At 36.9% G+C, this 66264-nt stretch overlaps 1 protein-coding gene and 1 long non-coding RNA gene across 2 annotated transcripts; one reads left to right on the top strand and one right to left on the bottom strand.

Annotated features, from left to right (window-relative positions):
• The first annotated feature begins 29737 nt into the window (after window positions 1–29737).
• Window positions 29738–37515, top strand: LOC143647877 (uncharacterized). The gene is made up of 3 exons (XR_013158236.1): window positions 29738–29932; window positions 31426–31631; window positions 36999–37515. It is a non-coding gene; the product is annotated as an uncharacterized LOC143647877 (long non-coding RNA).
• Window positions 37516–44763: 7248 nt separating this feature from the next.
• Window positions 44764–59606, bottom strand: C10H3orf85 (chromosome 10 C3orf85 homolog). The gene is made up of 4 exons (XM_077117573.1): window positions 59538–59606; window positions 59389–59441; window positions 46623–46756; window positions 44764–45178 (listed from the first exon to the last, which is right to left on the bottom strand). Exons 2-4 carry the CDS (start codon window positions 59435–59437, stop codon window positions 45089–45091), a joined length of 273 nt encoding a protein of 90 aa, XP_076973688.1. The 5' UTR covers window positions 59438–59441; window positions 59538–59606; the 3' UTR covers window positions 44764–45088.
• Between the last annotated feature and the right edge of the window lie 6658 nt (window positions 59607–66264).

Consider the following 66264-nt stretch of genomic DNA (forward strand, 5'->3'; position numbering starts at 1 on the left):
CAGATTTAAGGGAAGAGGAATTACACTGTATCCCTCAATGGGATGATTAGCAAAGAAATTGTGACCATCTTTATTTTACTGCAGTCAGCTTTTATAATTTTGTAATTTTCCGCAATTTTTTCCCACACTAAATAAACACTCTCTTTCATATCTGGTTTTGCACTTGTAATTTTGCTCTCTTAAAGAGAACCCCTCCTCAATTTTATAAATTCGAGGCCCCTGAAACCTCAATCCAGCCCTAATGAGGAATATTCTATCCCACAATGTAGAGGTAGATAGTTTAAGCTTTATTATGGATTGTTTACTATTTTTAAATTATTAGATTAGAATTTTCCCCACTGGTTCTGGGATCATCTAGAAAGTAGATCCTCTATTATACGCCCAAATCTGAGAGGACTTAGAGTTTGTCATTACTCATAAGAATGAATTCTGAGGTTTTATAAAGTCAAGTTCAGTGGTGTCAGCAGCAGGTAAGCCTTGCATATTTAGATGTGATTTTTCTACTTATTGCTTGTAGAAGAGACTAGATCGATAAGGGGTACCTAAAGAGAGGGAATAGATAAATTGACCAAAGAGAAATACATGCCATAGCCCTTGCTTCTCTAACTAGAGTTGCATCCATGAGATTTCCCAAATTAAGGTCAAAACAAAACATTTGAATTTTAAATATTATTCATTATTTAATAAGAGGAAGGAGACACTAGGAAGAAAAGTTAAGATAAGAACAATTTTTCTCCTTCTATGAATAAGAAATATATTGTATTCAGAGTGACAGTAAGGAACGGAGTAAAAATGATCCACACACTTTCCACATAATGTCTTAAGTCAAGATATGAGTATATTAAAGAGTTCTTCACCTACAGCATTATATCCAGGTATGGTCCATTATGGTGGTATGAAAGAAATCTGGCAAACTATAACTACATGAACTATCGCATTCTGAATCAACGCACAAACAGACTAGCACCCTGTGGCTGATATTCAAGTCACCTTGGATTGCTGCCAGGAAGGCAATGGAGGTCACTTCTGAGCTTGGAGTTACCTCCAGGATACCTAATCAGAGACCTAAGGCTAAGGAGGAACAAAAAAAATTTAACTTCGTGGGATGGGATAAAAGGGAGCAGAGAATCAATCTGAAAAGGTGCCAAAAAGTATTTCCAGAGACTCTGCCAGTTTTCATTGTTTAATGGAGAAGGTAATTAGAGGATATAAATTACCTAAAGGCACTTATCTATTTAGATGACACAATCACTTGTAGCAGGATTCTAGAAAAGCCAGAGCAAAGACTTCTTAAAGTTAGAAAGGGCAAGATCGATGGTGTCCCTTGATAAATACCAGTGCTGACAAACCTTATGAATTATGATGGGCAAGTGAAGTCACAGCATTATTGTGCCTGAAAAAAAAAACAAACAAAAAAAACACCTTTTAGCCCAATGACATCAATTGAAAACTTTTGGAAAAACAAGATGACCAGAGGTGACTGTGAAGAATTACCGACTAATTGTTAAACCATTAACAACTTGATACATTTCCAGTTGAAGAGAGTTGCAGAGCAGGGAAATGCAGAGGGCACCAGTCCTCATGACCCCATGGCCTCTCCAGCTTTTCAGGGACTGTGGCTTGGAAGCCTGTTCCAGACAGTCAAGAAGATAAAATTGGCTTTCACTGACACTGCTATACCTTTATTATCTATACAGATGTCAAAATCAAGATCAGGAGTTGCTCTGCCCAGAGAGAGAAACATAGGTCAATAACATTCACCAGTCACTGTCTGTTGCATTGTAAACTGGTACAATACTCACACATTAGTATTTTCTGGTTCTAAAATAGATCTTTATCGACACATTTCAGGATTATGCAAATAAGTAACTTTTGAAGTATGAACCAATTCTGAAGTATGAACACTTACATTTATGCTTTCCCAGACCAAACTAGAAACCATGGTGGCTGGTCAAGATAGGTAGATACCCCTGTTCCAAAGACACTTTATATAGGATGGTGAAAGTATGTTGACTAAGAAGAGCATGAGACAATTTATGATTGAGAAAGGACAGGAGGTCTTCTTGAAGAAGCTAGGGCCAAAATTTTGATGATTCCATTCTCTCTCTCAAATTCAGTGTCGTTAATACCAAACACTCAAGGCAAATGTTCACCATCTCCTTTAAGGCAGGAGGGGTAGAGAAAAGCATGAAAAGCTTCAACTTCATTGTGAAGGGCCCCCAATTTTTTGCAAGCGTGGGGAACAGAAGAACTTATTAACAGGGAGCTGTACTGAGCACTGACTGAAATATATTATGCAAGGGCAACTGAGACAAGTTGCACCTAATTTTTGTTGTTTGTTCTTTAAAAATTGCTTATTATTACAGAAATGGTATGAATGTGTTGCAGAGAATTAGAAAATACAAGATTGCAAAAACTGAAACTTTGCATTCCCCAATATCCAGAGATCCCCCTTATACCTTTGTGCTGTTCCTTTCTAAAATAAAAATGCATTCATATTGATTAGCATCTGCTTTATTTTTATATTTAATTTAGAAATAATTTCAAATTTAACAAAAAGTTGCAAAAGTAAAAACAGTACAAACACCATCCATGTATCTTTGACCCAGATTCACCTATTTTTCACATTTAATTCCATTTGTCTTATCATTTGTGCTACTTGTCTATTTAGGTTTTTGAATCATTTAAATTTTATCCTTCATGACCTTTTGCCTTTAAGTATTTCTGAGTGTATTTTTAAAGACTGTATTCCTGATTTTAAAGGTGTAGATGGTAACTTTGATTACAGGAGAAGGAAAATACTTGAGAACTAACAGAGATGGGGATAAGATGGCAAAAAACATCAAGTCCAAAAGCAAGAGTTGCAGTTATTGCATCCACCAAAGAGCCTGTCCCCTTTGACATCTTATCTAGAAACTATTCAAAAGAGGAAACAACTGAAATTAATGTGCACAGATTCTTCTGATCCAGCCACCTGTTTCAGAAAGTTTCAACTTCCCTTCTTAAAAACTAACTGGATTATTTTCCAGTTTCTGTGGTCTAGAAAGATTGCTTGGAAAGAAATAGAAAGGGTAATTTCATTTTGGATAGTGAAAGAAGGATGGAAGGATAGAAAAAAAGAAACAAGGAAGAAAGGAAGGAAGGAAGGAAGGAAGGAAGGAGGATAATGAGATATAAAATATATACATTTATATATATATATAATATGTATATACCAAATTTTCCTAAATTGTTTTTAAACTTTTTTATTTTATAATATAACATATAAGTAGTTACAGGACAGATCCCAGAGTTTGTCATGGGTTGCCATACCATCCTCTCAGATTTTTCCTTCTAGCTGGTCCAGAATATAAGGGAAGGAATACTTAAATCAGTTTTTACAGTGTAGCTTTATTTTTTCAAATGGTATGACTTCTCCAAGGTTAGTTTCACAAAATAAAAATAATCTCAAACCAAATGAAAATGAGTTTTGATTGTCTACACTCCTGCTCATCTCAAAAAATGCCAATAGCCAAAAGCTAAAAAAAAAAAAAAACAAAACAACAAAGTAAATTCAGATTCTCAAAATATAAGGCTAAGGAAAATACAGTCCTAAGTTATGGTCACAGGTCAATCAGTAATAAAGCTAGGAGTAAGATATTCATGTTTTAACTTCCAGAGCTAGAGCCACTAATTTACACTATTCTGCTTTTAATGAGCACTGATTATTTGGAAAAATATAGAAGCTCTGCTGTTTCCCAATGCTGAGCATGCTGATGACTATGCTACATTCATGGTATCACTGGTGGTAAAATGAAAAAGTCCGATTATGTCATCCCGTCCATTTCCTAGCGACAGGACTATACCTTTAGAGTGCAATAACTCAGCTGATGAAAATTTCATTGTGGGTAGTGAACTCACCCTCCAGTGGAAATCAGGCTGAAAGGGATGATGGACTGGGCCTATTAAAAGAAGAAGAGAATCTTGCAGAAGCAGATTTGGAAAATGACAGAGAAGAGGACCACCTGCAGGATCGCAACACTGAGTGACTGTTAGAGATCATCACTCATCTTTGAACAAGGCTGATGAGTTCAGAATAGAACATACCTGAAAAATATCACACATCTTTCAGCAGACCTTTCAACAGAGATTAGCTTTGGCTTTACTTTAAGTCAGTTCCCTTCTCGTATTCTGTTCTCACAGCTCAATTTTAAATCAGAACAAAAATTTAAAAATTTGGTAGAGAATTTTTTTTTTTAACACACAAGAAAATTTTGCTTCTTGATATTTGAGCAACTTTCCATGACCTCAACTTGGCACCTCAACTTTCGCTTTCATAACTTTGCGTACCATTAGAAAAGATACTTTATCAATCTCCCTATCAATCTGCCTCAGCCTTTACTTCTCAGCTTTGCCTCATTCTAGTTCCCATTTTTAACCTCTTTGACCTTGGGTCCTATTCCCTTTGCCTCCCTCCCTCTAGTCCACTGTATTGCCCTCCTTGCTGTTTCTCAAACATGCTAAAGACCTTCCTACCTCAAGGCCATTGTATTAGCTTTTCCCTCTCTGTGCATTACTCTTCCTCCAAATATAAGTATCACATCCTGCCTTGTCACTTCTTTCAGATCTTCACTCAAACTCTCTTTGAGACCTTCCTTGGCCACCTTACCTACAGCTTTAATCTTCCTCTACAATACATACAGTCCCTTTCCCTGTGTTAATTTTTCCTCTTTGTATTTTTCATTATTTAACAAAGAATATGCAATTTACTTATATATATTTTTACTATGCATTTCTCCTCCTCCATGCTAGAATGTAAGCTCCAGGAGGGAATTTTTTATCTTTTTATTTTCTGTTCCATTTCCCAGAATCTGGGAGAGTGGCAAATGAAAGGCATTAAAAATATTTACTGAGTGAATGAATAAATGAATGGGTTTTGCTTTTGAGAAGAATAGAGCAGAACTGCCTGGACTTGAAGGATTTTTAAACATCAACTTAATGCCTTCCTACACCTAGCCATCAAAACTCACTTGTTATACCTAAAGAGATCAGAAAAACCCTTGCAGAGCGATTGAATTTGAAAACCCAAATCAAAAATTCTACTGAAAGAAACAAGTGTTGATTGAGGGTGCTACAGTCTAGATCTGGAGACATAGGTATGACAAAAGAGAGAGTTCAACCACAGAAATTGGTCAAAATTTGAGTCTCTATAACTAAAGACACCACTTAGATTCTGAATTCTATATAGGTGGAAGTATTTCATCATCATTTCCAATTTACCCTCCCATTTTTGTTTTTTATTCTTCTTAATTAGATGTTTATTTATGCTGATAAAATAAATACATATTCATTGCATAGAATTTGTAAAGTATAGCTGGAAATTTAAAAAAAAGTCTGTGTTCCATCAACCATATGACAACCTCTGCTTATTTTGTTGAATATCCAGTCATTTTCCCTTTCATCAAAGTTGAGATCACACTCTCTGTAAAATGTTCTATTTTGCTTTTGTGCCTTAATGTTACAGTATAAAATTTTTCCTGAGCTTAAAAACAGTCTTTATAAAATTTTTAGAACTTTTTGATGCCTAACATTACAATGCATGATCACCGCTTAATTCACTTACATATTCTCTAATTGTTGTACATTAAGGTTTTTCCAAGTTTCTTCTGTTTTAAATAATTCTATATGGAACATCTTTGTGCATACAACTTACTTTTGGCTTTTAGATTTTGATCTGGATGGCATTGTTGACCCCATGGTACCAGGGCCAAACTCATTCCTGGGAGTCATCTCCCATGCTGTCAGGGAGACTTTCATCCCTGGATGTCATGTTCCATGTTGTGGGGAGGGCAATGGTTTTACTTGCAGAGCTGGGCTTAGGGAGTATGAGGCCACATCTGAGCAACAAAAGAGGTCCTCCAGATGTAACTCTTAGGCATACCTGCAGGCAGCTTAAGCTTCTCAGCTACATATGTAAGCTTCACAAGAGCAAGCCTCAAGATCAAGGGCTTGGCCTATTGATTTGTGTGTACTTAGTATTTGGAGGGCCATAATTTTGTGTTGATGAAGACCTGAGATTGGTTAAACTCTACGATCGGAGTCACTGCATACAGTTGTGTGGGTTGTTCATAGCTTTAACACAGTGAAAGGAATGAGTGAGATCTGAAATTCATGGTCTCCCCATCTCCACTCCATATGTGCCTTGGAGTGAAGCTTCACGAAGCTGGGAGGGGACTGAGGTACTTGGGAATAATGGTTCTCAGTATTTCCTGAGACAGTTATCCAGGCAGTGGTGGTCTGCTGGTCTGGTCTGTGGGCTTCCGGACCTCAGGAAAGTACAGAGAATGCAGTAAGCAAACTGGCCTTAGCAAAGAGAGCAATATAGTATCATGCCACTTCCTCTCTTTTCCTCTTGTCTTCACTTAAGTGTCCTTTTATTCACATTTCAACAACCAGAACACCAGATACTTTCCACCACTAAGAAATGGGGATTATAAACCTCCATTTGGGGGATCCAGAGATTTAATTTAGAAATAGAAAGCATCTCAAGATACATGCAGTAAATGAGTCCTTGGACTCAGTTTCCTTAATCAATGACAGGGAATATAAAGAAGTTGGAGACTGAGGCAAATGCAGAGTGAAGCTGTCCAGTCTGCAATTCCAGGAGAGGAAAGGGCTTTCTGCATTCACTGTGTCTGCTTCCTGGTATTTGCCACTCCACTGTGAGTCACCGATTGTGCTAGAGGCGTTATGGGATCCTGTGAGTTCCTGGCCTCAGAAATCTACCCCACTCCATTAAGTGTATCTTATGTGTCCTGAGAGGTGTGATGCTAGGGATTGTTTTCCCCAGAATGCCTAGAGCAGATTTTCCTCAGTCCCACCCTGGGCACTTCACATTGCAAAATGTGAGGATCAGAGTTATTTATTACCAGCACCTTGCTTTTCAGGCAGCAGACCAATTTCCTCTTTTCCAGATGGCTCTCGCAGGCTGGCCAAAGAGAAGACTGGGCTCATCATCTGCTTCCTGTTGCCTTTTCAAGCTGGCTAGCTGCTCAACAAGGCTGCCAAAGCCCACGCACCAGCTGTCAGTCATAGGCTAACCCACTTGGCCCTGCACCTTGCCCAGCAGGCATAATAAGGCAGAGGCCACCCTAAAATCAGTGTTTGCCACTTATGAGAATGTGACAATTTCTTTCCAAACCAGGCCAGCCAAGCTTCCCTGGGGGCAAACATGAAAAGATATGTGTCCTGGGGCTCCCTCTGAGAGTAGTGTTTCCACAGACATAACATTTGACTAAAAATGATTTGGGGAAAAGGAGAGTGTTTCTCATCAACAGATAGACAGAATGAAACACCATTCTGAATTCCATAGAAGTGGAAGTATTTCATCATCATTTCCAATTTGCCCTCCCATTTTTGTTTTCTGTTTTTCTTAATTAGATGCTTATTTATATTGGCAAGATAAATACGTACTCATTGCAGAAAATCTGTAAAGTATAGCTAGAAATCTTAAAAATCATCTGCATCTCAACAACTATGACAACCCTGCTTATTTTGTTGACTATCCAGTCATTTTCTCCTTCTATCAAAGTTGAGTTCATACTCTACGTATGTTTTATTTTGCTTTTGTGTCATAATATTAACAGTATATCATTTTTCCTGAGTTTAATAACAGTTGTTATAAAATTTTTAGAACTTTTTGATGCCTAACATTACAATGCATGATCATCTCTTAATTCACTTAAGCATTCTTAATTGTTCTACATTAAGGTTTTTCCAAGTTTCTTCTATTTTAAATAATTCCATATGGAACATCTTTGTGCATACAACTTATTTTTTTGCATTTGTCCTTAGGATCATTTCCCTAAAACAGAATGACTGGGTCAGTGTTAAGGACAATTAACTGTATTGCCAAATTGTTTTAAATATATATATATGAGAGCTTCTTAGTTTCTTCACAGACTATGCTGGTTTGAAGCTATTATGCATCCCCAAAAAGCCATGTTTTAATTCAGATCTAATCTTATAGATTAGATAAGACAGCTTTTTTTTTCTGATCTTTTGGATTAGACACGACAGCTGCTTTTTTGATTCCTGATTCAATACTGCATTGCAGAAACTTTTGATTAGATTGTCTTCACGGAGATGTGAAACACATAGCTGTGGGTGTGACCTATTGATTAGATGGAGATGTGACTCCACACATTCAAGGTGGATTTTGATTAGTTTACTGGCATCCCTTAAAAGAGAAAACATTTAAAGAAATCTCACAGTTAATGCAGAAGCTTGGAGAACAGTTGCTTCAGACATAACAGAGACATGGATTCTTGGAGATGCAGAGCAGAGAGGACATCATCATATGCATTCCCATGAGATGCTAAGAAAGCCGGAACCCAAAATTGTGTCACAGAGGAGCTAAGTGAAGGCCTGCAGATCCTTAAAGAGGAAACCACTGGCATTAGAAGCTGGAAGCAACAGAACTGGGAACAAGGACCAGTAGATGCCAGCCACATATCTTCCCATCTGATAGACGTGTTTCAGATGGTGTCATGGTCATCTTCATGTGTCAGCTTGATCAAGCGGTGGAACCTGTTTGTCTGGTTGGGCAAGTGCTGGCCTGTCTGTTGCAATGAGGACATTTCATAGAATTAGATCATGGTCAGGTCAGCTGCATCCACAGCTGATTCCATTTGTAATCAGCCAAGGGGAGTGTCCTCTGCAATGAGTGATGCTCAGTTTAATCACTGGAAGCCTTTTAAGGAGGATTCAGAAGAGACAGGTTTCCTTCCTGCTTTGGCTGGCAAGCCTCTCCTATGGAGTTTATCCAGACCCTCCATTGGAATCATCAGCTTCACAGCCTGCCCTATGGATTTTGGACTCTGTGTTTCCATGGACACATGAGACACTTTTATAAGTTTTATATTTGTGAGTGTTCCCTGTTGATTCTGTTTCTCTAGAGAACCCTAACTAATACAGATGGCTTCAGTCTTTCTTGAGTGAGTGTAACCTCTTGTTGGTGCCTTAATTTGGACATTTTCATGGCCTTAGAACTATAAACTTATAACTATTAAATTCTCTTTTAAAAAGCTATTCCATTTCTGTTATATAGCATTCTGGAAGCTTAAAAAACTAATACATACACAATAGGTAATTTCTTTCATTCTTTTTGAAATTTCAACTGTTTTGATGCATTTGCACATCTCAAAAGCATACATACTGAAGGGTAAGTGTGGAGCAGAGTCACTAAACTTGCTGGGTTGCACCAGACACCCATTTTTGCCAAGTTCCGAGCATTGGACCTAGGATCATGATCTGAGCCCTGATTCAGCAATAGGGATGTACGAGGAATCACTGTGCCTGAAGGGGATTTGCTATGCTCGGCATCACAGAGCAGTGCTGCTGTGGGAGACACTGTTGGCCTGGATATTTCAGGCCAGGTGGCCCCACCTACAGGGAACAGCATGAGTAGTCTACAGAGTGGTGAGGTGGTTAGCACTGAGTTGGGCATGGTGCTTTGCTCTCAGAACAGAGGATCAGCAGGAGAACTGGTGTCCTGTTAGGAGTCCAGTCTGGTTCAGAAGCACTATGCTGGTGTGCTGGTGTGGTGGCTGGTGTGAAGCCAACATATCTGGCCTTCTCTAGATTTGAGTCAATGATCTAAAGTCCCAATAGTGGTGATATGTAATCATGATTGTTTTAGTTTGCTAGCTGCCAGAATGCAACATACCAGAGATAGATCGGCTTTTAATAAAAGGGGATTTATTTCATTAAAAATGTGTAGTTCTTCAGAGGAAAGGCAGCTAACTTTCATCTGAGGTTCTTTCTTATGTGGGAAGGCACAGGGTGATCTCTGATGGCCTCCTCTCCAAGCCTCTGGGTTCCAACAACTTTCCCTGGGGTGATTCCTTTCTGCATCTCCAAGGGCCTGGGCTGAGCTGTGAGTGCTGAAATGAGGAATCTGAGCTGCTTGGGCTGTGCTACGTTAAGCTCTCTCATTTCAGCACCAGCCAATTAAATCAAACATCATTCATTGCAGCAGGCACACCTCCTAGCTGACTGCAGATGTAACCAGCAACAGATGAGTTTCACATGCCATTGGCTCATGTCCACAGCAATAGAACTAGGCACCTTCACCTGGCCAAGCTGACACCTGAATCTAATTACCACAATGATGATAATATTATACCATCAGTCATAGCCCAGTTCTGTTCCTTTAATTTTATCTTTGCTGAGCCTTTAAGGTCTCCTACTAATACTAAAGCTTTACTATCACCATCTCTGTTGAAATATTGTGCCCTCTTTCCTCTCCAACACATCAAATTTTACCAATACTTATGGGCACCTCCAATTCCACTCTCTCAAGAAGTGGAGACCAGTAATTCTGGACTATATTCATCTGGGCCTTTTCTATATTTCCTTAGTTTAAAAAGATTATTACCTAGGCCAAATATTTTGGCAAATGGCTGTCTACTATATTGTATTTTCCCCTAATTTGTTCATATAGGCAAGTCTTATGTCTTCAACAATACATCACACTTTTTAGACAATAAATTTGAACCTTTGATTTTCTATTTCTAGTCTTCATCTTTCCCTTGCACTCTGGTTGCATATCTCAAAGTATTTACTTGATATTACTCCACAAACATGACACATTACTCCCTATTCAAACATAGATCCCTTCCAGTATTTCTATCTGAATTGATAGCCTTATTGTCTCCCTCCTTCTCACCTATTTGCCAATCTAAAATTTCTGTATATCAAATCTGTCAACTTCTCTCCATCCCTCCTGCAAACATAACTGGTCTACTCATATCCACACTCAAGTCCATCCAATTTGTGTTAGTCAGGGTTCTCTAGAGAAACAGAACCAATGGGAGATATCTGTAAATATGAGGTTTATAAAGGTGTCTCATGCAACTATGGAAATGCAAGAGTCCAAAATCCATGATCCAGTGTGATGTCTTGTGGAAAGGATAAATGATAAAGGGCCCTGTGGACAATTTTATGACTTAGGGCTGGAGAGTTGATATAATACCCCTGTGGTAGGACAGTGAAGGTATACTGCTGACTTTGCTAGCAGAATACAAACTGTTTCTGGTGGTCCTTACTGACAACTATTGAGAAAAAAGAATTTGCTAGTTCAATAGCTACATACCAGGTACAAGGGGATATATTAATTTGCTCAGGCAATGGTATAACATCTGGAAAAGCTGCTGCAATTGGAGTCACCACTGGTTAAGGTTGTGATAATCCATTGTCATCCTCCAAGACCCATCTGTTTCATGTACAGGCCAAGTAGGATGCAGAACGGGATGTGGTGGTAATCTCCATCCTGCATCCCTCAAGTCCTTAAGAGTGACAATAATCTCTGTATTCCTTCTAGGAACCCAATATTGCTTCTGATTCACTATTTTGCTAGCTAGGAACAGTTCTAGTGACTTCCACATGGCCTTTTCTACCATAATAGCCCTCTCTCCACAGGTCAAGGTACAAGTGTGGGGATTCTGCCAGTTGCTGAGTATGTCAAGTGCAATTATTCATTCTGGAACTGAGGAAATGACTGCAGAATGGATCCGGGGACTCACTGGACTCACTGTGAGACAGACCTGTGCTAAAACTCCATGGATCACCTGACCTCCATAAGCCCCTACACTGACTGCTGGACCAGAGTGACAGTTTGGGTCTTTTGGAATTTGTGTCATTCTGTACCAGTGTCTAATAATCCCTCAAATTTCTGATAATTTCCTTTTGCTCAATGCAGAATTACCCTGGTAAAAGGCTGTAAGTCTCCTTGGGGAAGGCTAGGAGTAAGATTACAATGTAACAGTGTCCTTCCCCAAGAGTATTCAGTCTCCCCTCATTCTAGGGGCTCTGGGTCTATAAACTGTCTCATGTCTGGGAATTGATTATGGGGCGGTGAATCTCTGCTTTTGTAATTCAAGTTAGACTTCTGTTCATTTGACCTAGAATTCTTCTGCTTATACAGCTCAAATAAGAATTTAGTAGATGGCCCTCTATTTTACTTTTAGGTTCCCCATGATTTACTAGACAACACAACTAAAGTCATTGTGAGTTGGATAATATTGACTGTTCTTTTGAGTCTCTTTGCATTATGATGGCCATGCCCACTTTGTTTATGGTGATTAACTGTCACCACATGGTTAACTTCAGATCAGAAGTCAATCTTCTAACTCAGGATCTGATCATTCCCATTATATTTAAGGTTCCACCTCTGTGATAGCAGTTCCCCTAGTAGTATCAGACCTACAGAGAAAGGTGACTAACAAAGCTCTTCAGGAATGATGGAGCTAGTCTCACAAATTTATTTCTCAAAGTTTTAGTGAATGATGTGTACTCTGGACATTCTTTGGAGTATGTGAGTGGGTCTTCCATGATAAGTTCACTGTAACATTACAATCTCTCTAAGCCTCTATATCACCTCAGCTACATAATACCAGGGCTGTTCTGGCATTTCAATCTCAGGTAATATCAGTCACCTTTTGATCCATATTTCAGCCAACTATCCAAGCAAACTGTTAATGCCCTTTCTAACCCCTTGCACTACAACATTGAATGCAGAATCTCTGTTTAGTGGGCCCATATCAATAAATTCATCCTGGTCCAACTTTATATTCTCTCCACCATTAACCCACACCCTTAATAGCCATTTCCACACATATTCCCCTCATTTCAGACTAAATAGATTGGAAAACTCATGCAGTTTTTTTGGAGTATAGTGTACATCCTCATGGGTCACACTTTATATCTCACCTTTTGGGGCCTATTGTGTCTTTAATCTAGTTACGTGTCTTGAAGAAAAGAGGGGTGGTGGGTCATGAAAAGAATTAGAAGTGTCTTTCAAGCCAATTGCCTCAGGGCATTTTATTGCAGTTTCATCTGGTGAAATAGGATTAATTGCTCCAGATAGAAGAGTGAGGGTTGTTTCCCCAGGGGAGGTGGATACATGTTTAGCAGGTACTGAAGGTTCAACCTCTTTAGGTGGTGGTAGAATGGCAGACTGCTCTAGGCAGATTGGAGGATGGAAGCTGTTTCCTCAAGGCAAGCTGGAGATGAGGCGGCTGTTTCTTCAGAACAGACCATTACAGGTCTATCTAGAAAAGGCCCAGCAGATTCCAGAGCTTCAATGTCCCCATTGCCATCATTATAAAGCCATGAATTCCCATCCCAAGTTTCAGGATCCTATTCTTTTCCAATCAAATCCTTTAACTGCAGACAACCTGCAAAGTTTAGAATTTATGTTATAAATACGCTACTCACACAATGAGACTCTGGGTCTGGTTTTCAGAGATCTCAAATCTGCAACCATAGGAAATAAGATTTTCTTTCAGGCCACACATGGAAACTTTTACATCATTCTAATAGTACTTAAATTGCAAATTTGAAGCCTTTAGCTCATCCCTTTTCCTCATCACTGTATCCAGCACTTCTAACAACAACCAGCCAATTTCGTTATACCTCTTAATTCCAAAAATCTCCCTTAAGATGTCAAAAACACTCTCTCCTACAGCCTTGTCTCATATAAGCATGCAATGAGCAAAATCAAATGGTGATATTTTGTATATCTTGATTGCCAACTCACCCCATGGACTGTCAATACCATCTTTTTTTTTTATTAATTAAAAAAAATTATTAAAACCATGACCACAAACACAAACATTCTTAACTTATGATCATTCTGTTCTATATATATAATCAATAATTCACAATATTATCACATAGTTGCATATTCATCATCATGATCATTTCTTAGAACATTTTCATCAATTTAGAAAAAGAAATAAAAAGAGAGTTCCTCTAGTTTGTTGGCTGCCAGAATGCAATATACAGGAAAGAGAATGGCTTTTAAAAAGGGGAATTTAATAAATTGTACTTTACAGTTCTAAGGCCGAGAAAATGTCCCAATTAAAAGTCTACAGAAATATCCAATCAAAGGCATCCAGGGAAAGCTATTTTGGTTCAAGAAGGCCAAAGAAGTTCAGGGCTTCTCTCTCACCTAAGAAGGCACTTGGCAAGCACAGTCATGGTTTCTCTCTCAGCACGGAGGGCACATGGTGAGCACAGTGTCATCTGCTAGTTTTCTCTCCTGGCTTCCTGTTTCATGAAGCTCCTGAGGAGGCATTTTCTTTCTTCATCTCCAAACATCGCTGACTGGTGGATTCTGCTTCTCATGCCTATGTCTTTCTGTTTTGCACTCTCTGAATCTCCCTCATTCTCCAAAATGTTTCCCCTTTTATAGGACTTTAGAAATTTATCAAGACCCACCCAAATGGGTGGAGATACGTTGTCACTTAATCCAGTTTAACAACCACTCTTGATTAAATCACATCTCCAGGGGGATGATCTAATTACAGATTCAAACATACAGTATTGAATAGGGATTATTCTGCCTTTACAAAATGAGATTTTGATTAAAACATGGCTTTTCTAGGGGATATACATCCTTTCAAACAAGCACAATAATAGAAAAAAATTCATGCATACCATACCACTAACCCCTCCCTTTCATTGATCACTAGCATTTCAATCTAAATATATTTAACATTTGTTCCCCCTATTATTTATTTTTATTCTATATGTTTTACTCATCTGTTGATAAGGTAGATAAAAGGAGCATCAGACACAAGTTTTTCACAATCATACAGTCACATTGTGAAAGCTATATCATTATACAATCAGCTTCAAGAAACGTGGCTACTGGAACACTGCTCTACGTTTTCAGGCAGTTCCCTCCAGCCTCTCCATTACATCTTGACTAACAAGGTGATATCTACTCAATGCGTAAGAATAACCTCAAGAATAAGCTTTCAATTCTGCTTGGAATCTCTCAGCCATTGACACTTTATATTGTCTCTTTTCACTCTTCCCCCTTTTGGTCGAGAAGGTTTTCTCAATCCCTTGAAGCTGAGTCTCAGCTTATTCTAGGATTTCTGTTCCATGTTGCCAGGAAGGTCCACACCCTGGGAGTCATGTCACACATAGACAGAGGGAGGACAGTTAATATGCTTGTTGTGTTGGCTGAAGAGAGAGGCCACATCTGAGCAACAAAAGAGATTGTCTTGGGGGTGACTCTTAGGCCTAATTTTAAGTAAGCTTGACCTATCCTTTGTGGGGTTAAGTATCATATGAACAAACCCCAAGATTGGGAACTCAGCCTATGGCTTTGGTTGTCCCCACTGCTTGTGAGAATACCAAGAATTCAACTTGGAGAAGTTGAATTTTCCTCCTTTCTCACCATTCCCCAAAAGGGACTTTACAAATACTTTTTTATTCACTGTTCAAATCACTCTGGGATTTATCGGGGCATCACTTTGGACAAACCAACAAAATCTCATGCCCTACTGAAGGTTCCATGTACTTATGGTGTTAAATTAAGTTGTCTACATAAGTTATATTAGGAAATGCACTAGTCAAATATAAATTTTCTACCAAATAAACATTTTTTGCGTTAGTCTCACACATAAGTTGAAATTTCAAAATATTAATTACCATCTATTTTCAACACCCTGCAGTAATGACATTCCTATGTTCTTCCTCATGCAAAAACATTTTTAAAATTTGTACATTTAGTCACTATCATTATACATTCTAGGCATTCCTAGATTATACCATTTCCATCTTTATTGTCTATCTTTCTTTCTGATTTCATTTGTGCCCCCAGCCCTCCTTCCTCTATCATTCTTACAATGAGCTTCATTCAGTGTTTTAACATAATTGTATCACAGTTAAGTAGTACTGTGCTATCCATTTCTGAGTTTTTACAATCAGTCCTGTTGCACAATCTGTATCCCTTCAGCTCTAATTATCCAATATCGTACATTATTTCTATCTCCTGATGGTCTCTGCTACCAATGAAATGATCCAAGTTTATTCACTAATATCAGTTTATATCAGTGAGACCATATAGTATTTGTCCTTTTGTTTCTGGCTAATCTCACTCAGATTACATGTACATGTAAATTTTCATACATGATGATTTAATGCTGATGTACATGTAAAATACAATAAAAACTCTTGAAAGTGAGAGGATAATTATTTTTAGTTTATATTTTCTTTTTCTAAGAAATATAAATTCCTGGGTTGTGTGATGGTGGTACAGCAGGCAGAATTTTCACCTGCCATTCTGGAGACCTGGGCTCAATTCCTGGTGCCTGCCCATGCTAAAAAAAGAAAGAAATATAAATTCCTGTGTCCTTCTCAGTTGTTTGATAGCTTGTCATTGGTAGATAAGAGTTCCACATTAAAGAATATTAAGAATATTCTTAGTATTTAATTCTCAAAGAATTTAAGAATATTAAAGAATATTCTAGGGTGTCAGAAACACAAGAATAAAAGGGGTAGAGATTGGGCAATTGTGCTGAAGGAATAAAAAAATGTTTTTGAAAAACAAAAGAAACACAAGAAAAAGAAAAGAAAGTCTTGCCATGTGCTATTAGTTCATTTATTCATTTGAGCCCATTACTCCAATTCTGTCTTCAAGCTTCTATTAAAACAGTCATAAAGGAATGTTTTCCATTGGCTAAAGAGAAAATCTGACTCCTTTTAGTTTATTGATGTTAGATTAAAAGCAGCATTGTGACACTAAAGTTAGAAATATGGTTAGTTTTATCCAGGTCTTTATTTTTCCTTTGCTGTTTATAAATGTAATAAGAAAAAGAATTTCCATAAGAAGTAGCACTAGGTTGCTGTCAGTCAACTCTTGTAGACTCTGTGGTATGATCTTTATAAGCTAGTTTCCTCTTTGAGCCTCATTTTCTTTTCTTAGAAAACACAGCTTCAGTTTGTCACTTTCCTTTTCACAGACATTTTGAAGAAAAAATGAGATAAGTTTTATGAAGTATTTTATGTTTCTTATAAGAAAACCTTTGTGTTCCATTTTAAGGAGTCTGTTTAGTTTTCTAGAAGAAGATGAGGACTTAACCTGAGCTACTACCCGAACTGCAGGGAGAATGAAGAATGGAAAAAATGAACTGCCTGGGTGGCTGATTAACACAAAGAACCCAACAGCTTGTGTTATTTGTTCATTGGTTCAAACATCTCTTTAGCTGTTCTTCAGCCACAAGTCTGTTTTAAATCCTAGATGAAAGAGGTTTGATTTAGTACTTTGATACCACAGAATTGGAATAATTACATCTGGCAATAGCACCTGCATCTCTCTTCCAGCTTTCCAGAAATCTACTCTCAACTCTCTTCCATCCTGTCCTATGGTGGCTCTACTCTAATTTCAGCACAATATAACCAGAAATCAAACAAAAATGAAAGAAATAAAAAGGTACTTTCAGAAACAAGCAAGCAAACAAAAGAAACTAAAGTAGAAGTTCTCTTAAATGACCCTCTGGAGAAACTGATAATCATATCCACTATACAAAATATCCCAACTTATACCCATATCATGCTTAATATGTGCAGCTTTCTAAAACACTGGCATAATTCTGCCCCTGTGCTAATTTGGAACTGTTATGTACTCCAGAAATGCCACATTCTTTTAGTCCTAATCCAATCTTGTGGAGCCAGACCCATTGCAGGATTGCACCTTTTGGTTAGGTCATCTCTGTGGAGATGTGACTCTGCTCATTCAAAGTGGGTCATAATTGGTTTACTGGAGTCCTTAAAAGAGCTCACAGACAAAGAAAAGAGACAGAGTTCAGAGCTAAAACAAGGAGCAGAAGCCTAGACACAGAAGGAGAAGCTGTAGAAGGAGGCTGCCCCAGGGGAAATTAGAAAGATGCATGGGAGCTGAGGGAGTTGTTTGAAACCAGAAGGCAAGAGAGAAGGATAGCAGACATACCCATGTGCCTACCCATGTGACAGAGAAACTCCAGACCCCATTGGACTTTTCTTCAGAGTCAATATATCTTTCTCTAGATGCCTTAATTTGAACATTTTCATGGCTCTAGGGTTGTAAATCTGTAACTTAATAAATCCCCTTTGAAAAAGCCAACCCATTTCTGCAATATTGCATTTTGGCAGCTTTAGTAAACTGAAACAGCCCCAATTGAATTGGATGCTGTCATGGTCAGATTCATGTGTCAACTTGACCAAGTGGTGGTGCCCAGTTGTCTAATCAGGCAAGCACTGGCATGTCTGCTGCTAAGAAGACATTTCATGGACTTAAATCATGATCATATTGGCTGCATCCACAGCTGATTGCATTTGTAATCAGCTAAGGGTAGTGTCTTCTGCAATGAGTGATGCTTAATCTAATCACTGGAAGGCTTTTAAGGAGTATTCAAAAGAGACAATCACTCTTCCTGCTTCAGTCAGCAAGCCTTTCTTATGGGGTTCATCCAGACGCTTCATCAGAGTCATCAGCTTCACAGCCTGCCCTGTGAATTTTGGACTCTTCCATTCCTATGGTTGCCCAACCAGCCTCTCCTGAGAGTTTGTTGTGGACCTTCATTAGAATTACCAGCTTGCAGCCTGCCCTACAGACCTTGGACTCTATGTTCCCATGGTTACATGAGACACTTTAATAAATTTTATTTCTATGGATATCTCCTGCTGATTCTGTTTCTCTTGAGAACCTTAGCTAATACACTTTGTCTTACATGGAATATGTTTCTCCAGCTCTCACTTTCAACCTATTGTCTTTGACATAAGGTGAGTCTCTTGTAAACAACATAAAGTTGAGTGATGCTTTTTTATCCACTCTACAATTTTATGTATTTTGACTGAGGAGTCTAATCCACTAACATTCACTGTCAAACTATAAAGGCAGTACTTCAGCTATTTTGTCCTGTGGTTTTCATATGTCATATCTTTTTTTCTCTTTTTTTGTCTTCCAAAAAATTACTTACTGCAGCCTTCTTTTTCTGTATAGTTTATCTTTTGTGATGTATCTGACTAATACCATCTTTATTTCTGTTTCTGTGTATTTTAAAAATACTTTCTTTGTGGTTACCCTTGGGTTTATATTATGCAGCCTACACCTAAAATCTACTACTTTGAAAAGATGCCAACCTAACATTAATAGCATGTACCTCCTCTGCTCCCACACCCCTCTGTTTGCCCTTTTTATTGTGTTGTTCCACTGTCCCAATTTTTATTTTGCACATCAACTATCAGGAAATACACTTTTTTTCTTTTTCAATTGTGTTCTGATTTTTTCTTCTACCTGTTCAAATCTGATGTCATATGGCTCTAATATATTTTAATTTCTACTACTGTTTCTTTCATTCCCATAATTTCTGTTATGTTTCTCTTTTACTTTCAAATTCTTCTTTATGCTCACAAAGTATCTTGTTAATATCATTTATCTCTTGATGCATATTTTCCTTCATCTCTTTGAATTGATTTAGATATTTGTTTTAACTTCTTTGATTAGTTGTTCCAAATGTGTGTTTCCTCTGAAGTTTGAATTTGTTTTTTTGACTGAGCCATATCTTCCTGTTTCTTAATACGGCTTGCAATTTTTTGCTGATGTCTAGGTATCTGATTATCTTAATGAGGTAACTCTGAAGGTCAGTTATTCTCTCTTGTCTCTCATGTTATTGTTGATTGTATTTGCTATGGTTCTTCTTTGACTCTTGGTAAGATTTATTCTGAAACTTTAGAATAGCCTGAATTTAACTGATCAAGTTTTCTCAGCTCTTCTTCATTTAATTTTTGCCCTGGACATGTGGTACAATTTCTAAGATTTCACTTTTTGTGTAATTGTTTCATATCCAAGAGAAGACGTCCTCTCCTGTGTTCCTTTTCTGGGAATTTTGATCTGCTCTATTTGTTTTTATGAAGAATTTTCTCACTTGCTCCTAGGATTTATTTAATTTTCTCTCATACTCAGTGCTGTTTTCATTACTCTTTCCAGTTCTGGGAACTTCCTATCATATAGCAGTTCAATTGAACCCTTTCTCTCTCTTTTTTTTCTCTCTATGCAAAGCTTTTCTGCCTCAGGTTTCTTCCCTGGTAGGGTGCGGTAGTTAGGTTCAGATGTCAGCTTGATCAGGTGAACGTGCCTAGTTGTGTTGCTGTGGACACGAGCCAATGGTACATGAACCTGACCTGTTGTTCATTACATCTGGAGTCGGCTAAGAGGCATACCTGCTACAGTGAATGATGTTTGATTTAATTGGCTCATGCTTAAATGAGAGAGCTCAACGTAGCATAGCTCAAGCAACTCACTATACCTCATCGCAGCACTTGCAGCTCAGCCCAGGCCTTTGGAGATGCAGAAAGAAATCATCCAGGGGAAAGTTGTTGGAACCCAGAGACCTAAAGAAGGCCCGCAGAGATCATCCTGTGCCTTACCACATAAGAAGGAACCTCAGATGAAAGTTAGCTGTCTTTTCTCTGAAGAACTAATGAAATAAATCTTCTTTTATTAAAAGCCAATCCGTCTCTGGTGTGTTGCATTTTGGTAGCTAGCAAACTAGAACATGGGGTATCTCACTCTGGGGAGCCAGATAAGGTTGATCCAGAAAGACAAGTCACTCCAGAAAAGTCTATTTTACATTTCATTATTCCAGTTATCAGAATTGAGTGAGCATGCACTTTCCAACTGTAGTTTTATTTCAGTGGCTTTCTTTTCTTTTCTTTTCTTTCTTTCTTTCTTTCTTTCTCTCTCTCTCTCTCTCTCTCTCTCTCTCTCTCTCTCTCTCTCTCTCTCTCTCTCTCTCTCTCTCTCTCTCTCTCTCTCTCTCTCTCTCTCTCTCTCTCTCTCTCTCTCTCTCTCTCTCTCTCTCTCTCTCTCTCTCTCTCTCTCTCTCTCTCTCCCTCTCTCCCTCTCTCTCTCTCTTTCTTTCTCTCTCTCTTCTTTCCCCCCTTCCTTTTTTATTTCCTTCCATCCCACCCTCTCCCCTCTTTTTCAACTGGGAGCCAATTTGCATGCAGCACTCCTTGGCACCTTGCATTCCACCTTATCTTTATGGATTTGGTTCCCTGGGCTTGAATATGCGTGGGGTTCTATGGCTGTTGTTCCAGGTGTAGGTGGGAGGGAACAGGGCTGCTGTCTCTAAGCACATCCCCAAGTTGTGCTGGACTGAGTGAGAGAGAGAGATTGGACCACAGGGTCTGGGATGGAAATTTCCTCTCTGGTATTTTCCTTTTTCTTTGAGTCAGCATTTATAGAGTTCTTTTCCAGCCTCTATTCTCCTCCAGGATTCAAAGCTAGTGGGATTTGATCTTTTATTCATTGGACCTCTGGGGAGATTTTTACAGGGAAGTGTTATATTGCCATATTGGTGACATCATTTATAAGTATGTTTTTAAAAAGAGAAATAATTAAAAAGAGAAAAATAAATAGGACCATAATCAAAGGGAATGTTAGTAAAGGGATTTAAAGAAAGATATAACTCATTAGCTATAGACCAAGTAACAAGGATGGATATTAAAACTATGAAGCTGAGGGAAATAAGTAGGAAACTGAGTAAGAATTGCAATACAACATTGAGTATGTACTTTAAATTCATATACATGAAACAAAAATATACATTTTTAAAAACTCAAACAAAAACATATGCATTAAATATCCTAGGAATCACTGCTTTGTAGAAGGAAAGAGATGGGAATAGGAAAAGTGTAGAAGAGAATACATATCAATATACACAAATAAACAATAGATGGCTCTTTCATTGGCCAATAATTTTGATGTGATTTGAACTAAGAGTATGATGAACTCCTGTCTCTTCATCATATGCTCTTCTCCTTCTCTGCCAAAAAAAAAAAAAAAGAAAGAAAGAAAGAAAGAAAAAAAAATGCATATACCCACAGGAACCCAGAGAACAAGAGAGGCATTGACAGCATTCAAGGGAAGTTAGAATTTTACTATTGGGAAAGCAGATGGATCAGTGTTAATTATCTTAGCATAACAGAGAAATGTGAAACATCAATGTTTGCAGTGGGGTAAACTAACAAGTAAAAGCTGATTCTTATGCAGAACCCCCAACAAACTCAGCAATGGAAGACACCAAAAATGTCTGAAGGCAAAGGACTGGAAATGGGATTGACTGAATGTCTGCTTAATAAACAATTAAACTCTCGGGTTCCTTACCTCAGCCTATGTATTCAGCCAGCTTTTTCTCACTCACTGTCAAGAAATCTAGGAAGTTTACTTTCTGAAGCAAAAAAACAGATGAGGGGTGATTGCAAATGAGGCAATGCCACCCTGAAAATGAATGAATAAAGAAAATTAGTGGGACTCTTCAGCACACCTTTCCCACTTGCATCTCAGAACTCTACTGACTAGGTTTACCACCATCATCCTCCTCCCAGACAGAACACTGAGAATCTGACCAGCCAAAACAAAAGACCTCTGGCTTGTGGCGAAAAACAAGACTGGCAAATTGTTTAAAATATCTGATCATTTGGAAAAGAATTTAATAGCTCGGTTGGAAAGTTTGGGAATTAATTAATGATAGTTCACTACAAAGAATATAAATAATGAATTTACAGTAAAAGAGGTCATTATTTGTGTCAATGAAAATAAAGTTTAATAAGAAAAAATAGCTACATGACTAATCTAACACCAATTTTAAATAGTTATAGTAACATAATCATTAAATATTCACTTATCCAAAAATTATGATGCGAGTATATTGAGAAGTTGGAGGGAGGAGAAAAGTGTGAATGGAAGATATGTTTAAGAAACATATAGTTGAGGGCCATGGTAGCTCAGCAGGTAAGAATGCTTGCCTGCCATGCCTGAGGACCTGGGTTCAATTCCCAGTGCTTGCCCATGTTAAAAAAAAAAAAAAAAAGAAACATATAGTGGAGATAATATTTAAAATTGAATTGAAAGAAAAATTATAAAATATGGTTATAATGAAAAAAAGCAGCTACAATAACTTAAAGTGGTTGCTTTGAAGAGCAGTAAAGGGACTGGCTATTTGTCATTATAAAAGAATCTCTTTTGAATTTTTCCTTGAAAAAGGACATATTTAGAATATATAAATAATTTTTATGATTCAATAAGACACACTAATCATAAAAAATGGACAAGATATTTGAGCAGATACTTCACCAAAGAAGATATATGAATGGAAATAATCACATGAAAAGTTGCTTCACATCATTAGGGAAATTAAAATTAAAACCCCAATAAGAGATTACTACATACTCACTAGATTAGCTAAAAAAGACAGATGCCCAAAGGAAATGTTGGTGAAGATGTGGAACAATTGGAATTCTCATATACTGCTGGTGAGAAGGTAAAATGGTATAAGCATTCTGGAAACTGTTTGGCAGTTTCTTAAAATGTTAAAAGCACATTCATCATATGACCAAGCCACTCCGCTCCTTGGTATACCCTAAAGGAATGAAAATGTATGTCTATACTTGCCTGCAGGAAAAGCTGCTGTTCATAAAATAATAGCGAAGATCCATCAATAAGTGAAGGAATAAACTGTGGTAAATTCATAAATGGAATATTATTTAGCAATAGAAAGAAATGAATTGTTGATACATGCAACAACATGGATGAATCTCAAAATAATTATGTTAGTGAAAGAATTCAGACAAAAGAGTATATACCGTATGATTCCATTTATACAAAATTTCAAAAAATTCCAGTCTATAATGACAAATGGTAGATTAGTGATTGCTTGGGATGGGGGAGGGATTACAAAGAGGTATGATGAAACTTGGCGATACAATGGATATGTTCATTATTTGGATTATGGTCATGGCTTTGTGTGTGTGCATGCATGCATGTCAAAATTTATCAAATTTTACTGTGTAAAAAGGTGCAGTTTACTATGTCAGTTGTTTCAATAAAGCTATGACAAATTTTAAATAAAACCAGTGGTGACAAATGCAACACTCTCTAATACTGAAATCTCAGGGAATATCATATCCAAATTGAAAATCAACCCGATGATCAAATACAGGCAACCAAGAAATGAATCAAGTTATAACATAGGAAGAGTGACAATGTTGTAACAGATTGTTAGCAAGCCCAGAATCCACATAAATATAGAACTGATGTTAGAAAACTGGAAATTATGGCTGCAGTACAAATACAAATGCTATATACTTATCAAAGAAAAAATAATATCAATAACCAAAATGCAGTAGAATTTGTGCTAATTTCTTCATATTTCAAGGAAGAAGTCAATAATGCTGTCTAAAATTTATACATATTTTCAAATATATGCTGACATCCAAACTCTTAAAGTTTCATAATCTCAAAAAGCAAACAAAAATTATAGGGAGATTTTAGGAAGGAGTAACTCCTGACACATAATCTCTGAAAAGCAACAATTCTTAGAGTTTCTCATAAGTTGCATTTTCTTTAAAATTAAGTAGAATTAAATTATCAAATATTGTACATATATATTCTTATATCACAATCCCATGTTTCTTAAATTATATCCATCTATCATTTTATCATTTGTTGTGCATTAAAAATGTCTGACTAGTATTCACTAGATGTTAAAATTGGGAAAGTTTCTTTGTATTTTTCTATATTGCTTGAATTTTTAATAATTAGTAAGTTCTGCTTTTTGAAAAAAAATTTAAGTAAAAAATGACCCTAGTTAATAATTTAAGAATGAGTTACATAAAAATATATAATATTTACAAGTTTTAAGTAAACTAAGGTATGCATGCATTAATATTTATGTATCCACTTTATTTTTCTTCCCTGGCTTAAAAAAAACCATTTTTACTGAGATATCTTCATGCGCCAGGCAGTCCATCCAAAGTATACAACATCACTGACTTTTAAATTAATTCACCAAGGACTGATTTCTGTCATATCAGTCATAGAGCTATGCTGTATATATATATTTTTAAATGAAGTATATCTATTACCTTTTAAGCATATGGTCTTGAGAAAACCTCTAGCTTTTAATATAAACTTAATGTCTAGTCATGGCACATAGATTGTTTTCTGTAAGGTGGTTCTATATATCCTTAAAGGAAAGAGCCTTGTCTTAAAAACAAACAAACAAACAAAAAAAAACAGGGGGCGGGGGGAGAAAAATTGATCTACCACCTAACAAACTTTTACACAGTAAATAGCTGTGTAACATAGATGTGGAGCCAGCCTATATTTTAAGCCTCTAAATAGAATTTATCTCATACTTAACTTCATTGATTGTCATGTCATTTTTCTAAAACAACATTCGTCAAAGTGTATTTATTATAAGTGCCTTGGAATACTGAAAGAGGTTAAAGAAAGTTTTAGTGATCTAATAAGAGATAAATAAATAAAGTTTTATAGGAGAGTCCATAAAGATTTTTATAAGTTCTTGATAAGACATGTGCAGGTTGTATAGACCCAGTCTTCACTTGTGGGCTTCTTAGAGCCATTTATTCTAGTGTATATGAAGAAATCTCCAAGATGGATATAGTTGGAAGTATTTTATAAACTTATTTAGTCAAGAAAAATTTTTTCTGAGAAGCATCTTTTATATTACAAGGCACACTTGGGAAAATGCTGCTATCATAATTCTAAAAGTGTAGAAACTAAGCCCAAAAGAGCAAAAATTATCCTTATGCTGCTAATACTTGTTCCCACAGGTCCACTTCAAAACATTCCTAAAACTAATGTAAAGTTCAGGAGTACTAGACAATTCTCCATTTATTTAGAAAATTGGAATTTGGCCTGATATCAGCTTTAAGTAGTTATTCTGCATTATAAAAATGGATGCTGTATTATTTGCTGTTTTGAATGTTCCACATCTTTATTCTCTTTTACTCATTTACAGTTTTGTCTATGACCCTTAGATAAACAATGACAGAAGGAAATTTTCACCACATTTCCTAATTTTTCAGTGTCATATATCTAGTTAGTTGGCTAGAAAGATCTCATAATTGCTCCTCCAGGGAGCTCCCAGAATTTAAGTATAGAAGCAAAATGGGTTTCTTTCACTTCCATTCTGCTGGAGCTGGCCTGCCCTCACTACTTTCCCATCAACTTGGGACCTCCTATAACAATGTGGGGCTTCCAGTTAGGCTGAAAGTGGAAACAATTGTCCTTGGTTCAGACAACATGTCATTACTGGAATCCAGGTCTGATTTTTCTGTCTTCTGGCATTCCAAGGGTGTGTGTGTGCCCATGTATATGTGCACACATCCCCTTGCTCCACAGCAAACCAGCATATTTGGAAGGAAATGCATCAGGCTGCTGAAGCACTTTGGCTTTTCTTCCCCGAGAAATCAGGATTTTGGCAAAGCGGTCTGAATCCCCGAGGAGTTGTCCTGTCTACTGAACTCAGGACATCCATGTGACCACCCAGCAGGTAACTACCAGTTTTGTCATCAGTGAACAATTTGACTGGTAAATGTAAAGCTTGGATATAATCTCTGGAGAGCATCTCTAGTTTAACTATAGGAATGAAAAGAGAGAGAGAGAGAGAGATGCTCAGAGAATGACTTTCTTATCAGCAGCTTTGACTTCACCTATTCATCTTCTTTGGGCCATGATGCCTTGGAGACTGTTATCTTTGAGAGTGTAAACTGGAGGTATCCCTGCAGGATGATTGAATTGCTCAAATTTCCCTCTCTTAGCTTCCCACGGAAATTACAAAAACACATGTCCCTGTCTTGAACGCATACAAAAGCACTCCTGAATTTCTTAGGGAGAACGTGGAAAACTGAGTGGCAAATCGCAGGAGGCTACTTCATAAATTGTGGTTCTTCTATAAGGCTTTTCCTGACTGCATCAACCTACAATGACCTTTCCCTATTAGAAACATTCAACATTATTTTCTATGACACTTACTTGACATTTAGACGTATATTATCTCACAATATTACTTTCTGTCATTTAACCCTCTTGTGTGTATCTTTCCCCCAGCTGAAATATAATCTTCCTTAAGGCATACATTCTCTGGTTTGTAATTCTCAGTATCCTTCAAAAAGAACTGTTGAGTGAATAAACAGATGTAGACTTATTGAATTTGACACATTAATCAGAAAGATAATGCTTTCTCATCTTGTATGAATATGATGAATCAAAACTTGCAAACCTGGCCAGGCGGTTTCTTCAAGAAAATGCGTTTTCTTTTTTTTTTTTTTTTCAAGCAAATACATTTTGAACCTAATAAATACTAAACTATTCCCTTGGATTAAAATCCACTATGAGTTGTCATGAGTATCCATAACTTGTGAGTTGTCCTATAATAATAGGGAAGCAATATTGGTATGTTAAGAAAACTAGTTTGGCATCAGACACACCGTGTTTAACTCCTAGCTCTCCCACTTACCAGTGTGCCCTTGGGCAAGTTTATTTGACCTCTCAGATCTCCATTTTCTCACCTGTACAATGGAGACAATCATATCTTTCTCAGATGATATCACAAGGATTATATATAAAGTTGTTCCCATAGTATCTGGCCTTATGGTAAGTGTTCAATAAATATTATGACCATACAGCTGGTGGGGGATTCTTAATTTATTCCTGTTTTCTCAGCATAATTATTAATCACACCTCCATTTTCTTTAGGAGTTCTTAATTTGGACAATAGTTTGTGTAGGAATCTTATTAATAATTTTTTTTATCTTTTTAACACTCTGTCCTGTCTATCCTTATTACTTAAAAAGGTCCCACCCATAATAAGTTTGTATCCACAGGAATAGATTAAAAGAACGTGGCCTTTTCTAGGATACATGTGAAATGATCATGTTCGGGTTGAGCTTCAGTCTTTTCTGATAAGGAGCATCTCTTCCATTTGTTTCCATTGTCGAAAAGTAAAGTGGCCTAGTGGCCAAGAGCAGAGCCTAGGAGGTAGACTTCTTGGGCTGGAATCTCAGCTGTGCTACATTTTCACCATGTAAACTTAGACCATTTATTTTACTCCATGTGTGCCAGTTTTCCCACCTTTAAAAAGGAAGCAATAATAATATTTATATCACAGGGTTTTCCTGAGACCAAAATGAATTATTATATGTAAAAATACATCTAAGAGTTGTCTAGCTATAGCAATCCCTTTATGCATGTTAACAGGCATTATTCTTTGTTGCCTCTATGTCAGTGGCACCTAAGCTGGATTATCCTGCTTCTGTTTCCTGTGAATTGACTTCTAATGTAGGTAGCAAACCTGTTACTGCTCTCAGTCTAACTATCAAGTCTGCATGGCAGTCTTAATGATAAAGCCCTAGAGGAACTATTTACAATACCATGTGAGATTCTTCAGGAGATAAATATGTTTTGATAATAAAAACTTGTAATGAAAAGATGAAATGTGAAAAGGAAAAATCTGTGTAAAATTTGGATATTGGATTAAGATAATTGGAGGAGCCCTCCATTTGTGGGAGAATTAATACATGCATTATTTCAAGATACGCTAAATGAAAAGCAGATACTGTAAATATTCAAAGTAACTAGAGTAATGTAATTAGATATGTTATGTAATACAATTGTAATACAGTAAATATGTAATATTAATACTGTTTGATTTGCTAAAGCTGCTGGAATGCAATATACCCAAAATGTGTTGGCTTTTACAATGGGGATTTATTATCTTACAAATTTACAGTTCTAAGGCCATGAAAATGTCCAAATTAAGGCAAGGACAGGATGATATCTTCTCTGAAGAAAGCCCTCCAGTCTCTGGGATATCTCTCTTTTCCATAGGAAGGCACATGTCCAGTATCTGCTAGTCCTTGTCTCCCAGGTTTTGTTGCTTTAAGCTTCTGTCTTCAGCTCCTCTGGGAACTTTTTCTCTATAATCTTCTGGGCTTTTTCTGTCTTTTATTCCCTGATTAAAGACTCCAGTAAAAGAATTAAAACCTACCTTGAATGAGGCAGATCACATCTCAATTGAAGTAACCTAATCAAAAGGTCCCACCCATTATAAGTTTGTACCCACAGGAATAGATTAAAAGAACATGGCCTTTTCTAGGGTACACAATAACTCCAAGCTACAACAAATATCAATTGAATAAATAAGTAAACATGTAGATATGATCAAGGATGAATCAAAAGTGAATAATCAAACCAGAGATGAATATCTTGATTAAAGGCACTGACATTCTAAGTTTCCAAAATCTCCATCATGACTAAAGAGATCACATCCACAGGGCCCTGGTCATCTGGCTCTGCTGTAGTGAATGATTTTTGTAAGTACAGATGAGAGTTGGATTGTCTTCAGAAACCACTGAGAGGGTGTTCATGAGTGGAACACGGAGGTAAGGAAAGAGGTTTCCAGAGAGGAAGAATGATGGGCACCAGGCTGTAAATAGAACTGACTGTCCAGTTTGTCTTATGACACAGGTAGATGGATTTTGTTGGAGGAACGGCATTGTATGAGGGAACACTGGAAAGTAAATTTGGAAAAGTTTAGATTGTGCTTGACTATAAATTGAGGACTAATAAATTTGGACATTGAATGATACATTTTAGGCAACAGAAAATTATTATTAAAGTAATGTTTCCAAATGAATCTCAAGTGCTGGTTAGGATTTAGGGGGAAAAAAAGGATACACCTCCTTGTGAGGTAGTGATTTCCAGTGCCTGAAAAACTCTCCCGCATATGTTAGACTTTCTCTTTGGTGGTGGTATATCATACAAATGGTGCAAGAAAGGAAGCAGAAGCACCTAGGGATCTTGTTAAAATGAAGTCTGATCAAGCAGTCTGAGATGCAACCCAAGAGTGTGCATTTCAAACAAGCTGTTGATATCAATACTGTTGTTCTCTACATTTTAAGTAGCAAGGAAACAAATGACCTCTAAAGTCACTTATAACCTGTAGTTTCTTTATTTTACTACCTAACTCTCATGCTGGGTAAAAAGGCTGAATATTTGTGTCTGATATCACGTCGAGCCATTCTGCTTGTCCCTGATTATGTAATTGTGAATTTCAGAATGTTTAGTCAAACCATGCAAAAAGGATTAGTCACAGGCCTTGCCTTAAAATTACTTCACCACACATTTGGTTAATGCAAGAAGGAGAAAATAAGCTGAAGATTCTGGAAAGATTGGAAATAGATTTGAGTTTGGTGATAAAAGAAATTTTGGAATCTCCAGAAAGAAAGGAAATCTCCAAGCATAAAGGTAAGAATTAGAGATTTAATCATTGGTTAGATTTGTTTTGTTTAAGGAGATAGTTTGGCTCTCTCACCAAACTGTTTAAATCCCATGAAGCTGCATGTGAAGAAAATATCTATCTCATCTAATCACATTTTTCTAATGGCCTCTTTTAGACCTTGAAGATATAAAATATTTTAAAGAACCACATCTTTCATTTTAAGTATTTTTCTGCCTAGGTACCTTTTCGTATGCTTCTAATTCTTTGACACAAATCACTCTGAGAAAGTTAGTTAAACAGTTTTGTTTTAATTTTCACTTTGACCCTCATCAAAAGTACTTACAGGTTGTTTCATCTGTTGGAAAGGTGTGAAGTTGATTCTACAGAGAAACTGAGATGAAAGCTGACAGGGAACAGAGTTCTTCTTAATGTGAAATATTAGGAAAGAGTGATTATAAAATAGAACACTGTGAAGTTGACCTGCCACTTGCTTCAAAATAAAAATGACAGTGAATTTGAAGAGTGAGAGTACGGCTCATGATTTTTGTTCACATAAAGTACCTAGTCTATAAGATCTTCGAATTTAAGGGTGGGAAAGTTTTTTTTTTTAATAATATATCCCATTATCTTTATTTTACAAATGAGAAAACTGAGGCATTGAGCATTAAATAGTTTGCCCTTGACTACTCAGTAAATTAATGGCAGGGTTAGGAATGTGGCTGTCTCTAGTCATAGTTCTGAGGTATTTCAACAAATATCATTCTAATATATTTTGGATAACTGGTAATATCACTGATAAGATTAAATATTATCCTCAATATGCTTTTCATTTACAGGTAAGACATGAGTGCTACCTTTGTGTATTCAGAGAAGACTTTATGGAGGAAGAAGATTTTTACTTTGTCCATAATAAATTAGGTAGCATATGAATAAGTTGATAAATAAAGTAAGAGGTGACAATATTAGCTAAAGCATGATGCCTGGAGTAGGAGGAGAGAATCCTGGGTTATTGAATAAATGGAAATAGTGGGCAACAGAATTAAGTGGGGCCAACTCTCAAAGATCTAGGAAATACAGGCAGATATTTGAATGTGATGCCATTAAAGTACAGCGCCAGAGCCAGCGGTGGGCTGGGAACCAGCTCAAACCAGCCCAAGACAAGTATTTCCCTCTTTCCAACTCAGAATTTAGCAATATATCAGTATTTGGAAATTGGCCATGGTGAGAGTATTTATTTACATCACAGATATCAGCAAACTCTACAATTTTTTTTTTTTCCTGGGAAATCGTTTACCAGCACATCCTTGGCCAGAAACAAATGAAAACTTAGGTCCTACTAGATGGACTGGACCATGCAGGAAGAGGCTAAGACCAAGGCTAGGGAGATAGAAACCTCTGACACACAATCTAATGAGGTGCTTTAGAGGCCTGTTCTCCCAGTCCTCATTTTTCACACAAAAATAATAACTACTTGTCCATGGTTCCTTAATTTATATAACCCACGGATCCCGTCTTTCAGACCATTCAGCCTGACACCACACACGACATTCCGACTTCTTCCGATCCTGAGGAAGATGAGAAGAATAGAAAGAGAATGAGAATCCCCATCAGGAAATGAAGCTTAGGAAAACAAGAGCTGAACTCTGAAAATAATTTTGCTTTGCATTAATCTTTTTTTTTATTTTGTATGTGGCATGGTGGGGTCACATTTTGTTATTTTTCCATGTAAGTATCCTGTTATTGCAGCACCATTTGTTGAATTTTTGTCTGTTTGTTTTGCTTGTTTGTTTGATTGTTTTTTGGGAAGGGCATGGACTAGGAGTCAAACTCTTGGTAGGCAAGAAAGAATTCTACACTGAACTACCCTTGCACCCTCTTGTTTTGCATGAATCTTTATGCACACCTACCATGCTTTAGTGAAAGGTAACTTTTCCATCTGAAAACTGCTGCTATATCATTCCAGTCTAACAGATGGCTCTCGGCATACTTTGCATCATTTTCTTCACCATCATCCCCATAGTTATGTCCCCAGCAGCAACACTCTTTTATTGAGTATGTCAGACCTCTGCTATTTATTCAACAGTTATTACTGGGTATTTCATATGTGCCTTGCTAGATTAGTAGTTCCCCAATTTTTTTGTTCGTTTGTTTCAGGATCATTCTATCCTTTTGGAAATTACTGAAGGCCCCTAAGAGCTTTGATTGTTTGGCTTATATCCATTGATATTTACTGTATTAGAAATTGGAACCTAATATTTGAAAAAATGTTTGTTAGTTCGTTTAACAGTAATAATATAAACACATACCATGTTTACATCAATAACATACTTTGTGAAAAAGTAACGGCATTTTCCAAAAACCAAAATAACTTAATGAGAAGAATGGCAATTTTTTATAATTTTGCAAATCTCTTTAATGCCTGGTTTAAAAGAAGGCAGTTGAATTCTCATATCTGCTTCTGTGTTCAATCTGTTGCAATATCTCTCACCTTGCTACTTCTAGAAAACTCTGCCTTACTCTCATGAGAGAATAAAAGTAAAAATGGCAAATATGTCTTAGTATTTTTACAAACATAGTTTTGACCTCATGGCTGCCCTGAAAGGGTCTTGGGGATCCCCAGTATCCCCCAGGTCACACAGAAAAAAATGTATATATTTAAGAGGGAGGTCAGATACCTCCCACACTCATGGATCTAAGTCTTTTACATGCATTATCTCAATTAAGCATGAACAGTCTCCAAAGTTAGTTACTTTCATGACCTCCATTTTCCATGTGATGAAACTAAGAAACAGAGAAAAATATAATAAGGTTATTAAGCTCCAAAGTGGCAAGGCAGGGATTCAATCTAGGTGTGTCTGTTTCCAGAGATAATGCCATATCCACTACAGAGCCTGCCTCCTAAAGCAGCACGTAAAGAACAAAGTTTGTTACCTAATGTTTAAAAGTTCCATCTAGACAGGAAAGTTTAATCACCTTTCGAAGGGATCCTTCAAATCCAGCTGTTACTATTTTTATTCTATCACAAGTAAAAATATTTTCCCAAGAACAGGCCTTTCTCTTTTGAGTAATAGTAAACTGCAGGGACAGCTGGTGCGCTCTGAGAATCTGGAAGTGAAGGAGAAGAACACGTATGGTAGACCAGTCTAGGAAACTGCTGTCTTTGAAACAAGCCTTGAGGTGTTGGAGGTAGAAGAGTAAGAGGTTGGTATGATATTTCCAGTCATCCAGAAATGTAAGCTGTTCCAGCCCACAGCACTCTACTTCCACCAAGACGACTTCCTACCTACAGAGATGAGGTGGCACAAATGAACAGCTGTGCTCTGCTGAGATCAAATAATAGATCTGGGTGCTACATATCACTGTAGTAAGGAAAAAAATGGAAAACAGGCATCGTTATTGTCAGATTACCCAGGGATAAGACACACATTTATTGTGAGACCATCATAATTTATTGAAGAAAAATTATTTAGGAGTTTTATAAATAAAACTCTCTTTTTATAAAATTTCTACTTTCTGTATCTTAGTACTGTGTAAATGAAATTATCATCCATATGAGCCTCTTAGGTATAGATGCCATAGAATTCTTTCAAGAATTCTAAAATCTGGAAAGAATGTCCAAAAATCACCTGATTTTACCTCCTCAGTTCAAATACTGCAGTGGAACAAAAACGAGCTTTGGATTCTTTGAGATCAAAATTAAACTGCAGGCTCTTCCAATGATGAATTGTAAAGGTCTCGGGATTGACTCATTCTCTCTGAGCTTAGGGTTTCTCATCTGAAATGGGGAGAACAAAATCATTCTCATGGGAGTACTGTGAGATTTAAATGAGATTCTAAGTAAATACCATAGACTAATTCCTTGTATATAGAGAGAAATATTTAAAAGATATTAATTCATTTTCCCCTTCCAAGTACGGTGACCATTTAATTTATAATTTATCTTTCCAACTAGAACTTTTGGAAGCAAAAAATGTCTCAGTTAATAATTATACCAGAATAATAGGCATAAACTATGAGGGTCCTGGGCAAACCAGGTATATAGTTACCTTATTTCCAAGTAAAATATTCTGGAGGGCAGGTTATCACTGCTATAGTTTGGTATATAAACTTTTTTTTCGTGCATTATTTTTAATTAATAGACTTCATATTATAAAACTTTATAATATATATGTTATTTAGATTTACAGAGAATTGGGCAGATAGTACAGAAAGTTCTCCTATCTCTCCTGCCCCACGTAAAGCTTTTCCCTATTATTGACATTTTATGTTTAGTGAGTACATTTGTCATAATTGATGAATCGAAATTGATCCACTATTGTGAATTATTGTCCTTAGTTCACACAAGGTTCATTTGGTAGGGGACAGTCCTACCACAGCCTACCACCTTTCCTTGGGCCCACAAATACATCCTGTGCTCAGGACCAGGTATGTCAACCTAGAGGGATAAAATACAATCTCCTAGTAGATAAGGGAGCTGCCAGTACATGCTTCCTGTATTTCCTTGATTATATGTAAATATTCAGTGGAGAAAGTCTGATTCTGCTGGACATGTTTTATGACATCCAGCTCACACCTGGTGGTATTCCTATCTCTGGTGGGGAGGAAGTGGGTTTCCTCCACTACAGCACACAAACACAGAGAGGGGTGTTATGCCTAGAGCATCTCCTTGTGTCTACCATAGATGGAGACCTGCTGGTTGTGGGGAATTGATACTCACAAGTGAAGTTGGCCTTGCTCTGTCTTGTCTCTATGTGCATAGAACACTCCATTCAATGTTGTGTGAGTGATGCTTCTATTGGCAACTCTGGCACCTGTACTGGAGTGGCTGCACATCTCTTTAGGTACCTCTCTTTCTGACTTACAGTTCACTCTTTACATTGCACAGGTCTATGAATTTTGACAAATGGATAATGTCATATATCCACCATTACTATATCATAGAGAATAATTTCACCAACCCTAAAAATCTCCTGTGCTTCACTTTTCATTTCTTCCCTTCCTCCCTGCTCCTCCAACCCTTGGCAACAACTGATCATTTTACTGTCTCTATAGTTTGCCTTTTCTAGAACGTCATATAGTTGGAATCATAACATTATGTAGTCTTTTCAGACACTTTCTTTTCTCAGTAATATGCATTTAAAGTTAGTTCATGTCAATGTCTGGTTTGTTAGCTCATTTCTTTTGATTGCTCAGCAATAGTCGATTGTATGGATGTATCACAATTTGTTCATCCATTCATCTATTGCAGGGCATTTTGGTTGCTTCCAGTTTGGGGCAGTCATGAATAACATTGATATAAATAGTCAGGTGCAGGTTTCTGTGTGAACCTAAGATTTCAATTTAGTTGGCTATAACAAGAAGCATGATTGCTGAATCATAGGGTAAGGTTATTTCTAAGAAACTGCCAAATTATCTTCCAAAGTGGCTGTACTATTTTCATCCCCACCAAAAATGAATGTAAGTTTCTGTTGTTCTGCATTCTTGCCAACATTTGGTATTGCCAGTTTAAATTCATTCTATTTGTTTCCCTCAGATCGTCACTGATTCATATAGGCTTTAACGTACAAGAATTTCCTTAATGATGCAAATCACTTTGTGCTTATATCAAAAGAGTTGAATTATCATCTCTGACTAGAGTCCTCTAAACATAACAATCAAGATTAACATAAAGAGACAGTCTTAAGCATCAAAAATAAAGAAGAAAATCAGGATTATTTTTGGTTAGATAAAAATTTCATAAAACTTAATGTTTTCTATTAAGCCCTCATTTTGGAATTTTTTTATTTTAAACTGCAAAGTAATAGAATCCATAAATATTAATATTTAAATTGTCATGTAACTTAGTATAACTTTCAAAATTAGTTGCTGGAGAAATGAGAGACAAAAAAGTAGAGGTGGGAGAAATATTTTACAATTTATCAAGTATTTGGGTTTTCATTCATGTATTTATTTGATTAAGGTTTTGTCTGTTTTGATTTTGACAGAATTTTAATTTTTCATATTAAACTCTTCAATTAGGAAGGGAGTCCATAATTCTTCAAATTTAGCACCTGTGTTTGTGCACAATGTATTCTAAATAGGAAGTGGAATGAAATGAGAATGAAGCATGAAATTAAATGTTCAAAGCCAAACACGTCACCCCCCAAGCTCATAACCATATCAGATTTCCCTGCTGTCATCTTTCTTTCCTGTTTGCAAGATATTCATTACCCACATCACCCACATTTGAAGCATTGATATCATCTTTTACTCTTCTCTTTCTTACCATTCAATTATGAGCCGTCATTAAATACCAATGTTTTTTTGCTTTGTTCTGTTTTTGTTTATACTAGTGCATAGTTGAAGAAAATGAGAAAAAGACAGCTGGAATATCTAGCTAAATGTAACTATCAGACTGGAACATATAAAACTGATCTTCCCATCCTTTGGTTTAGTAGCAGGCTTAATACAATTTTTCGTCTTTAAATGTTCAGAAAATCTTAAGAAGGCAGCCCTATATACTTCAAGAAACTTCCACAGTTGTTAGGAACAGGATGGATATTATCTCCTTCTTGTATATTCTTGAAAATATACCTTACCTAGAGGAAGAAATGGATTTTCTATTAACAATTTGCCATGAACATTTCAGTATTCATTAATTAGTGAAATTGACCAGCTAAAACCTTGGAGCTAGGGGAAAAACTCATTTCCCCATTGCCCATTAGGTGTTCTCCCAAGCTGTCTTCCTCAAAAATAGCATCAATGGTACAGTATCTCCCTAAAGGCAAGTTAATGAAGTTTTTCCTAGGTAGAAAATCATTCAGTGGCTCTCATCACAATCAGAATGAAGTCTAAAAGTCCTCGGTGATTTGGCTCTGAGTTCTTCAGCCTTATTCAACTTGGGATGGTCCTCCAAGAGCACTGTTGTATTAGAATTCGACAGTGACCCTGCTCTCTCTTGCCTGTGTTGAAAAGCCCTCTATGGTGGTTTGAAGCTGTATGTAACCCAGAAAACACATGTTCTCAATCGTTGTAAGTAGGACCATTTGTTGAGGTTATTTCAGTTAAGGTGTGGCTCATCCCAATCAGTATCCTACTACTGTATCTTTATAGGAAGAATGAAATTCAGATAAGGAGGGAGAAAGCCACAGGAAACAAGAAGCTGAACATCAACAGAACTGGAAGTGAAGGGAGACCAGGAGATGCCACCACGTGCCTTGCCATGTGACAAGCAAAGGACTGAAGATTGTCAGCAGCCAGTCTTTGGGATGAAAGCACTGCCTTGATGATGCTTTCATTTGGACATTCCTTTAGCCTCAAAACCATGAGCAAATAGATTCCCATTGCTTAAACTAACCCATTTCACGGTATTGAGCTTGAGAAGCTTAGGGAATGAAAACATCCTTTCCCCGATTTTCACTCCCTATTTTCAACCCTCAATTTTGGCAGCACTTCCTCTCTAAAATCTGTATTAATTGCCAAAGCTGAGTTTATTTATTCATTTGACAAGCATTTATTGAGTACCTAATTCATGTTAGGTGCTGCTGCAGGGGCTGGGGATTTGGCTGTGATCAAGGCAGATCAAATTCTTGTTCTCAAGAAGATTACAGAATAATGTAGGGACTTGAGATACAGGTGGAGCTTTTCATATAATAAAGGCATGTATAATATTAAAAGATTATAAATAAATAAATGGATAGATGAGAACATTTCATGTAGAATTGGAAAAAATTCCAAGAAAAGGCAATATAGCAGAGTGCCTGTGGAAGAGGGTGAGTGTGGCAGGCAGAATAATGGAACCCCAAAACATCCATGGCCTAATCCCTGTGACCTGTGAAAATGCCCCCTGAGAAGCAAAAGAGAATTTGCAGATGTGACTAAGATTCAGGATCTTGAGAGATGAGGAGATTATTCTGGATTATTCAGATGGGTCCACCTAATTACTCGAGTCCTTAAAAATGGAGAATCTTCCCAAGCTATGATCAGTGAAAGAGATGCAATGAAGAAGGGTGGGAAAATGTAACATTATTGGTTTAGAAGCTGGAGGAAAGGTCACAAGCCAAGGAATATGATGGCCTAGAAGTTGTAAAAGGAAAGGAAATGAATTATCTTCTAGAAAGAACACCTTTATTTTAGCCCAGTGAGACCTGTGTCCGATATCTGACCTAGAGGACTATAAAATAATACATCTGTGTTGTTTAAGCCACTCAATTTGTAGTCATTTGTTAGACTAGCAATAGGAAACTAACACAATAAGCAACTTAAGACCGTCTAGTCAGGATGACTTTCTCTGAGAACGTGTGAGGTGAGACCTGAATGATGACAAGAAGCCAACCTGTGAACCTCATAGAGGCCAGGCAGAGGAAGGGGTAACACCAATCTCTGAGGTTACAGCAAACTTGTCATGCTTTAATATAATAGTGATGTTGATGTGGCTGGAATGTGTTGGTGAGAGGGAGACTGGCATGGGTAGAGATCAGAACTGCAGACAGGCAAGAGGCCAACAAATACCTTTACTTCCATGAGTTGTACTATGCACCTTCTTTCTCAGAGGACACAACTATGACTGCTCCCTCATTAACTGTGAGTTTCTTGACATTCATGAGGGCAGGAACTGGTCCCATTCATCTTTGACCCCGGCACAAAATAGTATCTCAAACACAGCAACCACACAAATGTATAGCTATGGGGTGGATGTTTTAGATTTTTTATACAAAACAATCGTAAGATTAATCTCTGTCACCTTGGGATTACCAGCTATGGGGAGTTTTTTTCATTTTACCTCCTTTAGGTTGCTACATTTTGAGTAGCCATTTTTCTGGTACATTAAGGGAAAATGATCTTGGATGGTTGTTGATCAAATACAATGATTCAAAATGACACAGCAAAATCATTGACTGAGGTGCCCTGGGGAATTTCCTTGACACTGCTATCATCATGAGCTCTATGTCTTTCTTTAAAAACAGAAGCCCTTGGGTGTTTATATGCAGAACTCTCCGAATAGTTAAATATAATTTCTGAAATCAAAGTGGAGATATCTACCTATTACTACAGCAGCAAGGATTTGTTGGTGGCCCGTTATGTGCCAAAGCTTATCCCATTCAGTGATCAGCACCTTTTCATTCCTGGTTTACCTACAGGAAACTCAGCCATGGCCACGGTGGGGCCAGGTGACTTACCCATGGTGACAATGCCAGTCAATGGACTGTGGCCCCAGGTATCTGAATTCAGAGACCATGGGCTTCACTGATAGACTACGGCTCCCTAAGGAAGGGGTGGAACTATTAATTTTTCCTCTAGCTATACTTCTCACTAGCATGTCACTTGATAGAGTAAAGGGGGGAAGGAAGGGATAAGAAACCATACCTTTCCTCAAAATGCCTAGTAAAAAATAATTGGCTTGTATTCTAACATTTTAATCAGAGAAAACGCAACTGCTTTTGTCACTGCAATGGCTGGAATAAGATATTTCAAATCTAGATAATTTATTTCATTTTTACATTTGAACTGTCCCTACCAAGACAGTTCCAATTTGTGATGTTATCTCCAAACGTTAATTTTTTTCTTTTTGTCTCTAGATTGAGGGAATCTGGAAATATCTGTGATTCAAATTACTTGTTTGTATATTTTACCAGTCAATGCTAAATTACTCCCATAAAATTTATTCGAGCTATTACTGTCTTTGAAGATGTTTGGTTTGATTGCCAGAGATGTTTTAAATCCAAGGAAAATAAATGGAATAAGTAGGATCAACATCTGAAAATAAATATCTTCGGTTTTAATTTGTTCTATATGTACAGCAACTCCCATCCATTAGTTATTTTATTTAAATTGCAATGAATTGGAACAGAAAGATGCATGCCTTTTGAGATTGGGTCGGCTGTGTTGATGAAAATAAAGACCAAAAATGAAAAGATATTGTTGAGTTCTTGATTTTCTTATTGAGTTACTTAATAGCATATGGATAAATGATAGCAGATCTTATTTGTTTATCTTACCACCCACATAGGAAGAGCTAGAGTGGATAACACTCACCTCCCTGACAGGAACCTCTCTCATAACTATCCATTTATTCAACAACTGCTTATTGCACATCAGGCCCTGTCCTGGGTATTGCTGTAGTTGCAAATGTAAATATCATGCTAATCCTGACCCTAAGAGCTTATATTATAATAGAAAAGCATAGAAATGGCTGTAATTGTAGTGATTGAATATATTACACTTATGCATTCCTTAAAACCTAAGTCAAAAGGCATCTCCGCAGTGATGCCTTCCCTAATTCTTCCAAGCTGAGTAAGTTGTATATCCTCTATGCATACATGATTTTTAATTTGAGCATCTGTAATTCATTTGTATAAATTCAGTGGATGTTTATTTCTCTTACTGAATTTTTAAAAATATTTTTATTGCAAACAACAAACATACAAACATCCTTGACATGGTTGGAATCAATGGCCCACAATATCATCACATAGTTGTGTATTCAACATCATGACCATTTGTTTGAATGTTTGCATCTCTCCAGAAATAGAAATAAAAAGAAAAAAGAAAAAACTCATATGTGCGATACCACTTACCCCTCCCTCTCATTGACCACTAATATTTCAAGCTACTTAATTTATTTTAACCTTTGTTCCTCCTACTATTTGTTTATTTCTTATCCATATTTTTTACTCATCTGTCCATACCATAAATATAAGGAGCATAAGACACAAGGTTTTCACAAATCACACAGTCACATCATAAAAGCTATATCATCATACATTCATCTTAAAAATACACAGCTACTGGAACAAAGACCTACTGTTCCAGGTACTTCTCTTTAGCCACTCATACACCATAAACTAAAAAGGGGATATCTATATAATGCGTAAGAATAACCCCCAGGATAACCTCTCAACTCTGGTTTGAAATTTCTCGGCCAATGACACTATTTTGTCTCATTTCTCTCTTCCCTCTTTTGGTTGAGAAGGTTTCCTCAATTCCTTGGTGCTGAGTCCCAACTTATCCTAGGATGGAAATATTTCTTGCTTTAGTCTCACACAGAAGTTGAAGTTTTAACATATGAATGACCATGTTTTTTCAACACCCTGCAATATTGACATTCCTTTGTTCTTCCTCATGCAAAAAAATAATTATTTGTACATTTAGTCACTATCACTGCACACTTTAGGCGTTCCTAAATTACACCATCTCAGTCTTTGTTGCCTATCTTTCCTTCTGGTTTCATATGTGTCCCCAGCCCTTCTTCCTCTGTCATTCTTGCATTTAGTTTCATTCCACGCACCTACATTTTTGTAATACAATCAGGTAGTGTTGTGCTACCCATTTCTGATCTCTTGCTGAATTTAAAGCTCTTATGGAGAAGGAACTGTGAGTTAGTCTACTTTGTACTTTCACTATGCCTTGGTCAGACAGCTGGCAACAGTGATAGTTTAATGAGTGTATAAATGAATCAATAAATGGTAAGAAAGTGTATTTGAGAGGAGTAAATGAAATAATAGGAAAGAGACTAGACTGTGGGGGATATTTGAGTTTTAGACAAGAGAATATTTTGGATGTTATGTGAAAGTTCTTTGGGTGATGAGGCATAAGCGCAGTAGCCATCCAGGTGAGATGCAGAAAGCACAGCTTTGTTAGGTCAAAGAAGAAGGAGGGGGAAAGGGGGAAATGAGGGCAAGGGAGAAGCAGATGGTGTTTCCTGAACTAGGCTCCCGGGAGGATCTGTGAAGCTGAGGACAGCTTCTTATCATCCAAGCCATAAGGTGATACAGGTCTTCCTAGTAAATTATGTGGCTTGAAAAGGCAAGGAGCCATATAGAGAAGAAGTGGCAGGGGCCATTCATTTCAAGAAGCTAGGGAAAGCTGTTATCATCTAAACTGGGTGGAGGTGCAGGCCTTGGTTCCTTGCAGTTAAGCCCAAGGGCAGGACTAATTGGAGTGGATGTTCAAAGGGAAACTACAACTAAGCCAGGCATCATGACAAAGTACCAAATACAATTTCTTTTATGCCATTTCACAGAATTCTGGAGCTTCATCGAAATATAGTGAAAAGAGTATGGACTTCCATGTGACCTTAGTGTAATAATAACAGCTACCTTTTTTTGAATGTTTACTTACAGGCCAGGCACTGTAATAAATGCTTTATATGCATTTTCTTATTTGTTCCTCACAGTCATTAGGACTAATTATTCTCATATTACAGAAGAGGAAACTGAGGCACAAAGAGATAAGTGACTTGCCTAAGGTGGCACAGCTATCAATAGTGAAACCAGGGTCCAGTCCAGTCATTCTTAATTGCTATTATAGAGCTGCTTCTAGTTCATATATGTAAATGATCTATCTAAAGCCTTAATTTTTATCTGTAAAAGGGGATCTGTAGTAGCCACCTTATCAGACTATTATGGCAATTAATGGAGATAAAGTATACAAACTAGTATGGTGCACAGCAAAATCTAGTTCTCAATAAATGTTATTTCCTTCCCCTTTCATTAGACGAAAGTTTAAAAATTACACGTTTTTGAGAAGGGCACATAACATGATTAAAACCTTGCTTCTCATAAATCTCATCCAAAGAAGACTTAGAATTGTTTTCTTGGGCTATTTTAGCATTAGACTATCTACTGGAAAACCATGTGAATCAGCATTACAGGAAATTTTAGAGGCTACAGAGTTCACAAGATATCATGAAAATGGTCAATTTGTTCCTTGGCATATTTGTTGACTGGTTCTGTAGAAACTACAGGAAAACTTAGCAGAATGTTGTTTTTGTAATAAGAGTGAGGCTGGTGAGCCTGGAGCTTACACTGAAGACTCCAGATGGTTTGAATTTATTAAGAAAAACATTACCAGTCACATCCAGTGATAATAACGGACCTATTTGATCAGTCAGACAAATAAGTAAACCAACATAATTCCCTTTAGAACTTAGAATGGACACCTTCTACTTCAGACGAGCTCAGCATCACCAAAGCATTTCTATTCTTGAAACTGCACTAGAACCTGAGTATCCAAGCCACAGAGGCTAGTCAGGGTCCTCAGAAATAAGTGAGGGAAAAGGTCGTCTCTGATTCTCTTTAAATTTCCTAATATTTTGCAGATTTCTGTGGTTTGTTCTGGTGGGTCCGTAAAAATGTTGAAAGAGTATTCACATAAACAGACTTTTACATAGGGTTGTAAATTAAAGACAAATCAAATTTGAGGACAAGAAAAAGCATTTACATCAAGTCACATATCATTCTGAAAATAATCAGTTAAATTGAGTCAGCCAGATGACTAATGCTTAAAAAGACTAAATTTCTTTAAACAACTGAATTCGGAGTTCTTTTGGACTCAGCTAATTTTGCATGTGAACATCAAATATGTGGTACCTGGGGTTCCTTTTATCCCATTTGAAAAACTGAATACTCATCTCTTCCTGCACAGCTCTGTAGAAGTTAACCACTACATGTATAGATAAATTATCTTACTTAGGCCTATGTTTTTTGTTGTTTGTTTGTTTTCAGATGTCATATAAGTTTCCAATAATTTTGGATAGGAAGTCTTTCCATGCTTGTTTTATCAGATAATCTAATTGCAGAATTGTTTCTCGCCATTACCTAAATCAATGTTAACTTTGTGGCTAACTTACAGTTTCACATTTTCATTGGCCCATGATACACCCAGCATTTTCCTTGTATTACACAGAACAAAAAGAATGAATTAAAGTCCCTTTCTCTTTTTCTATTATACAATGCTTCAATCAGAACTGTGTGAGTATGTGTGTGTGTGTGTACAAAAAGGAGTGTAAACAGTCTAATAACTTAAAACATGTATTCTCCATTTTTTTAATTAAATGATAAAAGAATGGAGCTTTGTGGTAAAAAAAAATGGATATTACCTGTTGAAACATTGAAGATGTGTTAATACGCAATGTCAGATTGATTCCTTACTGCAAACCAAATGATTATTTTTCTTTGTTTTGTCCATTAAGTTGTATTTTGACTTAGAAACCTATGTTTGCATTTTTTGGAAATGGATACCTGCTAACATAATAAATTATGCATTCACCTCAGACCTCTGGGTGAAGATGCATCTAGGATAAGGGAGAGGAAATGAGGAACACCAGGTGCTGCCTTGGAGAAGAGAGTGCTGGATCAAAGCTTTTACAAACCAGTATGTTGGCATCTGTAAGGCCAACTATGGGTTTACGAGGACATATTGATTTAGTTTAAAAGTAAAAAGAAACCCCTCTAGAGAATAATAGACCTAGGTATATGGAGAGAAGTAGACTTTTTGGAGATGAAAATTTTCACTTATCTATGACTACTTAGGATAATCTTGGTCATTGGTGGAAGCTAGGGTAATGCTACATCATCTCAGTACTTCTCAAACTTGAATATCTAATCAGTGTCCCATGGATAAATGGAAAGTTATAGGACAAATGTAGCCCACTTTTATTTGGATTCTTTTTTTTTTTTAGTTTTATTGGAAAAGACTGATAAGTGTACTGATTAGGAAATTAAAACTGTTATTTCATATTAAAAATTATCAATATCTTATGGAGCAGGATGCAAAACTTACATAAAGTTTACCAAATGTATGGACAAGCCACTTCCACTGGATTCCTAGCCATCGTTTACTCTGTGATAAGAGCTAAGATATTTTTCTTCCCTGTCTTTGGCAGCACAACTGTGATGGAAAAAATTCAAAATCATAGTTTTAAAATTGATTAGCTTTAGAAAATGACAAGTATTGAAGAAAAGAGATCAGCTCCATTTGAGATATCCTCATTCCTTAAATTGAAAAATGAACTAACTCTCTCAAAAAAGAGGCAATAGAAAGCAAGAATTGTGAACAGTGTTTTAATGATACCATTTCTTTTTGGTTTTGCTTTCCTCCCCCCACCCCCCATGCCTTTTTTTTTTTTTTTTGGTAAATGTTATTACTGGAGTCTTTATTTAAATACTCATTTTAAGAGCTACCATTTATTGAAAATTTTTAATTCTATGTTTTTACATGGGTTGTCTATTTACTCCTTTCAACAACACTATAAGGCAGACATAATGCTCGATTTTTCAAATCAGAACCAGGTTCAAGAGATAAAATAACACACCTAGTAAATGGCAGGGACTTGCTGCTAGTCTCCAAAGTCCATGCTTTTGGTACATTGCTTTGCTAAATCCCATCATAACTGTTATCCTGATTTAACCAGCAAAACACATCTACTCGTCAGTTGACATGTGAAAGATGAAGATATTCGGGTCTAAATAATGGTATGCTGTTGTTTTCAAAGCAGTCCATGTTTCATGAGCCTGCAAAAAAAGAAAGAAAGAGAGAGAGAGAGAAAGAGAGAGAAAGAAAAAAACACAAGTCATGTTCTCTGAGTATATAGAACACACGCTGTATCAGGATTATCATTCATATATTACTAAAAGGCTGGCAGAAATTCAATGGAAGAATGATATTAAATAGGATTCTGTTTTCACATTTCTGATGATCCGTTTACTTCAATGCTCAAGTGTTTTACAGTATTTGTGGGGCCACTGTATGAACCAATGTGGTTGAGCCCTGTTACATCACAATATTTGTCGGTTGATCACAGAACCAGCCTACAATTATAGGCAGGAGTGCACTTGAAAATTTCAAAATTCCATAAAGAAGACACAGTCTACCACTCTATGTAATTATTTAATTTGCCAAATAAGCAAATGTCTTGTTTTAATACCTCTAAATAATGTCTGCTGGAGAAAAGCAAGCATAGAATTAGATGCATTATTCAAGCTAGTGATTTTCATCAACAAATGTTAAGCAGAAACAAGCTGTTCTGGGAAGAACAGTTAAGATCCAGTCATGTGGAGTAAGAATGGGGCTTAGGCTCTGGGAAAGGAAGGGTGTTCTGTTTTTCATGACTTTATACAGACCTCAGGCTTGGTAATTATGAGAGACTGATAAATGTTGAAAGAACAAAAGAAAGAATAAGAGAGGAAATGAATTAAATAATTATCCATTACTGTTTTCTAAATCGCTAAGTTGTAAGGGGGAACTTGTGACTATCTGACATCCAAAGATAGCTCAGCAGCCTCATTTGGCATGGAGTTACAATGCCTTTGTCCATCCAAACGGTAAATACAGAATAAAACTGTCTAATGCAAGTCTCTATTTTATTTCCCTCAGAATGATCATGCAAATGAGTAGGAAAATGTACAAAAGGCAAACAAATGAAGGAAGGACATTAAAGGCTTAGATGATTATCACAGAGAAAAAAATAGCTACTAAATAACTGAGAATGAACTAAAATGTCATCACTATTCATCCATCCATCTACTCAAACATGTTACAGTTTACTGACCCTTAACTATATACAAGATGTTTTGCTAGAGCCTAAGAATAATTACATGGCCCTTACCCTTGAACTCAAGGTAGAAAGAACGGCTGCACAAAACCAGTAATTCCAGCATGACATTTTGAGAGCTATTTACATGTGAACAGCATACAAACAAGAGGGAAGAAGGAAGGATAAATGGCCCCCTGGAAAGAAGGAAAAGACTTTGCAGAGGAGGAGACATTTGAGCAGTTTTGAAAAAAAAGAGGCAGTTTGCTAGGCAAAAGCTAATTCATGGGGGAGGAAAGAGCACATATAGGACAAAGTAGCTTGATAGGACGAATCGGGACCAGGCTGCTGTGTAGCACCAGCTGATGCAATGCCCTATTTAAGAAAGATAGATGGCGAAGTGTATGTGTTTTGAATTCAAATACCTGATTAGCCAGTGTGTTTTCCCACACATTCAGACTCTGATCCCAGTCCCAATAATCCTGCAAATGTACGTGTCTTTTGAGCCGCAAGAACTGGTTTGCTGGGTCTTCCAACAAAAACGGTGCTCCCAAGGCACCTGCAGTTCAAAGAGCACAATATCTTTTAGGACAATAGTTTATATCGCAATGTTTCCCCTTAGAGAGACAGGACTGTGATCTTTAGGAAGATGGGCACCTGAAAAGGAAACTCGGGAAAAGCTATGCCCTTGAGGAGATGGTTGTTCTTCATCCTTTGTAACCAACATGCTCTCACCATCCTATTTGACTTGCACGTAGTACAACACGAAAGCCAATGTGGAGTGTAGATGGAGAAGGATTTTAGAGCTTTAGTACATGCATGGGAGCCTGCAGACTGAGATTCAAATTTCTGCTCTATTACTTTGTTGGGACAAATTGCTCCATTTCTCTATTTTAGTTTTCTTGTGTATAAAGGGGTATAATGATATAATACATATAAGACTGAGGTAAAGGTAGGACAAATTAATTGATACAAAACACCTGGCTCAAACAGGCAGTCAACAATTTTATTCTTGCTTCCCAAGAATAGAACATATCTTTCAGCTTGAAGTCGACTGCTCCAAATTCTGACACCATGGCTTAAATTGTTAATATTGATAAATCCATCATCAAATCAAACCAGCCTGCATTTCAGGTCTCCTTGCCACTCAAAGACAAAGGAAAAAAAATGATTTTTTTTTAGGATCTTGATATTTTAAGTCTCTATTGCATTTTCATTCCTAAATAAAGCACATTTGTGTGCAAAGTTGTTGCTTGACTCAGTATAAAGGAAGTACACATTTATTACTGACTTATATGTAGTAACAATACAATCTATCCACAGCTTGGGATAAAGAACCTTTTATTACATAATCTAATTTCAAGTAATGTTATCTTAGGCACTCTACAATTTTGTCATTAAAAGGTCTCTATTGACCAATAAATACTCTGTATGGAACGGTCAAAGCTAAAAGACATGTAATTTCTATTCTAGGGGCTTTCTGTGTAGTTGGAATCAAGGGTCAAAGATACAAAACAAAACAAGGCAACATGGCATTGGATTGTGAGAAGAGAGTTTATGGTGCAGTGTTAGTACTGAGCTCTGAAACACAAATGGAAGTTTTCACGGTCAAGGAAGTGGTTTAATGTTTAACCTCTTCTTTGAAGCAATGATTAAATTCAGTAGAAGGGAGAAGGGAGAAGGCTTTTCATCTGAAGTTGGAGAAATGATGTGAGCAAAATGCGGACTTAGGAATCTAGAAGACTGGTGTCGGATAACAATGGTTACGGGTATCTAGAGGGGAGAGTGATATTTACAGAAATAATAATAGTTAAAATTTATTGAGCATTGCACTAAATATTTTTGCCTTATTCACCATATTTAATACTTACAGTATACCTAAGAAGTAGCATGTTCTAGTTTGCTAGCTGTCAGAATGAAATAAACCAGAAATGGAACGGCTCTTAAAAAGGGAAATTTAATAAGTTGCTAGTTTACAGTTCTAAGGCCAAGAAAATGTTCCAATTACAAGTCTATAGAAATGTCCAATCTAAGGCATCCAGGAGAAGATATCTTGCTTCAAGGAGGCCGATGAAGTTCAGGGTTTCTCTCTCAAGTGAGGAGGTACATGGAGAACATAGTCGGGGTTTCTCTCTCATCTGGAAGGGCACGTGGCGAACACAGCGTCATCCGCTAGTTTTCTCTCCTGGCTTCCTGTTTCACGAAGCTCCCAGGAGACATTTTTCTTCTTCAGTCTCCAAAGGTTCCTGGCTGGTAGACTCTGCTTCTGTGGCTATGTCATTCTTCTCTCTCAGAATCTCTTGCTTTCTTCAAAATGTTTCCTCTTTAATAGGATTCCAGTAAACTAATCAAAGTCCACCTGGAATGAGTGGAGACACAGCTCTACCTAATTCAGTTTAACAACCACTGTTGATTGAGTCACATCTCCAGGGAGATAATCTAATTAAAGTTTCAAGCATACAGTACTGAATAGGGATTAGAAAGAATGACTGCCTTTCCCAAAAAGGGATGAGGATTAAAACATGGCTTTTCTAGGGCACATACATCCTTTCAAACAGGCTCATAGCACTATCAATTATTTCATTTTGCAGACCAGAAAACTAAGTCATCAAGAAGTAAGGCAACATGCCCAAATGCCACACAATTGCCTCAGAATTGTTAGGAGTTGGAATTCTCACTTCAGAGCCACTGCACTATATTATGACTAAAAGGGAAGGATGCTTGGAAGCAGATAATAGCAATAATTATAGTAAAATTCTCATCTACTTATAGAGCACTTTGTAGTTTCAAAACAATTATACCCAATTTATTTTATTTATGATGGCAAAGGGTCTAACATGTCTGCCCATCCCTTTTAAAATCTAAGATAAACAGCACTGGAAGAAACAAGGAAGCATTCATTACTTATACATTCCCTATGATCTAATGCTTTTCCAAGCTTAGCCTTGCGCTCTAAGCAGGATACTAGCTCTCTTCTCTTTAGTTTAATTTGCCAATCCAGTAAGCTCTAGTTTTAAATGCATACTGGTCGAGAATGAATATTATATAATGATTGCACTGCTCAGGGTGCAGAATACTGTACTGGGTGCAATGGAGGACAGAAGAATGACTCAGATGTGTTGTCTGACAATAAAATGTTAGTACTTTTATTTATTCAGAGATATTTTTTTAAGTTGATTGCAGAACCTATTGGTGATAGATGCCAGATATAATACTGGTCTGCTGCTTGACAATCCAAATAGCATGTCTGTGGTAGCCATTGTCTAAGATGTCCCCCAAAGATCACTGCCTCCTGGGATTCATAGTGTGTTGTCCTCTCCTTCATTTAATAGGGTTGATGTTTATAATCATAGGATACTGTGAAACTAGTGGTGCAAGATTTCGGAAGCCAGGGCATAAAAGACAACAAAAGGCTTCTGCCTTGCCCCTCTCTTTTGGGGAAGTCAGCTGTCATGGTGTGAGGATGCTCAAGCAGCCCTAATGGAGAGGTTCACATGGTAAGTAACCAAAACCTCTCACCAAAGCCATGTACATGAGCCACCTGGGAACCTGGATGCTTTCACTCCTATCAAACCTTCAGATGACTGTGTCCCTGACTGACATGGACTCCAACCTCATGAAAGAACTTACGCTAGAACCACGGAGCTAAGCCACTCTCAAATTCCTGACCCACAGAAAGTATAAAAGACTAGAGTTTTATTGTTTTAAGCCATTAAGGTTTGGGGTAATTTTTATGCAATAGTAGATAACTAATAGAATACATTTTAAGCACTTATTAATTTCAAAATAAATTGCTAACCACCAGTGTTGGGATTAAGTTGAGGCTAGTGAGGCCCCTAGGGCACAAAATGTTAGGCGGCACTCATACCCAGGGTTATATGAATTTTGCCCCTTAGGGGTTTCACTTTCTTAATCCTAGTCCAGGCTCTGATAATCAACACTATGCAAATATAAACAAACAAAGAAAACATTTGCATTAAAAAAATATAGTTCATAGATAATTATAAGCAAAATATATTGTGATTAGATCATCAAAAATGGGTGTAATTTATTCTGATATTAGTATGAATGCTTCATAGAGAATTTGGATTGATTGTGTTACAAAGGATATGTAAGACTTCAGCAGCATGGAGGAAGGAAGTGGAAGGAGATTGGTATTCCAGGCTGAAGGAGATTGGAAAGCCAAGCAACAGATAAGCAAAGTAAAATGCCAACATGGTTGTGGGTTGAGGTACAGATGTGCCGCTCAATTCTGAAGGACTTCTAATACTGTACTAAGGAGTTTGGACTTCATTCTCAAAAAATTAATGATACTTTCTGAACAAGAAAGTGATAGGACCAAACCTACTTTTGAAACATCCTTTTGTCAGTGGCATGAAAGGCAGAAGATACAAGGAGGACAGAATTGATTGGAAGACAATCTGAGGGAACTCTCTCCTTCACTTAGACCTAGAGTCCATGTTCGTAATGGCTAGCATTGAAGTTTCAGGTTTAGATGAGATGTGTTAATAGATCACTCTTCAGATTTCTTTTTATTCACTTTGAAGAAAAGGTATTAGAAGATTAGCTGTTTTTAACTCTGTCAAAAGGGTGTTTTCAAAACAAAGAGATGGCTATAGAAAGTAGGTATGGTATCACCAGTATCTAATAAATATTTCTAAGTAAGTGGTGCTTAGGATATAATTTAAACCTAAAGAAAGAGTAATAATTGCTCAAGACAGTATTTCCTGGAATCATTCAAAAGTAAAACCAATATTCCACACTGCAATTAGGCTGGTTGCAATGTACAATCTCTAAAGAAAAAAAATGCTGTTACACAATTCTCGACAGAGAAGCATGTTTTAAAGCATATATCATAGCTATTTTAAATTCCAATAACTCTGTCTTTTGTAAATCTTCTATCTTTTTTTATGGCAAAGCTCTTACTGATACAACTACACCACCCACCGCCACCCCAGAACAAAGCACCAACCTCAGCACTGTGCACCTGACATCCAATAAATGTTAATTAATGGTGATAATAATATCACCCATGAGAGAAACAGAAGGTAGTATTTATTATCCTGCTTTATAAATGAGGAAATTGACACATAGAGATGAAATGACTCACTCAAGGTCACATAATAAGTCAGCGGCAGGGCTGGAAATAAAATGTAAGTAATATAGAAGGGCATGCTATAATCCTTTCTGCTAGAGAAATTTCTCCTCCCTTTTTCATTCTGCCTAATCAACCTTGAAAGTTAGTGAGAGAACAATTGGGATTTTGAGTTTGTGAGTCTATCTATGTATACTGCTGAAGTTTGAAAACCAAACCCTGAGCTTTATTACCTTGTTGGTTTTTAAGTCGGCACTTTCAAAAAAAGGTAGGCAACATAAGGCAACAGACTTATGCTTTTTGAAAACTCTATGGTCATAAATTATGAAAAATATCTTTCTCCATTTCCTTCTAACCTTCTATATACTCTCCTTCCATTCATGTCATATCATAGTTTTAATAAAAACTGTCAAGCATAGTTCCCACAACCAAATATTTCTTAGATAACATTTATAGAAAATTCTATACGGTAGAAATAAGGCAGATTTTTCAGGGTCTGGAGACATTCAAGATCACAGATCTCCCTACACAAGTCAAGGATCAGAAAATCCAGAGACTCATCCTGGCTCTGAGACGGTCTAGGTAGGTCACCAAACCACTTATTATTTCAGAACCTCCATTTTTGGTTTTGAAAAATGAGGCTGGATTATATGATCTCTAAGGTGTCTTCCAGCGCCAATATTTTGAAATGGGGAATGTATTCATAACCAATAGGCCATTAATTAAAATTATTTTCTGTACTTGGTATTACATTTAAGGATGCATACAGAATATGTTAAGTGAACACAGTTTCTACCACCCTCGAGGAACTTACATGTTGAGGAATTCAGCATTGAATTTCTGAAACAGAAAGAAATAGGAGAAAGGGAGACCAAAATAGACCTATGCAATGATTAAAGCAAAGTAAAATTTAAAAATGTATTCACTTTATGTATAAGCAAAGGGCCAAGTACCCATTACAGGCTGATGAGCAGTTTGGGAATAACAGAAGCTGCATAATTAAAAATGGAAAGACTCCCTATTTTGCAATCATCCAGGGAAGGTTGAAAAGAGGTCTTTAAATGTGATGGTGCAGAAATGACTGAACATTCTATGTATACTATGCCAATGACCATGAAAATGATAATTGGGATACATACCTTCATATTAAAATGATCAGAAAGCATAACATGAAAATTAAGATACTGAATTTAAGGCAGGATCTGACAGTAAATAACATTTTTCTTCCATATATAGATAACTTATTACAACCTCAGCCCTCACTTTTACTCTTTCTGCACTCTGTCCCTGGGAAGGGAAAGTGCCTTCTTTAATTGGCAAATCTAGGAAGCATAACTTAGCTTGTCCAGCTCAGCTCTTTCTTCTTCCCATTTGAGAGAAAGCTCCCCCCACAGGGCACACTTCTTTTTCTGTTTGTCCAACTTGTTAGTAGATCTTAAATTTATCAAATTCTTGGTTCACCTAGCTATCAGACCCTTTGCATACATGTTTCAAATTAGCCTTTCTCCTTAATAAGGGAACTGTATTGCCTTCCTTAATCATCTTTGGTTTACTTCTTAACTTGATTAAAACCAGGAAAAAGAAGAGCAGTGCTATTTGTGGAAGAAGAAGAGGGTCAGAGAACTCAGCATGTCTTCTGAGCCTCACCAAGAAGCAGTGGAAAAACAAAGCAAAACAGCAAAGCACAGCCTGAGGCATTCCAACCAATAGGAGCTTGTCATCCCTGGACAGCCAAGACTGAATTTCTTCCCTCATGCAACCTTCAAAATCTGTACATCCTTGAAATAAATGTGGTAGGATTTGATGGAGACAGAAGGCAGATAATACTCGGTAGATCCATAAAGCAGGTCCACCACTAGCCATTTCTCTTAGGGGCTGGGTGATAGTGGTATTTATGGCATTATCTGATACCTAAAACTGGAAATGAAAAATGAGTACCATCTCAGTGCTGCAAGTTCAAGAATACTTAGGTATAGGATACTGAATGTAAAGCACTTCACACTCAGTGAAAGTATGCAAAGAATAGTATTGATGATTAGGTATTATTATTGGATTGCTTCTCATTTCCTGTTTTGGTTTGCTAAAGCTGCCTGAATGCAATATACTAGAAATAGATTGGCTTTTCCAAAAGTGATTTATTAGGTTACAAATTTACAGTTCTAAGGCCATGAAAATGTCAAAATTAAGGCATCAACAAGAGGACACCTTCATTCAAGAAAGGTCAATTGCATCTGGGTTCCTCCATCACAAGGGAAGGCTCAGGCAATGATTGCTGTCCTTCTCTACCAGTTCCTTGTTTCAAATAGCTCTCTCAGCTCCCGTTTCCAGTGGCTTTCTTTCTAAGCATGTGTGGGTCCTCCTTAGCTTCTCCTGGATAAACCCTGGACTTCCTTTCTTAGCTTATATGTCTCCAAATATCTGTGTCTTGGTTTCATCTCTCTGCTGCATGTATTGGCTCTCCAAGCATTTATCTGCTCTGTCCAAAATGTCTCTGGCTTAATGGACTCCAGTAAGTGGATTAAGGCCTACCTTGAATGGCTGAGGTTATATCTCCATGGAAACAAACCAAAAGCCCCACCCACAATTGGGTGGATTACATCTCCTTGGAAACAACCTAATCAAAAGATCTCACCCACTCTGTCTTTCTTTGTCTCTGACTCTATCTCTATCTCCAATTTGTATCTGAATTGCTATCAACTGAGCAAATCTGATGTCCTTTATATACATCTGTTCATTTATTCCCCATCATGGTTTTTGGGCCAGTGACAAAAGTTTACAGCAGGAAGAAAAAATAATGATTTCCTTATTCTAAAGAAAATTACTTATTTAACACAAATAATGTTAATCTTATTTGATTTAAGTCTAATAGAATAAGAACCTAAATATGAATATTTCAGTTTCTCACAAAATTATAAAAGTTCTCCCATAGTTCGAGACATCTTTGACACCTTTACCACAATTTAAGACATTTGATTATCATTTTTCCATGATCCTTTTTATTTTTGTGTTCTTCACATCTAATTAACATTTATACTTAACTTTAGCCCTTCCTTAATCTATGTGCACACATAATTGTCTGGGCTCTTCATTTCCTTTTTTTTTTTTTAAGACATAAACATTAACAAGGTCAGTGTGTGGATTTGAAACTGTTATGTACCCCAGAAAAGCCATGTTCTTCTAATTCAATCATATGGAGGCAGATTTATTGTTGGGGGAGAGGTAGGGGGATTAGTAAAAGAAATTTGAGTTGTGAGCAAAAACATGTGAACGGGATAAAGAAGATAAAAGAAGATGAGGAATAAAAAGAGAAAGAGAAATGCAAAGCAAAAAAAAAAAAAAAGAAACCAAAGGAACGTGAGAAAAAAAGAAGAGAAGTCACAAAAAGGAAAAAAAAATGGTTGAAAGAAAGAGGAACAGGACAGATAGAGAAAGGAAAAAGAAAAAGACAGAAGGAAGGAAATAGAGAAAAGAAAAGGGGGCGCTAAACTGCAGGTCCATTCCCTTATCTCCACTGCATTAAAGTATTAATAAAATGCTTCCGTGGCTGAACTTTTAACTTTTGACTTCGGGCTTTATTGACATTAGGATTGCTGATGTGTTGAGTACTTCGAAAAGTAAACAAAAGTTGGTTTCACTTGAGTGTAACTTACTGCAACACAGAAATGCACAATGTATTTTAACTTACTGCAACACATAAACACACAAGGGCATACACACAGGTACAGTCACATAATTCCCATGGATGAGTTTTTGGCGCTGGCACGGCTTTAGTAGTTTTCAAAGAAATAAGTAACTCTTGAAAGGCAGCATTTTATGTGATTCAATAGTGACCTCTTCTGGATCACCATCTATGTACTTTGATGGGATTCCCACTTCTAGTACCATAACAAATGATGCCATATGGGTAGGAAATGGATAGTTATTCTACAATGTCTGCAGTGCTCAATGAATCTAGTCATAGGCAATGATTTGTTTTCTCCAACTGAATTATTTCCCATTCTATTCTCACTGTGTACTTTCATCAGAGCATGAATCAATCTTAAGTCAAAGTGAGAAGGCAACATTAAGAACAAAATCTTATAAAATAAACTAAAACTGTTTCAAAGAATACAGATCTCCAAGGAGTTGGAGGGCTGCAGGGATGGCTGAGAATGACAAGGCCTCCTCTGGCAGAGAAGGCAAAAAAGGAGGAGATTGGTGGTGCTGACAATTGTGGGGAGGAAAATGTGAGCTTAAAAGCTCTTGTCATCTAACAAAATCAAACAATACAAATCAAACTTCAAGACAAATTTGCACTGGTTTCCAGCCATGGAGTGAAAAACAAGGGCTGGAACTGTGTTAAAGAAGCAGACCAAAGGCAGTTTTTTATTCTTTGTTTTCCTGTCTAAAATCAGAAGACATGCTTTCACTTTATAACAGTTCTGATCACAGGTCAACAACGTGGGCCTGAGACCGCAACATCTGGGTGAATTCCAACTGCCAAATCAAATCAGGTGAACACGATTTCTGAGGGAAAATAAACCCATGCTTTTAGATTGTAGAAGGGTGACAAGGAAAGCAATGTCTTAAAAAACATACAAATTAGAACCAACCATAAATATCAGCATAAACCCTAATGATGGTAAAGGACTGGTTTACTTAGAGAAACACTTTCCAAATATTTCCATATGTCCACTTTTTTCTCTTTATGTGGAACTAGGGCAATTTGATTTTTTAAAAAAAATTAACTCTATTAAAATAGTATTGCATGCCATAAAATGTATCTATTTTAGCTACAAATCAATATATTTTCACAAACATGTACACGCACAGCACAACCACCACAATTGAGATATAGATCAATTTCATCAATGCCCCCTTGCCCCAATTTCTTTTTAATTTTTTTAATGAGAGTATAGTAGGTGTATAGAAAAACCATGTAAAAAATACAGCATTCCCATATACCTCCCTATTGTTAATAGTGTGCATTACTGTGGGAACTTTGTTACAATTGATGAAGGAATGTAAAGTAGGACAATTTTATTTTAATAAATGTTCTGTTGAGGTGGAACACGCAGAGTTTAGAGCTACTCTTCACCATCAATACAATAGCAACTGCTACAGAAATGGGAAAGAACTTGGTTACTTCCTGGTTCTGCTCAGTTTTGTTGGATAAGGTCACCCAGCTTCCTAACTCCTGGTCTTGTCTTGGGGAAACAATGTCTACACTACTGGATCTCTACCTCTTTCAGGAGCAAGTATTGCTTCCTACCCCAAACCTGCCCTACGCAGTTCTGCATTGTGATGCCAGAGAAGATTTAGTGGAAAGAAGAGCACTGTCTTCAAAAGACCTGGATTCAGGATTTGTCTGTGAATCCAAATCCACTGTTGATTCATTGTAACTTGGCCACTTAACTTCTCTAAGCCTCAGTTTTTTCTTTGTAAAGTGGAGATCATAACATCTATTTTTAGAGTAATTATGGGAATTGAATTCAGGCAACATATGTAAAACTCCTGATTCTTAATAATGACTTAAACTAGTAGTATTAATATTTGACCTTTCTGTTATAAGAGAAGGTAATTCTTAAATTCAAAGGAGACTTTCTCTTTTTCTTTAAATTGAGTTATGACACTCAGATTTCCAACTCTGTGACAGAGAGTGTGGTGTTTTGAGAAACTTAGTGATAATTTCAGAGGCTTTACTCAAATTTAATTACTTGAGTACTGTTTCCCCTCATTTTTGGCTTCAGCATTCCCATCAGAAAAATGGATAATGAAATTTGCTCCCTCCTGACCTTAAATCAAGTTGTAGACAAAAGTAATTTATTAGACAACTAATCTATAAAGAAGAAAACTTTTCTAATAATAAAGGATAACCAAACTCTTTTTTTATGCTTGTTTTCTTATGAAAAACAGAAGCGCTCTAGGAAGTGAAGATGAGCAATGAATTTGAGTTTAAGGACTTTAGTCTCCTCCAAACAGCCGGCAAAACAGTAAAGATTTCCTTTTTGAGGTGTAGACTAAACCTAGAGTGTGAACATTCCTCACTCCTTAGTTTCTAGTTCTCAACTTATTTCATAACTTTATGCTATTTCATAACTTCATTACTTTTTAAAACTCAGGTCAGCCAAACCAGTGGTCTTTATAGATGAATTACTTGCATCCCAGCTGGAGTTAAAGTTAATACAAACTTGTTCCTTAAAGCAGTCTAGAAAAGTAATCTAGCAGAATCCATTTTCACTTTGTTACCAAAGGCAGAGGATTTTTTTTTGCCAGATGCTCTCAAATGACCAATTCCTGAGACATCGGGATTTGAAAGAGAAAAAAACTTTATTACTAGGCAGGAAACCAGATGGCCTATCATCTCAAAATCTGTCTCTCCAAACTGCAGTACTTCTGATAGTTTTATAGATTAAAAGATGGGCAGGTTTTAGAATAATGAACATAGTGACCCCAGATGACGTGATTGTAGGTGATCTAATTATTGAGCATGTGCAGACTGATTACATGCTTAGTATGTAAGAAAATGGCAGGCTTAATATGATGATGGGCATGATTGTTTGTATTATAATGAGATACAGGTGACTTGTAGGTTAAAGTCTAAACTGCTGTATATGTCAGGCAGGCCTATTTTGGTTAGATTCAGTCCCGGTTATTAAGATGACTTTGGACTTGGACTGGGTTAGTTTTGGGCTGATCCAAGACCCTTCATTAATAAACTAGATAACCGAGTGCAAATGAAAGTTAAGCACAAAGTTTTTACAAATCATTGGAGCACAAGATAAAGGCTATACAGTCGTTATCAGAGATCAGGGCAGCTGTATAACAATCTAGAGATTTCAGGTATTTCCCTCTGTCTACTACAATATAACAAAAAATTGTAACAGAAATTAGGATTTAGGGGATGATTTTGATTACTGAATCATTATATAGATATTCCTTTTTGCTTTTTTGTTATGAAGAAATCCACCACCTTTGTCTGGTGATACCTTTGCTAATTATTTTTGGACCTGAAGCTGTCAGTCACAGTGCTTTAGCCTTGTGGCCATCTGCCATCACCTCTCTGAAGTCTACACTACGGATCAGCGGTCAAGGTAAAGCATTACAAGCATTGAAATGATGGGTTATAATCAGACCATGATTTTAATTTACAGTATACTTCTTAAACACTCACATAAACTGTGCCACCCTCACCTCCTTCATGAGGAGGTGAGGTCTAATAGCTGCACAGGATTTGGGGCTGTAATTCTGCATATGATGTAGTGATAACTGCTTAATAATAACTTGACTAAGAAATTTCTAAATCATTATTTAATCATATCCCATATACAAAGTATAATATTGATGATTAAAACTCTTTATTAAAATTATCATTATGCTTAGGAACAAAGTGTTGATTACACACCCACACAGACACATACAAAAGGCTAATTCTGTACAAAAACATATAGGTGGGTTTCAAGCAGAACACATAAGAAGTTAAAAATTTATTCTGATTTAAGCATCTTCATCAGAAATAGTTATATATTATAGAGGTTTTATTCTGAAGACAAGTTATGCCTTTGTAAATATTTTCCAGTTTTGGTTACAAGAAAAGAAATGATCTCTGAATTCAATTCTGAGAGAGTCCTCTGTATTATTGGCTCTGATGGGCAGCAAATCATTGGGCCTTCAGTGTCTTCCTTTACCTGCCTTTAAACACCATTTCTCTGAGTTCCAGGTTGCCCTGAAGGTTAATGAATTCATGCTCCCAAAGTAACTTGAGGTATTCTCATAATGGCTCTACGTAAGAATTACAGTTTCTAAAAGGCATTTTGTAATTTTCTTTGTTCGAGAATACCACAACACATCTTTTGAGGCAGCAATTAGATTGACTTCTTAGCAAGAGCAATGTGTTAATATGTTAATTCATAATTAGGAATGAAATGATCACACACAATTAACACTAACACTTCAAAACCACAGCATGACACAATAGTAAGATTCCCCCGATGCTTTAGAAATGGTGCATGGATAAAGCATGTTTGTTCATTTCTTCAAAAAGTCAAAAGTGTTGGTACCTGATAGCTGTAAAAAAGCATATTAAATAAATAAAAAAAAAAGAAATAGATTCTTACCGATAAGCAATGTTGAACAAAGGGCGACTTGAAGCATTTTATAGGCCATGATCCTGTTATACAAAGAAAAAAAATATTCATTTTTAGTCTGAACAAAATTTGGGGCACTATCAAGTACCTTTTAGGGGGGTGAAGGATTTGCAGCATACCTGGAAGCTCTGTATGCTGAGACCAGTCAGAGAGAGGCCCAAGCTTGAGATGACCTTTTTTATATACCGCCTGCTTTTTTACCCTTTGGACTTTTTGAACTAACTTTTTATAGGCTGTTCTTATAAGGGTCATTTATTTATTTACCAGTTTTACCATCCACATAGACTGCCGTAATGTTAAAAAGAAAAGATGGAAAGACTGGATCACTAGTACATTTCTGGTGGGAATGTAAAATGGTACAGCCACTGTGGAGAGTAATTTAGCAGTTTCTTATAAAACTAAATATGCAGTTACCATACCACCTGGCAGTTGCACTACTGGCATTTATCTCAGAGAAATGAAAACTTATGTTCACTCAAAAATCTGTGTAAGAATATTCTTATCAGCTTTATTAACACTAGTAAAAAATTGGAAGCAACTCAGATGTCCTTCAGAAGGTGAGTGTTAAACAAACGGTGGTACAGCCTTATTGCGGGGTACTACTCAGCAATTATAATTATAAAAATTGTTGATAGATGCAAAACTGTGGTTGAATCTCAGGGAAGTATGATGAGTGAAAAAAGCCTCTCCCAAAAGGCCTCATGCTGTATGATTCCATTTATACAATATTCTTGAAATGACAAAATTATAGAGGTAAAGAACAAATCAGTGTTTGCCAGGGATTAGAGATGGAGGCATGGAGCGTGCAGGTGGGTGTGAGATTCTTGTGACGATGTGATGAAATTGCATAGAACTCAATACACATCTCTCTTTTCTCTCTCTGCCTCTCCCATACACACACGGTACATGTAAAACTTGGATAATCTGAATAAGATCAGTAGATTATATTAATATCAATATCCTGGTTCTTATATTGTACTATAGTTTTGATAGAGTTACTGTTGTGGGGGTGACTAGGTAAAGGGTGCGTGGGATTTCTCTGTATTATTTCTTATGACCGCATGTTGATCAACATATCTTAAATGTAAAGTTTATTTAAAACAGAGGAATGTTTAAATACATTGTAAAATTTGTTTGTTTCCAACAAAAATATGTAAGAAATAAAGCCAGAACACTTCTTCCATTTTTCAAATAATTATCCTTTTCAGTAGCATAATTCGCAATTAACTGAATAATCATCACACTATTTGCTCTCAATGACAAACATCTGTTAGCCAGTCTCATCAATATTAAAAAAATCTGGAACAGGTTGGTTTAGAGACTTATGCATGGTAGAAAACAGCTACCTTGATATCTATCTTTGAATTGTAGAGGGCATTTTAAAACTCAGATCTGCCAGTGGAAAGCTTAGGAAAGAAGGATATCCGGAATAGTACTGGCACCCCACACCAAGCATCCATCACAATCGGATTTGGGAGATGCCCTTGTGTTTTACTTGATGGAGGGCTATAAATTTGTAGTCATATTATAATCTAGAAGACTACTTTTAAAAATCAAAGGAAAAATATTTCTTGTTATCTGCAGGTTGTAGAACCAAGGAAAAATTCATTTTACTCTCTATTCTTCCTTCTATCACTCTTTAACATTTGGGCCTAAACTGAGGAATGTCAGAAAAGTGGAAAGGAAAGGTTTTCTCCTTTCTCTTTTACTTTACTTCTCTTAAAGAATGGGCCATTCACTAATTATTTTGGAGAGTTTGTACAATGGGAGACAAAATAATAGAGCTAATTTTCATTATACATCAGTGACATGCAGGTACTGTTCCATGATCTTAACATGTATTGCTTTATTGAATCCTCACAGCAATTCCATGAAGAAGGCATCATTGTCATCATGTTAAATTGGAGGAAACTTTGGCTCAGAGAGCTTTCATAATTTGCTCAAGGAGCTTTCAGAAATTACAGTGTGCAGCTCAACTCACAATTGCATTGTGCATGGGGGCACAAGCCAGAGAACCAGGGCTATTTAGGTGAGCGTGGTCCCAATAGGGCCCGCAGTGAATGTGATCCAGGCAGAACTGTTTCACAGGGAAGGCACAGGTACAATACTTTTTTGGCCATACTTCATGGGCCAAAAAAATGTTGTTCTTCCTGGTGAAGACTTGCTTGCTTCCCCTAATTAGGTTTGGCCTTCTTATATTCACATACCTCTAGTGGTAAGGCCACATTTACCTGTATTCTGGTTATTGAAAATTCAATAGTCTGAGTAGACAACAAGCTTCCTGAAGGCTGGTACCACCTCTTAATATATATTGGTATGCCCTCAATTCCCTCAAGTGCCTATTATATAATAGCTCTCAAAAAACATTACTGATTGACGTTGAATCAGCAGCAATTGATCCAAATTAAATTGAACTGCATTGAATTAAACTGAATCAGTATTTCCCTACTCTGCCCTAACAGTTTACATCATTTTCCTACTGGCTGCAGAAAATGCAGCAGTGGTGGTGTTTTTTTTTTTTGTTGTTGTTGTTGCTGTTGTTCTTGTTTGTTCACTTTTTTAATATTTAGCCTTGGGTTTTAAATAGTGTTCCCCAGAGCTTGTCTCTTCTTATGATCTATGAGATAAAAAAGTGGAAATCCATGAAAGTTGGCAATCTTAATTATAAAGGCAGAAATGCTTTTTGAAATGGAGCTAAAATATCTATCTTTGAAAAACAGTAGAATCAAGTGGCATGAATTAATGAAGCTCATCAATGAAGTCTCTTCACAACTTTGATGCTTTCTAAAAGAAATTATTACTTTAATATGATATGATAGACCCACAGGAGCTCCCATAACCCAGTACATTCAAAGCTTTGGAGAATGCAATGCTCATTTTTAAAATTCTCATAAGAAGTAAAAGAGGACATGGGTAGCCTGGCATAATTCAATGACATCATTGGCACCAATAAAAGGCGGAGGGACAGCCAATGTGTTGGGGAAGGAGAGGACACTGACCCTTACTTATTAAACATTGTACAGAACTTTCAATTATGTTTCATCTATTCAATCAACCTTATATAGTCAAAATGACCTAGTAATAGCATTTATTTTTGTGAAGCTGCTTAAGATTCTGAGAGATAGATAGGTGAGAAAAAATTTTTATCATAGCACTTGGTGAGAAAGTTAATTTTAAACTGTTTTGAATGCAGATATGTTTGTTTTCATTTACATTTGAAGAGCTTAATGCACCATCATTAGCAGGTTATATCTCTTAGGGGTGCCCTTTCATTCCTAGCATTGAGGGAATATCCCCTTGCATCAGGAATTATTGGCTAACAGTTAGGCAGAGAATGATGCAGAATCACACTCATTCCAAGGATGAATAAGGCTTACCGTAATGTCTTGGGCAACATTTATAAAGTAGCTCCTTAGTGAGGCACAAGATGTCAGATTTAGGCCCATTTTGTATAATGCAGAAATAACTTTCAAATTAGTGTATAGAATATGGTTTTGCTTTGGAAACATTTTTCCCAATTAAGAAACATTTTTTTACTCAACTGGGCAATAAAATGAAGCCTTGCTGAGGGCAAATAAATAGTCAGGCATCATTCTAAAATGACATTTGAGAATACTGTTCTGACCTACTTAAAAAGTCTCTTAAATCTTATTGAGTTCAATGACATCAGTGATTTATTTTGGTTTCACTTTAAACAGGTTAGAGTAATGTAAAGATGTCACTAATCTAAATGCACACAATCTAAGTAAAAAAGCCAATCTGTTTCATGAAATTGTGTTGAAATCACCCAGCTTCTCAAGCAAGCTTGGAGGTAATTCATGCCAAGGAATTTTCTCCATCACATTCCAAAAATCGATGGTTGAAAACGTGACGTTTATTGAGCATCGGCAATGTGCTAGCTAGTTTACTGAGCACAGAACTATCAGGGGACCCTGCCCAGTTGGCTCCCTATCAAAATACAGTCTGTCATTTGGTGTCTTCCATGCTTCACTAAACTAAAAGCAAAGAAAGTATTTCTGGAGCTTCACTGCAGAAGTGAGTGGAGCCAGATTTTCTCTGCAGGTAGCTCTGTGGGCATTAGTATTAGTCCCATAGAAAAGCAATCTGTTCCCATGGTTCTGGTAATCTTTGAAGATAAACTTGATGATCTAGTGTAGATTTTAAGTAAAGCTTGCTCTATCATTTCATGATGCTTTTTCTGCTGCAACCTGTAATGAAACCTCCCTAGTGTATCTTTTTTTCTGGATCAAAAGTAAGTACATGTGTTTAGCTTCAAGCATATAAAAACAACAGTTGAATTCTCCAAGGAATGGCTTAATTTTAAATGATAGGGCATTGCTCAAAATTCTTAGTTCCCTGAGGAAAAGATGGGAGACTTAAGATATAAAAATGGGATATGAAGGAGAACATAAGAAAATGAAGGGCCTCAGGTGACTGGAGGTATTAAAGGGGTCCAAGCTGAGAATTTGGAGTCCTGGGTTGGAAGGAAGAAGAGAATCTGAGGGATGCCACGGTGGATGGATTAGAATAGGCAGAAATTCATTCTTATTGTTTGATGGGTAGTAATGAGAAAAACTTTTAAAGGTTTTTCTTTAAAGGTGAGTAGTTTTGCTTCTCTCAACTTCTGTTTCTCCATAAGGAATAGGAATGTTTGGAAAGCGAATTGAGAATTATGGAGGGGAGAAAGAGCCCCACTGATGATCTGTCAGCAGGTGATCTGTTTTTCCTTGGTGAGATCGTCTTTCTTTTTGGAGAGAAGAGAGGTATGAAAAGATGAGAAATGCTTTCCTAAAATCTGCCCTCTTCCTCTCCATGATTCATTTTCATTTTTAGGGCTTCAAACATTGTTAAATTACTTGTATATCTGCATTGTCAAGTTGAGCCTAAAGTAGAATTTTATATTTTAGTTCCCACCATAATTGAAGTTGACCAATAAAGAAAGCCAGTGGGTTCATGTCTGTTCAATGGAAGGAAGCTGTATTAGGGAAGGTCAATACGCAAGACAGAGTTATGATGTTTCATAGGACCAGTATCATGGCATCATCTGTTCGATTTTTAGGAGTTTACTGAACCGGAATTCACAAACCTCTCATAAACCCTAAAACCAGATTAATGGATTTACTCCTGGGAATAAAGTAGGCATTAAATGCATTAGTATAGTTATTTTTGTTGTTGTTCATTGTGATATAGTTGTCAAGCAAGGCTGAGAAATTTATTCTTTGGAACTAGAAAATCAAGTTTAGCACATGATTCCAGGCTCTCAAAATTGTGATTGTCCATATATAAAAGGGCCTTAGGAAGAATTTTGTAGATATTTAAATTTGAATAGAAATATAGTGGCTACAGAATCCCAGGAACTTTATTTGCCCCATCCTCCTTTATGTTAGAAGTATGCCATATTCCATCTTCCATCACTATGAATCTCTTTAAGATTAATGATCCTTTGGCTACTCTAGAAGAGAATTATGATGTGGTAAAGAAAAGAGCACTGGGTCAAAGCAACATTGGAAGAGTAGTCCTGAAAAGGAGGATGTGGAAATGAAACAGATAATAAGCCCAGAAAGAATAATCAACAGTAAGACTCAGTCCCAGATAATTAAACAAACGTATTTCATGGTCTGATGGGGATAGAAGTACATAGATGATGTCATGACAAAGGTTGGAGCATGTCTGTGCACCAAGGGAATGTGAATGTCAGAGAAGTATATGATCAACTATATACTATTCTACCTTGCAGAAGGCTTTGATCTCATAAGTAGACAAAATAATGTGGGGCAAAATATTGTAGCCAAATCCAATGAGCCCAGCCCCTTGAACTCCTTGGCATATATGGCGTGTTCTATTTGTGGAGGAAAGCCTGCAAGTGGGAAGTTGATAGCAATAATTATCCATCACCTTTAATATTTTTGGGGATTCTTGTTTGCAAGGGTGGCCTCCAGGAGGAAGTGAAGATAAACTTCTCCTTTGGTGAGTTGGTACCTAGTTATGGAATCCCATAGGTGATAAGGTGATGACCTTCGGAAAAAGAGTGATGCTCTGAGTAGGACACCAATTCAATTTTCTAAATTAAATGACCAATTTGGGGATAATTCAGAGACAAAGGGATGAGGCAAGAGTAAGAATTAAGGAAAAAAATGTAACTCAAGAAAAGACACAGAGCGGCTTGTTACAAAAACTGTTATGAAGGTTATGAAGGCCCCATGCTTTAAAGGCAGGAAGCCGCTCTGGAAAGGATTCCAGTTCTAAGTAAATGACTCACCTACCACCTGCACCCTCATCCCCACTTTCCCTCCCCTGGTCCCACAACAAAACTAATAAATTTAGGTTTAACAAGGCATGGTATTTGGAAATCTGGAAGATGTGGACTTTTATTCCCATAGGCACACTTCATAACAAAGCCTATCGGCATTTTTTATTGGTCAAATATTTTTAATTAACATTAGATGTTATTGGTCAGCAGACTCAGGAAAATACTCTGTCATTGACCTCACCACCAGGATAAGGCCAAAGCGCAAGCCCCCTACTGGACAGTGACCCATCAAACTATGAATTTCCAGTGCACACCTTTGAGCCAGAAGAGCAAGATAACAATAGTGTTACAACTTAGAACCTTGAAACTAGCTGCTTCTACATTCAGCACACATTCAGCAATTCTCCTTCACCACACCCGATTATTTCTTACAGTGGTATTTGTCAAATTAAAGACTTTATGCCTTATTGAAAAAATTTCAGGCTACAAATAAAAAGTTGGTGGGGTTTTAGGCCAATGGTAGAGGACCACTGACATGCCATGATAGGCTTATTTCTTCTACTATTGGATGTTTACATTACTTTGCCATGTTATAT

The sequence above is a fragment of the Tamandua tetradactyla genome, chromosome 10 (assembly GCF_023851605.1).
Source record: "Tamandua tetradactyla isolate mTamTet1 chromosome 10, mTamTet1.pri, whole genome shotgun sequence".
NCBI classification, from domain to species: Eukaryota; Metazoa; Chordata; class Mammalia; order Pilosa; family Myrmecophagidae; genus Tamandua; species Tamandua tetradactyla.

Excerpts from the sequence above, each read along its gene's own strand:
- C10H3orf85 (XM_077117573.1), bottom strand. The coding sequence starts at position 59,437 with ATGGCCTATAAAATGCTTCAAGTCGCCCTTTGTTCAACATTGCTTATC. Across the intron at positions 46,757-59,388 it reads TTGTTCAACATTGCTTATCG|GTGCCTTGGGAGCACCGTTT; the intron begins GTAAGAATCTAT and ends TTTGAACTGCAG. Across the intron at positions 45,179-46,622 it reads AAAACACACTGGCTAATCAG|GCTCATGAAACATGGACTGC; the intron begins GTATTTGAATTC and ends CTTTTTTTGCAG.